Genomic DNA, 63,749 nt, shown 5'->3' on the forward strand with positions numbered 1-63,749 from the left:
ACTGTATTTAACGATGAATGAAATGTGTAGAAAGGACTGTCTGAAATATTGGTTTAGTGGTTGATAGGTTATATTGATACTTTTTTTAAGACAGCAAGTTTGGTTAAGAATCTCGGGACATGTTTATTAGTGCTCAAAACTGAAGCAATGATAGATATTAAATTTCTATCTTCTTCCCACGCCAAATGATGCATTTTCGCATAAATAAATAAACCTTTACGTTTCATTTCGTTCAAATGGCTATCTTTGCGCTTTAGTACCAGCTTAGCCACTGACACTTTCGCGCAACGCTGTCACTTAATTATGCCAAGATTAGCTTGATTTCTTTAGAAAGTGCAGTTGTTTCAAAAAGAAAATATAAACTTTTTGCCAAAAGCAGATGTTTACTTCTAATTAATCAATGAAAATACGCACGTGATGCTTAAACAGTGATGAACGTGATATACTATCAATCACATTAAAATATTTGTCAAAAGGTGATAGATGGGTTTTAAATAATTTTATACAATTATTCATAAAAGAAAATATTTTCATCTAAAAGTAGTATCTAATTAAGTATATAATTGTTCTGAACTTGGCGCAGTCGGGGTGGTGTAACTTGGTGTCATATTATGCCATTGTACCATTAGGTAACGATTGCCACGATAACGAGGTAAAACTGATTATATACCATTAAACTGCTCATAAGCAGATGAAAATTTAGATAATCCTCACTGAAATTAACGCGAACGGAGTTTTTTGATGTATATTTGGTAATAATGTTTATTAATTGCTATTTTGATACGTATGGATAGATCTGTAGGATATTTTAGTTACTTATTACCTTCTGCCTCACCTAGCATATGTTTATTTTGATCGCTTGAATGCGCATAAGTAAAAAATGCGCATTTTTTTTCTTCCAAATTTAGACGGAAGTCAAAAATTTTGACCAATCCTTCTTGTTCACCGTTAGCGGATTCTGTGAAAAACTTGCAAACCACTTAACAGAGCATATCATAACTAATCAAAACACAGACAACGAAAATAGTTGCATTTTGAGATATTATAGGGTAATTTGAGTAGAGTGCTTCTATGTAATTTGCACCTATATATATATGGGCTATACGACAAGATTCCATGAGTTTCCCATTGACACATATGCATACTTTTAAATCTTTACGTTTACATTTCATATTCTGTTGATTGCTACCGGAACAAAACATGACTTTGTTAAAAAACAAATATTGCATATCCTCATGTTGTATTATGATACAAAATGTGAATAAAGTATCTATCTGTCTGTCTATCAGTCTATCTGTCTGTCTATCTGTCTGTCTGTCTGTCTTAAAAGGCATAGTTTTACCATTTATAGCATCAACTTTGACCCAGGTTAATACTATTGTCCGCGCTCACCTTTCAACTGTCGTGGCAGAATAAAGTTTAAGTTACGAACTATAAACACAACTCTTTGCATAATAATGGGCTTGTACACTAACATTTCCATCATCGGTTATGACAATAAAAATGAAAGTTGATTGAACGTGTGAATAGCGAACCGAAAATGTTAGAAGTTAAAGGACAGTTACAGGATGGTAAAAGGCACTCAGACGTTTCACCGTGAAAGATCTACAGCTAACAACATTGTCATAAGGATTTTCAAGTATTGTTTACTCATAAAATATATTTTGAAATGCATTTGAACTTCCTCAGTAGTAAACATAAAGAAGCAAATGCCAGCAAGGAACCAAGTCAGTAATTCCATCATAAATATGCTTCCGTAGTGCAGTCGAAATAAGTCCCAAGTAATTATGTTCTCTTCTGTCCATTTTATGGGCACTTTTCTCAGAACGGGTGCATTAATCGCACGTTTTCGCTGCAAGAATATGTTTTGCAAGAAGAGATGGCTTTTGATTTTGCATTCCAACAAGGGCATGCTGTGTTGTTATAAATCGAAAGCAGGCATCGATGCGCAGGCAATCGTTTTAGAGTCATAGACCACTGCTGCCTGGCTTTTCACTAGAACTACAAACTCATTTTACAAGTATACCCCTGTTTTACCGATATTTATAATAGGTAGGTTTCGGAAAATGTAATGTTCTAAAAAGATCACCTTTGATGTGGTCGTTGTTTATATATAACAATAATGAATCAAGTAAAAACGACAAATGAGTCCCGCCATGGGAAAACCAACATAGTGCGTGTGCGACCAGCATGGACCCAGACAGCATCCGCGCAGTCTGGTCAGGATCTATGCTGTTCGCTAACGGTTTCTGTCATTGCAATAGGCTTTGAAAGCGAACAGCATGGATCCTGACTAGACTGCTCGGATGCTGATTGCAAACGCACTATGTTGGTTTTCTAATGGTGCGGCTCATTTCTAGCTTGTTTCTACATATGCTTAGCAAATTACCGTAAGAGCAGTTGCCAAAGGAAAATGCATCTCGAGAGCTAAACGAAAAAATGTGTTAACCCCTTCTTGATTTTATATGGGTTACGACGGTTTTTCGTTCAACCCTCTGTTTTAAAAATGTGGAAACGATTTTCCGTCCAATCCGTAATCTTCAGCATTTTGAAAACGATATTGACCTGCAAAAGTGATAGCGTCCTCAGTCAATAGGTCCGTAAAACACATATTGACCTCAGCATAAGTCAACAACTGTATGATATTATATACCCTTCTCAAATGTGCTCATTTGATTGGTCGAAAGGTGTGCACGGGCGGGTCCGCAAAAAGCGATATTGACCCGCAAAAGTGATAATGACTCTTGTGAAATCACTTTTTCTTATATTTATGAAATATGGACCAGTCAAATGAGGGCATTTGAGAAGGGCATATAATATAACAATTATAGACTTATGTTGAGGTCATGCGTCCGGGATCAATATCATTTTTACAGGTCCGTAAAAACACATATTGACCTCAACATATTAAGTCAATAACTGTATACCTACACTGCCGACAAAATGTCCAAAAAGCTAAAATATCAATCCCGATTGCATCCTATAAATGAGTACCGTGGACGTTGCTTCGGAACACTTAGATAACATAAGCATTTAAGGCCCCCAACTTCGTGTTCACGGACTATTTTTAGATGTTTTCTCTAAAATAATACGCGAACAATTCTGCACTACACTGCACTAAACTGTCTTAAAATCTGAAGATAATCTCTTCCATAATATTTTTGCGCAATAGTCTATTTTTTCCTTAAACACTTAAGAAGAAAACAAAAGGGTAAAACAGACGTATTTAGTAAAGATTTAGAAGCAATATATAGAAACTTTCTTAATATTTCGTGTTTAATGTGTTAAAAATAGAAAGGAGTGGTCAAAACTCTTTACTTAGGGTAGACTGAACCTTTTGAAAATATATAACAATGTCCGACCTCACTTCTGCACACTACTTCTTTAACCGCAGACATACGTGTAGGTACATTCTTTAAAATAGACATGAAATGTTGATTATTTCAAAATAAATTTAAGAACGTAAATTTACAAGGACATTAAAAGTTTTCTGGAGAACTCTACTCACTAACTTTTTTTTCTGTATACATACCAACACTGTCATTCGCTCTGTATTTCTCACGTGGCGGGAAATATAGACAAACGGTTACCTATGCATCCATTATACAGCGACCTTCTATTTCCAAAGGCCGGTATTGATTTCATCTTTACTTCCTGTAAAGTCATTTAACAGCTGATAAAAAGTGCTGGATGAAATATTCCACAGATAGATAATATTATCTTAAAGGGTGTGCAGGTGCTCTGAGCTGTATTGTTAGACTGTATGATCCGTTGCAAGACTCTTGTGAAAATATCTGAGTAACGGTAGTGAAACTGTGGCAGAGTTCAACTACAAACCTGCTAAATCTGCCACTTTGGTACGAAATTATCTTCCGTAAATGATTTACAGTCAGCTCGTCCCCTAGTCAACTCGCCCCCATTTTGGTCATTTCGTATCCATTGACGATTTCAAACTGGTCATTTCGTCCCCTACTTTTCGGCCCCGCCTTTTTAGTCTTATTATTATTATCTTTTTTGTCAAAGTTTTCTAGATTATGATTAATATAATTATGATTTAAAATATGTGTTCTGTAAAATATGTTCTACATAAAAAACATGAAATTTTACTTTAAAAGCTACATTTTGATATGCTTTTATATCGTAAGTAAAAGTGCAGAGTGCATGCCTATATCGCAGCTTAAAGTATGCATTGACTAATGCGGCCGTGTATCTTTTTTAAAGATACTTCTTGTTTCCTATGTATCAATACTGACATTCCTCCCATTCATCCCATGCTTCTCATCTGAGGGAAAATACGGAAAAAAGGCCAGCTATACATCACACTGTTCATCGTCCTTCAATTCTATCCAATGTACCAACACTGGCTTTCGTCCTTAACCTCTCATGTGGGGCGAAAAGACGGACACAGGCTCTCTTAAACATCTTTTCTATTTATTATGCCCTCACATTTATGCGTTGATGCTGTCCTCACATCCGTTCGTTCGTCCAGAAATCTTGTGCACACTAATAGCCTGATTTGCTTCAAGGTTTCACAGATGAACATGCTTGATGTGCAGATGACCATAAAGGAAGGAACTTTTGCTGTGGCTTTTTTACTGCAGTTATGGCCGTTTGATAGTTTTGCTAAATAGAATATAGATAAAATGCTGTGTGTCCAACTCCTCAAACACTATTGAAAGAATATGCTTTAAACTTTTACAGATGAACAAACTTGATGCGCTAATGACCATAAAAGAAGGAACTTTTGCTGTAAGTATTTTTACCGCAGTTACGATCCTTTGATAGTTTTGCTATGTAGAATTTATAGGAAAAACATTGCGTCCAACTCCTCAAACATTATTGAAATGATATGCTTGAACGTGAAGATGGCATGGATAATGGATATTTTTCTGTGACTATCTTTTTTAGAGGTATGATTCTTTCTTAATAAAACCTTTGCTATATGGAGGACGGCGCAGTATATGGGGGCATCCGTGTCCTATGGACACAATTCTAGTTTTTATACTGTCATTCATCCTGTACCATTTATGTGGAGGGAAAATATAGACAAATGGCCATCTATACATAACATTATTCACAGCCGTTCTGTTTCAGGTCTCTGAAAGCAATACTTTGACATTATATGCAAAAGAATGATCTCTCGAGCGTTAGTTACGCAATAATAAGTGAGGTAATTAGGCTATAGTTTAAATGAGCCGCGCCATGAGAAAACCAACATATTGGCTTTGCGACCAGCATGGATCCAGACCAGCCTGCGCATCCGCGCAGTCTGGTCAGGATCCATGCTGTTCGCTTTCAAAACCTATAGCAATTAGAGAAACCGTTAGCGAACAGCGTGGATCCTGACCAGACTGTGCGGATGCGCAGGCTGGTCTGTATCCATGCTGGTCGCAAAGCCACTATGTTGGTTTTCCCATGGCACGGCTCAATTATCATATTTATAAAACCAAAATCTTTACTTAAGCTGATTTATGTCTCTTTTGTTTTTGGATATTTTATTCTGTTTTATTTTTGTTGAAACTTTTATGTTCGTCAGGATACAAGCAAGCCCCTTTAACATATTAAGACGTTTCAGGTACCATTTCAATGCTCTTATGTAAAGTTGCCATTACGTCTTAACATGTCATATAATAGTTAATAGATTATCCCCATTACATGGTTGAAACTTAATATAAGTACGCATTTTGCAATCCGAAGGGGGAATTTATCATTTTCACGCAAAAATGAATAGATTAAATCCTATGGTGAAAGGCATATTGTATAAATAAAGAAAAGAATACAATTGCGATAAGATTATTTAAGTATTTCGAGATGTCTTATGGGTGTTTGTGTTTTCATACGAAAATGAAATAATAGAAAATCTGGGTCAATCTCCATATCAGGTGTAATAGCCGAAGACCACTAGCTTGTCAAGTTGAGAGTAAGAACATTTGAGCCGTGCCATGAGAAAATCAACACAGCGGCTTTGCGACCAGCATGGATACAGACCAGCCTGCGCATTCGCGCAGTCTGTTCAGGATCCATGCTGTTCGCTTTCAAAGCGTATTGGAATTAGAGAAACTGTTAGCGAACAACATGGATCCTGACCAGACTGCGCGGATGCGCAGGCTGGTCTGGATCCATGCTGGTCGCAAAGCCACTATGCTGGTTTTCTCATGGCACGGCTCATTTGATCATCTGATATTCTCATATATATTGCCTTTTTGCAAATTCGAACAATGTTTTTAGTATGTTTTCTAAAACACATTTTTTATATTTTTATTGACAATGTCATGGAAAGAATAAGGGACCTTAGTAGCGATGGAATTACTGTAAGGCGCTGTTCAAAACAGGACTGCACGATGTGTCCATTGAAAATTATTTTGGATTGATTTAATACATCGTTATTTAAAGAGAAAAACTTAACAAAGGAAAAAATGGAAAATTAAAAATTTACAACTAAAGTATAAAATAAAAATGCCGGAAGAAAGAATACGTTTTTCTGGATTTGAGTGTAACTTGTCTACAATGTAACACGTTCATGACGGTTGCAAAAGTAAGCCGAAATTCGCAAAGAAAACCTGTATATGAAACAACTTAATGTTGAGGTATGAGGATGGGGTAGGGGTGGCTAACCCTTCAAAGTTTGTCCCAAAATCTTTATTTAGTAAATAGATTCACGTAGTAGAGTGTAACAACACACAAGAATGTAACAAAAACAAAACCTCTGATATTCCTCAAACAAAATGAGAAAATTTCATAAAACCATTTCAAAAATAAGAAACTTTAAAACTGGTTTATTAAAAAAAAGGACAAAAAATCAATAAAAAAACATTTATCCCTGCAGAAGATAAACCGGATCCTCTTGAGTGTGAAGCATACGCTAAATGGTCTCTTCATTTTGTAGAGAAGTAAAAGACGTATCATCAATATTTTAGTGTTCTTCTTTTCAATAATTAACTGGGTTCTTTTTTCAGCATCAGAAATATAACGCCGCTAATTTTTATTATCAAACACTAAAATTTAAAAGATTTTTGTTTTATAAAACTACTGAAAAGGGCTAAAATAGTATTTGATTTGTATCGAAGTATGTGACTGACAATGATCCTAGTATTCACTTGTTTAGTCATCGGAACCGAACATGTTAAAATACAAAGAAAACTTTTTGGGAGAAACAACTTATGAAATAATATTCCATAAATAAATGTGCAACATTCACAATATGTCTTTATCATTTCCTCCGTGTTTTTGTCAACTATAGCCTGCTTATTGTAGAATTATTAACAAGACCTTTGTCTATTTTATAGGGCGGCTTCAATGGTATCTTTAAAATTCATGTTATCTTGCATGTACTTAAAAAACACACACAGAGGAACCGTGAACTACTTTCGGGCCTTATCAGATAATGTTCAAGTTAAGCTTTTAAAATATATACATTGTTATATTTTTGTTTCATTTTTTTCGTAATGATCTAAGATCTCAAAATATGATATATGCAACTTGATATAAGCGTTGACATGTTGAAACAATGAAAACGTATTTAAGCTATTTAAAGTATTGTTTCAAACAACCAGAGCAAATATTTGTCGTTATGAAACGATCTTTTTACACAAAGTTTTTGGCATATTTTCAAAGGTTTATATACTTTATAGACCTCCTTGAATTCCTTCCTCAAAAATAGAATCTTGTCATTTTTTTCTTATTCGCAAGCTCACATGTCTGTAAAAGTCAGTCACTAATGGTGCAATAATAATTACACAATTTCAGTGTAACATTATGCAAAAATAACTCATAAAGAAAAGTCAGGACATATATTTTTTATTTTTTATAACTCGCCACACATACAGTCAAGTACACTGACTTAAAATTAAAAAAACTGGTGATTTCCTGGTGAAAAAATGTGTGTGGTTGGGGTTTTCCAGTTGTAAAATATGAACAATCTAGAACTATGATAAATGGTTAGATGTCACATGTTGTACTCCCAAGTTATTTTGAAAAAAAATGACATTTTGACAGAATATTTAGATTTACATTTTGCAAGTGAATTAAAAATACCAGATGAACTTATATAAGTGTTAACATTACAAAATATTATCCAATAAGATCATATAATTTGCATATTCCATTTGATGAAAAAGATCGATAGCTCAAAGATCAAAGCCCTTTAAAATGAAATAATAATTATATAATTTGGAAAACATCGAGAAGTCCTGAACTATTCATTTATCAACAACTAACTAGTTTTTACAGCAGTATATTTTCATGTCATCAATGTACACACAAAATATAAAAATGTCCCAAAAAACAGGTATAGTATATAAGGTTATCGCCCTAAAAAGTAGTACAAGGGTAGAGCACAAGACTCCTGAGATCCATAGGTCGCGGGTTCAAATCTAAGCAAGAATAGAATCCCTTATACAAGGCGTGAATTCGGGCAAGCATTCCCGCAAGCAGTCATAAAGCACAGATACTCTGCAATCGAAGGTAACAAAAATACATATAAACTAAATGAGTTTTATGACACCTAAGACGTATTTATCCACGTTTTAAGTCTGAGATTTAGATTTTTTACAATACTTATTTTTCATATTAGCAATGTTAAATAAGCCCAGAATTTACAAGACTGTGTATTTAGCAGCTCTAACATCTCAGCAAAATGTAATTAGTAAACTTCTGATAAACTGAACATTTGCCGTTTTAACTTTAAACATCGATGAATACGTACCCTGACAAATTATTATGTATAATTCCAGATTTATATAGCGCCCTTGTCATGACAAACAAATTATTAACAAGAACAACTCTAAGCATAACATCTAGCACCACGCTTCTTCTGTCAAAAGTTGCATTAAAAGTGTCATGAATATGGCATCTTACATAACGAAACAAAACATTTCAGGGAAGTTGTAAATAAAAAGATATCGGCAAGAACCGACGAACGCTAATGAAAAAAAACTTGTTGAAGACAGTTAAAATATTGAACGACATAAGATAGCTAGTGCTGGGCTGATGTTCGTTTGTTGTCCAACATTTTAAACACATATTTGTTAGTATGCGGGTGAATAACCATATAATGATGTTTACGACAAAAACAAATCAGTCAACACACGCTGTTTTGTAAGGTGATACAATCAAAAAGGGCAACAGCGATGTCAAATGTCGTAAACATAAAAAACATCATCTGCCGTAAACAAATTAACGAAATCCATGACGATGTAACAGAGTTCATTTTGAAATCCTACGCATATTTTTTATCTTTACTGATAGGATCGGAAATTTAAATCGCATTTAAAAGGGCACCCAAAGATAAAATATATGAACTCGAATCATATAAAAAGATACTCCCTATAGAAAATTATATAATCACCGTGAGAAAAGCGTAATCATATGTAGATGTTCTGAAATGAGCCGTGCCAGTGGAAAAGCAACATAGTGGCTTTGCGACCAGCATGGATCCAGCATGGGTCAGGATCCATGCTGTTCGTTAACAGTTTCTCCAATTCCAATAGGCTTTAAAAGCGAACAGCATGGATCCTGACCGGTCTGGATCCATGCTGGTCAAAACCCACTATGATGGTTTTCTCATGACACGGCTCAAATATAAAGTTATGAAAATATACTTTGATAGACAAGCAATATCATACATTTGAATGCTTGGCGGTTGTTTTATTTCCATCCCCGATTGAATTGACAGATCCATGCATTACTGGGTCAGAGTTTACTGTTACATACATGTTTGTAAAGCCTGGTAAGAAACAAAACAACGAAGTAACTTCTACAAACTGGCCTTGATATTTTGAGAAATAGACTCGCACTGACAAAGTCAGCAAGCAACTTGACAGTATTTTACAGCTTTCAAAGCGTTTGAACTCCGCCTTTTGGAGCGGCTCCAATTCAAGAAGATTCAACGGGTTTACAATTTTCTCACAGTTGCCTTTCAGTTCTTCTCCGGTCATGAAAATGGCAGACACAGACATACCAAATGTTCCGGTTATATACTAAAATATCGATGACATTGTGCAATAGAGCAACACAACTGAAACTTAAAAGTTCGTGGAAAATCATGACAAAAATGACGGAACATGTTTATAGAAAAGGGCCAATAAACGGCATACATAGTTTAATAATGGCTATCGGGTAGTCATGGGATGATTATGGCAGCTTTTATTAAAGTATTTAATTATAAAAGTGAGGCAGATTCATATTTTTATATAAATTATTTGCAAATGACTAGTTTTAAGCTAGTATTTCACCAATTTATAAACCGAATATCCTTTAATTGTTATATGAGAATGGTTTAACATTTCAATTTTTTTTACATTTTCTTGAAGCAGGAGGTTCTAAATTACAAATTCTTATATATTACGTTTCTTCACACGCATGTTTCACTCACACAACAATGTTAAAACACTTCCTACTATACGGTTACATTAAGATGATATATCCGGATACCTCACCGGGACATCTGTGATTTTTTCAAGTTCACGAACCCCATTGTATCATGCCTAAATAAAACAAACAAGAAATACTGAAATTTGAGATTATTTCGTTTATTTTATTGCTACATAAAACGCGAAAAGGACACAGCCGGATAAAATATTTGATATTCAATCGGGTGAAAATTAAATTAACACTGTTTAATATTTACTTAAGGATTTTGTTTGGCTCAAAATAGATAGTTAAATATGTCGATTCATCGAGTGTGTTGTTATAACCCAATGTTACACCCTTAAACAAGACGAAATATCTCCTGTATAAATAACCCTTTCACTACAAATATGTTAATTCCTTGTGGTAGATAGGAATCTGAAAATGCTGACCTAATAACCTAATAAGAATAATTTAATGCTATGTCCAGTATATCTTATAGCCCAAATGAAATATGTAAGCCATTACATGAAGTAACAACCTTTAATTAACGCGGGTTAGACGTTAATTATTTGTGAAGAATAAGTTAGAACTGGTACAGAATCCAAGAAAAACGATCAGGTTAAACGACTGCTATAAATATAGCTATAATTCTGTTGAAAAATTGTGTTAAGCCCACATTAATGAGGAAAAACCAAAGTCGTTTAAGTATTCAAAATTTCGTCTCTTACAAATTTGTAAAAATAATTTAATTTCCATATAACAGATACAAGAAAATAGTATGTTCTTCAACAGTGTAAATCATTACAATGATTAACATTAAGCCTGCTGGCGGCAAGTGATTCTGCCTTTGCGAACAGTGCAGACCAAGATCAGCCTGCACGTCCGTGCAGTCTGATCATGGTCTGCACTGTTCGCCATTCAATCAGCATGTTTTGGTAAGCACCCCTTTTAGCAGTTAATGGTACTGTCCAAATTGAAAGATGTACAAGTTCATTTTAGAAATTTAGCTGGGTAAGGGCTAAATGGCGAGTATTCTCCCGAAACGAAATAAAATAATCATGACAATTCTTCCTTTGGACTCTCATAAATCATTGCTAATCTTTTTATTTTATTCTTTTGGAGTGTTTGAAAAACCAAAGTCCGCACATAAAAGCAAAAATTTCGTATAAGTAGACCGACGTTCTAGTCTTACTTTAAACGATAATAATTTTTTATTTAGAATTTTATTTGATTTATAATTTATACGATTGTTTTTGTTTTTTTTTTGTTTTTTTAATGGGGTCTATGACCTTTTCTAGATGCCGTAATATTACATTGTCACCCTGCTAATCCAAATGGCAGATAAAAACAACACCAAGGTTTGGAACCGAATGGCAAGTACGTACAGAATGCTGAAAAAACAATGTTCATAAACCGTTAATCCCTGCTGAACCTGATTAATTATGCACTTCAGTCTGATCTGTATTATTTCTAATCGATCAATCGTGAAAGCTGATCTGCGCACTTCCTTTATAAGCCGGGATTATCGGTTTATCTGCATAACTGAGATTATTGTTACATAGCTGGCCTACCTACTTTAACAGAAAATAGGTCATCTACCGCCGTAATTAATACCAATTAATAAATTTGTAAAAAAAAACAAGGTTGAAACTTATTTGTATTTATGGATTTGACTTAACACTCCTTCGGATACGGGTGTGAAAATAATGCAAATTTCAATACTCAATGGTAATCTTGTTTACTAAAGATATGAAAGGAAGGAAAGGAAAACAAATGAGGAAGGGGGAAATTAAAACAACATACATGTATTACGTGTCGTTGAAAGGACACATGTATAATTAGTAAAGTCTTTTATCATCCTACTGCTTTGTAAACCAGCGGGTTTGGTGGTGTACAATGTAGTGTTAAGTAGATTTTTTTATCAAAAGTCAGGATAATAACAATATTCGGAAAAACATCCGTCCCCCCCCCCCCCCCCCCCCCCACACACACATTTCGTTTCACAACTGATGCCAGGTATCAACAGAAATCACATTCCTAAGACAATCTAATCTTTGGAAGCATGCAACACAACCAAGCGAACTATTTTCTTTAACAAAATTCCGCTCAGGTCCGTGCTAGGGCTCGTGAGGGGTGTTGCACATTTCATAACCTCTTATGAACAGACACAATCAAACCAAGTCTGCTTTTCATAGTTACTTTGCGTTCTGTGCTTTCAAAACAATCGTCTTATAGATTAATGAGCCTTGGAACACCATGTTTCCTCTCCTGGTATAGGTTTAAGTGGATCTCTTTCTTAATGAAATAACATGTAATTAGCTCCACTGAAATATTAACATCTCTTTGTCAAAGTAAGGCCAAGAGACGGAATTTTAAGACTGCGTTTGCAGAGCCTGTTCACGAGAGGTAATGAATTATGTAACACACCGAATGATCCCATAGCATCGGTTTAAGCATACTGTTCTTATGAGATAACATAGAACTTTATGATAATAAATTAACCAAAAAAACCAACAACAAAACAACTAAATGTCACTACTGGATCATAGCAAGGTGTACTAGCGACATTTATAGAATGTTGTTGTAAAAAGGGTTACTGAAATCTTCAAGAACATCCTTTTGAAGCAGAGACAGTAGTCAAGCAAAATGATAGAAGAGTAACACGGTTTAAATATACAATATATCCATATATCCCCTATCACCAGCTAAAGTGGAACTCTGTTATAAAATTAATACTGAATCGATTCGATGATCTCAAAGAGCCAGAAATAATGAAAGCACCGAGTCCAATTATGGGCGACTTTTTACAGCCCATTTAATGTTGTGAAGATAAAACAAATCTATGAAAAGATCCACTGGACTGAGAAAAAGCAACAAACTAGAATGATATCAGACTCGGTTTGATCAAGTATGGTCTAATGAAAGACACAACACCATTTCTCAAGCCATTTGGATTAAGGACCAACAACAATAACACCGTGTCCGAGACCGCGGCGATTTTAACGTCACCGCCACACGTAACTGCCGTTGCGAATCTATGAGATCACAAAGATCATAGCTTAAATAATTAGAGGATCCTAAACCATGTGGATATTCCTGAATGTCTCAAATTAAATCAATGCTTGATAGCAGAACATATTTATCGCCATATGAACGTTATATAGTTTGACAAGTTAATACGTTCTTACGGAATGTTTGCCACATTTATATCTATAATATTGAAATTAAGGTCATTTCTAGTAAAAATGCAAATGACATTAAGATAGTTCTGCACGTTCAATAAACCGGAAGTGATAGCGTAACGTCATTATCCGGAAAATAGAATAAAGCCTGGATTCGAATCCAGGCGTGCGGAAATGAAAATTATTTTATGAATTAATGGCAACCTGTGAGTAAATTTGTTACAGTGACACTGTTACTATCTTTCTAAAGTAAAACATCTGACACGGTAAATAATTCAAATTAGCGTGAAATGTGCGGTTCACTTTATTGGCAAATATCTCAAAAATAAGCAAACTGACCTATACATTTTGTTTCACCACTTTATATGGCATGTGTTTATTAACAACTGTGAGAAGTTTCATTAAAATCTACATTGTAGAACAAATTCTATTTTCGAAAATGTTATGAAAGTTATAATTTTCAAATAGACTCCCCGTGAGGTCCAAATTTTTCAAATCGGTCTAGCAAAAAAATCAAGTACAAGACCCTTTCTTTTTTACTTGCAGAAATTTCTATGCAAATCCTAATGTTTTGAAAAATCAGACTTTAATCAAATTCTACACCGTATAAAACAAGAGGACCATGATGGTCCTGAATCGCTCACCTGTTCCCACATGACCCAGTTTTGAGTATGACATCGTTTTTGACCAGCTTTCATGAAGATCCCATGAAAAATGTGACCTCTAGAGTGGTCACAAGGTTTTTCTATTTTTAGACCTACTGACCTAGTTTTTGAAGGCACGTGACCCAGTTTCGAACTTGACCTAGATATCATCAAGATGAACATTCTGACCAACTTTCATAAAGATCCCATGAAAAATGTGACCTCTAGAGTGGTCACAAGGTTTTTCTATTTTTAGACCTACTGACCTAGTTTTTGACCGCACGTGACCCAGTTTCGAACTTGACCTAGAAATCATCAAGATGAACATTCTGACCAACTTTCATGAAGATCCCAAGAAAAATGTGACCTCTAGAGTGGTCACAAGGTTTTTCTATTTTTAGACCTACTGACCTAGTTTTTGAAGGCACGTAACCCAGTTTCGCACTTGACCTAGATATATTCAAGATGAACATTCTGACCATTTTTCATGAAGATCCCATGAAAAATGTGACCTCTAGAGTGGTCACAAGGTTTTTCTATTTTTAGACCTACTGACCTAGTTTTTGACCGCACGTCACCCAGTTTCGAACTTGACCTAGATATCATCAAGATGAACATTCTGACCATTTTTCATGAAGATCCCATGAAAAATGTGACCTCTAGAGTGGTCACAAGGTTTTTCTATTTTTAGACCTACTGACCTAGTTTTTGACCGCACGTGACCCAGTTTCGAACTTGACCTAGATATCATCAAGATGAACATTCTGACCAACTTTCATGAAGATCCCATGAAAAATGTGACCTCTAGAGTGGTCACAAGGTTTTTGTATTTTTAGACCTACTGACCTAGTTTCTGAAGGCACGTGACCCAGTTTCGAATTTGACCTAGATATCATCAAGATGAACATTCTGACCAACTTTCATGAAGATCCCATGAAAAATGTGACCTCTAGAGTGGTCACAAGGTTTTTGTATTTTTAGACCTACTGACCTAGTTTTTGACTCCACGTGACCCAGTTTCGAACTTGACCTAGAAATCATCAAGATGAAGATTCTGACCAACTTTCATGAAGATCCCATGAAAAATGTGACCTCTAGAGTGGTCACAAGGTTTTTCTATTTTTAGACCTACTGACCTAGTTTTTGATTTCACGTGACCCAGTTTCGAACTTGACCTAGATATCATCAAGATGAACATTCTGACCAATTTTCATGAAGATCCCATGAAAAATGTGACCTCTAGAGTGGTCACAAGGTTTTTCTATTTTTAGACCTACTGACCTAGTTTTTGACCGCACGTGACCCAGTTTCGAACTTGACCTAGAAATCATCAAGATGAACATTCTGACCAACTTTCATGAAGATCCCAAGAAAAATGTGACCTCTAGAGTGGTCACAAGGTTTTTCTATTTTTAGACCTACTGACCTAGTTTTTGAAGGCACGTAACCCAGTTTCGCACTTGACCTAGATATATTCAAGATGAACATTCTGACCATTTTTCATGAAGATCCCATGAAAAATGTGACCTCTAGAGTGGTCACAAGGTTTTTCTATTTTAGACCTACTGACCTAGTTTTTGACCGCACGTCACCCAGTTTCGAACTTGACCTAGATATCATCAAGATGAACATTCTGACCATTTTTCATGAAGATCCCATGAAAAATGTGACCTCTAGAGTGGTCACAAGGTTTTTCTATTTTAGACCTACTGACCTAGTTTTTGATCGCACGTGACCCAGTTTCGAACTTGACCTAGATATCATCAAGATGAACATTCTGACCAACTTTCATGAAGATCCCATGAAAAATGTGACCTCTAGAGTGGTCACAAGGTTTTTGTATTTTAGACCTACTGACCTAGTTTCTGAAGGCACGTGACCCAGTTTCGAATTTGACCTAGATATCATCAAGATGAACATTCTGACCAACTTTCATGAAGATCCCATGAAAAATGTGACCTCTAGAGTGGTCACAAGGTTTTTCTATTTTTAGACCTACTGACCTAGTTTTTGACTCCACGTGACCCAGTTTCGAACTTGACCTAGATATCATCAAGATGAACATTCTGACCAACTTTCATGAAGATCCCATGAAAAATGTGACCTCTAGGTTGGTCACAAGGTTTTTCTATTTTTAGACCTACTGACCTAGTTTTTGACCACACGTGACCCAGTTTCGAACCTGACCTAGATATCATCAAGATGAACAATCTGACCAACTTTCATGAAGATCCCATGAAAAATGTGACCTCTAGAGTGGTCACAAGGTTTTTCTATTTTTAGACCTACTGACCTAGTTTTTGACCGCACGTGACCCAGTTTCGAACTTGACCTAGATATCATCAAGATGAACATTCTGACCAACTTTCATGAAGATCCCATGAAAAATGTGACCTCTAGAGTGGTCACAAGGTTTTTCTATTTTTAGACCTACTGACCTAGTTTTTGACTGCACGTGACCCAGTTTCGAACTTGACCTAGATATCATCAAGATGAACATTCTGACCAACTTTCATGAAGATCCCATGAAAAATGTGACCTCTAGAGTGGTCACAAGGTTTTTCTATTTTTAGAACTACTGACCTAGTTTTTGACCGCACGTGACCCAGTTTCGAACTTGACCTAGATATCATCAAGATGAACATTCTGACCAATTTTCATAAAGATCACATGAAAAATGTGACCTCTAGAGTGGTCACAAGGTTTTTCTATTTTTAGACCTACTGACCTAGTTTTTGACCGCACGTGACCCAGTTTCGAACTTGACCTAGATATCATCAAGATGAACATTCTGACCAATTTTCATAAAGATCCCATGAAAAATGTGACCTCTAGAGTGGTCACAAGCAAAAAGTTTACGGACGCACGGACGCACGGACGGACGACGGACGACGGACACTGCGCGATCACAAAAGCTCACCTTGTCACTTTGTGACAGGTGAGCTAAAAAACCCGATCCGAATGTGCAGAATTACCTTAAACTGCCATCTGTTCGTTACTAATTCAATTTTCAAGTCTTATGTTGGGAGCCAGCGTAGATTAAGCTCAGCTGTTGTACCAGTTTATTACCATGTCTTTCGGCTTTATTATTGGAGAAAAAACCAAAATGTGCCCTCTATACATTATTTAGGCACCTGGATGGAATCACACGTCTTTCGCAGGTCAGCTCTGTGGCTTCTTCACACGACGACCTTGACAGGCCTCATACAGTGGGGGTCTATAATTCGGGACAGCGATCTTAAACTGCTCCCTTGTAGCCATTGTAAGTCGCTATTAAATTGATTTTTGTCAATGAATGGGAGATAATCGAGACTTAAGTAATGGACAGTACATAAACATTTATCGTACTAGCTCGGGCGCCAAGGCACCAGAAAACCAGCATTTTATTTAATCAGTCGTGGTTTTATTTCATTTAGGTAAAACATGGGTTATTTTCAACCCCTACCTCTGTTCACTGGTCTTTGGAAAAAAATATCTGAAAGGTATTTTACCTTAATTGAAAATTTATGATTATGGACGCTTTAGGTATAATGTAAAAGCATTTCTTCGTCCTAAGATCTAACTTTTGAAACCGTATTGATTGATGGATTCTACACCACGAGGTTTCCAACAATTATTGCCGAGGGGCAAGTAATTTGTAATCAGCTACTTTAACTACTCGGCCAAGGTGCCGAAATGCTCAAAAAGCCAAGAAATCATTACGACACTGGTATAATACAGCCACAATGCTAAAAAAGACAAGAAATAATTACGACACTGGTATAATACAGTCACAATGCTCTGTTGCACCTCAAAATGGTAGCAACGCATTTTGGTAGTCACTATCAAAATTCGGCCGAGTTTTGGTTGTCACACTCAACGCAATTTGGTAGTTTACAAACATGTTGTACCAAAATGCGTTGGATATGTACACATCCAACGCAAAACGGTATTAATAATAATCACATGATTTACAAAAAGAATATTTTGAGACGAATTGACAAAATTATTTCAAAGAGAGTCATGATGGAACTTAGTCGCTCATCCGACCTTGGCCTTTTGACCTTGAAAATATAATGGGACTAGATTTAGTCAAGAAGGACAATTGGAACACACGTGAGAGAGGTCAATGTAACTCTAACTTTGACATACATCGAGAGATATTGAAGGAACTTGGCACAACTGTTCACCACCATTATTTGATGCGTCGTTCGCATGACCCGGAGACATGTTTCACAAACGCCCATAAGTAAGTATAGACTGTTTGAGATTAAAATTCAGGAGATTCACGAGAAAAAGATCACATAAGACGGGTTGTATAATACCTTTAAAAGTATATGCAAGGTAGACATGCAACCTTTATCAACCAAAAATCTATAGAATATTTCAATGTTGTTTAATATAGTAAAATATAATTAAATAATTTCTGAGTAAATGATATATTTCTTACCCATCTTAACACACAGAACCCACCATTTCCATGCGTTGTCCGTGGAGGACCCCAAAATACCACTCGCATGTATACACCAAAATAAAAATATAATCTAACGATGGAGGATTTAGTTTTTTGAAAATTATTCGAGTAAGCCCACGCCCACATTTTACCATTCTTTTACGTTGTGTCTCAAAGGTATCAGTGATGGACTCTCGAAACCACTACAAATCTTTTTTTGCCGGAAATATTTATCTAAGACCCCTAAAACACGCACACAATTCACCATTTATGTTTATGTGGGATGTTTAAAAAAATATCTAGGTACCATCCTCACATTTATACTTCGTTTTACAGAATTCAACATTTTCGTGCTTTAAAAAATCTCGGTGGACTATCCCTCCAACAACACTAGCACTAAAACAACAAAACAATTCAATGTTATTGCATAGGAAGCGTCGTTTGATGCCTCTTTCACACGCAGAGGAATCTACATTTTAGTTGTTTTTATACGAAAACTATATCGCAGGAGAGGAACTCCGAACCCCCAGTTCCCCACCATTTTTATAGGAGACATTCCCTCCTTTTATCTCCCTCTTTTGTGCGTAATGTAAAAATAAGCACAGCCCCTGATGTAGGAAAAACTACCAAAATACGTTCCATTCCATGATCCTTAACACATCATTAGTTCTCTTGCAATGCATTTTGTCGCTACCAAAACTCGGCCGAATTTTGGTAGCGACTACCAAAATGCGTTGCTACCATCATTTTGCGGGACGTGCTAAAAACAGAATATCGACATTGTATAATACATACAACCAAAAGACAGAAATAATTACGACACTGGTATGATACAGTCTTTCTGTAAAATCTGTAAAATAAAATTTGACATCTGTTTGTCTTATGAATGCTAAACCATGCCGAAGTATATTATATGATATATCTGTCACTTATTGCATCCACTTCTCCTTCATCTGTATTCAAAACTTTCTGTTCCATTCCTCATCTTTGATCAAAGTGAATGTAGACGCCGTCTTTAGCCCTTGTCACAATTTCAGCGATCGGAACAGCCTCTTTGTCTGGGTCAACCCTAAGAGTATACCTGAAAATTATAGTAGTAACAGTAAATTTGTGTTCCTTCACATGACCCTAAGAACAAGATTTTTACGTTTCTCTGGCAGGAACATGAAATAAACTTTTCTAAAAGTTACTATAATTATGTTTTCTTTTTTTTTCAATATGCCTGTTACTATACAGTTCATTGAACCGGCGAACTCCCTAGAATGTTCACAGCTTTGCTGCGAAAGCAATGATATTTCAGTTAAGTTAAGGGTCCACTGTTTACTTCTGTATATGTTTAATGTTAGAGAATAGATCTACCACGCCCACGGCTCTGTTGGCAACTTCTTCCCAGGTTGAGATTTTTTTTAAAAGTCGGTAGAACCTCATTTCTAGACTACATGTCAACCTCTGTAGAGTTTCATTATCCACAAATAACGGGAATCTCACATGGGTATTTCATCGGAATCCTGAAAAAACTTATTATCACTAAACATAAATTTGGAGACAACATAGAAGGTGAAAATTGTCGAAATACATTTATGACCTAATTAAACAATGCACCTTTTCACAACTCTTGCGATAAATGTTTTAATCTCGTTCATTGCAAAGTTCTGTCCAATACAATTTCTGAAATGTTCAAAACATAAAGATAAACAGTATCACATAAGGTAATTTATGAATCAATGAAAGAACAGTTACTATATTATAAACAGCATCATCATGGGGTAGGACGTAAATTGTGTCTTTCGGTGGTTTAAGTGAGAAGATAGATATGGCTGATTTTGTTGACAAATCATCACCATAGGGCGAATATTTTACCGAGCATGTGAGTTTTTCTTTTACTTTGGAAATATTGCATGCATTCTGTGACCATACTATTTATCTCCTCAAAGTCTAACTTATTAAAACGACTTACATTTGATAACATTTTCCCCTTATTTATATTTGCAACCTTCAACGCAGAAATTATTTTATTTTGGCCTATATGAAACATTTAGTGGATTTAAAAGAGCACAATTTACCTCTGGCCAGCAGAAAAGGGTATGAAAGCATATGGATCTCTGTGAACACTGTTTTCTGGTAGAAACCGTTCAGGGCTAAATTCCTGTAAACAGAGTTAAGAAGGCCGTATGTATATTTGTTAAGCATATGCATGACAAATCTAAGAAAAACGCTTAAATACAAACTAGCTAACTTGAAGCAATTTGATCAAGCTAAGAGTATTTTAAAGTTGTCCTTACCCAGTGATTGTCCCAAACTGTCGGATTGTGATGGACAAGATAATAGTGGAGATCTATAATCTGTCCTGGGGGAAATGTTATCCCATCTATTGTAAATGGGCTTTCTACAGTTCTAGAGCCGGCTGGTACAGGTGTATACCATCTCATCACCTCCTTTATAAAACAGAGCATGTATTGGAATTTGCCAAGGTCCTCTCTGTAATAAGAATTTAAGAACAAATTGGTGATTTCTCTGCTTGTTGAGATCTTTCCTTACAATAAGACTACAGATCTATTGTAGGTTTTAAAATCGTTTGAAAGAAGAATCTTTTGGAATGCAGAGACCGTGGTTGCATTCTGCTGTAGACAAATTTTGTTGAAAGTAAGTTCCTGCATTTATCATTAAATATGTAGCTGTGGTTACTTTTATAAAATTGAAATTAAATGCTCACTACCGACATTTTATAGAGCGATAACTACACTAGAATTTAATGTTAAACAAGACTATTTGTAAAAAAATTTGATAAATATGCAAGCAATAAATAATAATAATAAATATGCAGGTATACATATTTGCTTTTTCTTGCTGTAAAGTTATTGTTCTTATAAACTGATCATGTCTTGTACAATATATTTCAAAACATGTAGTCGTATATTAAAAAGTTTACATAACTGTTAGATTTAACAAATTAATATCTCTAACTTTTCGACAACGTCTATGTTACTGAAATGAAATCGCATATAAACTATACATACGAATTGGGTTCTTCTTTTTCATCCAATATGTCTTCTACTTCTTTTCTTACTTTGTCTTGCATCTCGGGATATTTAGCCAGAGACCACAGAACCCAGTTGATCACTGATGCTGTCGTGTCATGACCTAAAAACACATTTTAAAAGAAAAAGTTCAGCTTAAAGAAGTTTGAGGTTACTAGGTAACAGATGGACATGTACCCCCTGTACGAGCATTTAGGTCCAGGTAACCGACTGCAGAAAGCCGATTTCTATATGTGTTATTGTCTATATATGCACGTGCTGTGTGATGGCTTTATGATATTTATTGAAGTATTATAAATACATTTGTACCCCGTTTTTTATATATTTCGCAACTTAAAATCAGCAGCTTTCTGCCATATGTGCTTCAATTATCGGCTCAGACATCTCCTTCTTCTCATGAATCTATTTTTTCACCTTTCATTTTACCTTTCATATAGTGCCTACAAATGAGTCAACTTACCACAGAGGATGTTTTATTATATTAATTGAGCCGCGCCATGAGAAAACCAACATAGTGCGTTTGCGACCAGCATGGATCCAGACCAGCCTGCGCATCCGCGCAGTCTAGTCAGGATCCATGCTGTTCGCTAACGGTTTCTCTAATTGCAATAGGCTTTAAAAGCGAACAGCATGGATATGACCAGACTGCTCTGATGCGCAGTCTGGTCAGGATGCGCAGTCTGGTCAGGATCCATGCTGTTCAGTAACGGTTTCTCTAATTGCTATAGGCTTTGAAAGCGAACAGCATGGATCCTGACCAGACTGCGCGGATGTTGGTTTTCTCATGGCACGGCTCATATGATAATATAATAATAATTACTGCAGCTGCTGTAACATGTTAGTGGTGGTCTATTGGTAACACGCATTACAGCCAATCGAGGTCAAAGGATTCGAATCAAAGGATGCGTAGGCTTGTCTGGATCCATGCTGGTCGCAAACCCACTGTGTTGGTTTTCCCATGGCACGGCTCATATGAAGTTCTGGGACTGATCAATAAACTCAGCTTTTCAACTTTTGTCCATATTGGGACATAACCCGTATCATGCTGGACACGATTGATTCTGCCTTTGCGACAAGGCCAAATCATGATCAGCCTGCACATTCGTGCAGCAGTCTAATCATGATCTGCACTGTTCGCCATCAGTCAGACTGTATCTTTTTTGGTATGCATCCCTTTTAATAGTTAATGGTACTGTCCAAATTGGAAGATGGACTAGTTCATTATAGAAATTTAGCAAGATAAGGGATATTACCCGCAAACATGAAGGTGTCTACTTCATCTCTAATCTCTCTGAAAGTCAAGCCTTCACCATTTTCATCCTTGGCAGTAATCAAAATATCTAGGAAATCTAAATGTCTCTTTCCGATCTTGGATTTTTCAGCTTCCTAAAATTTATAATGTTTAATGGCAACACACTAATAGGTCATATAAAAGTTTCCGGATTTTCAAGGTGTAGGAAAACTCAATGTGTCTCCCTCAAGGCTTATTTTAGGTACAGGTACCTTGGGTTTAACAAACCAGGCGGTTGACTTCTCCGCATGTAAGATTTCTATATCCCAAAAAATATAATTGTTTGCTGGAACGGACCCATTTTTACACCTCAGTAATGCACTTTGTAAAAAAACAAAACAAAAAAAAAAAACAAAAAAAAAAACGATGTATCATTCTGCATCACTATTAGATACAAACGCGTTTTGGACTAGAGGACCCTACCCTTGCACATGATTTACGTGCTGGAAGACACAGTGTAACTAACCATGCCTTTCTTAGCTAATCTCTAACACTAGAGTGTATAGTAGGGTTAGATGTATCAGTATATCTGGTATGTGAATATATACCTAGTAACTTCAAAAATAGTAAAAAGATCGACCCAAACATTAAGGGTAAAACCAGGCCCTGTTCGTTTTAGATAATATGGCGAGATATCAAGCTTTTCGTGGTAGAGGAAAACCACAGATGCCCCGCCGGACACTATTTCATTAAGGGAGAGCAACTGGGTAGAACCACTGACCTTCCATAAGCAAGCTGGATGACTTCCTCACAAGTAGAATTCTGCACCAAAAGCGAGGTTTAAACCCACGGCGGTGAGGGGCAAGTGGCAAGTGATTTGAAGTCTACCACCCAAATCACTTAGCCATAGCGACTAGAATGCGTTGATTTTCAAAGTTTCAAAAACTACACGAGAGCTATCATTAAGTCTGTTACATCTGCTTAGCTCAGTAGGTAGAGCGTTGGTCTACGGATCGCGGGGTCGTGAGTTCGATCCTCAGGCTGGGTGTATGTTCTCCGAGACTATTTGATAAACGACATTGTGTCTGAAATCATTAGTCCTCCACCTCTGATTCATGTGGGGGAAGTTGGCAGTTACTTGCGGAGAACAGGTTTGTACTGGTACAGAATCCAGAAACACTGGTTAGGTTAACTGCCCGCCATTATATGACCGAAATACTATTGAAAAACAGCGTTAAACCCAAAACAAAAAAACAAACAAACATCTTGAAATAAATTATCTATCGGAAACATTTAAAACGCCAATCATCATAAAATAAAACTCAGAAGAAAGATCTACACGTACAGTAAAAAGAACTGGCACCACTTACAATTGTTCTTTTCCTCTTCTCGATTATTTTTGTTGAAAATTCGTGTACTTCATTACACAGTCTCTTGAACTCCTTTCCATCGGATGTGTTATAATAAATAAAATCAAAATATATAAATGGGTTTCTGAAATGTAAATAAAGCAATGTTTTAGCGTAGTGTAAATACATTTGGAGGATCCAGGCGACACATGAATATTAAATAAAATAAGTTTTAGAAAACTTGTAACCTAATGAAGCTTTCATTTACATAAAACTAGAAATTATTTATATCATGTTCCGTGGAATATGTATAAAATGTCCGCCATTACGTAGAGAATCATTAGGTTAAAACACACTGCAAATGTTCCAAGATCGAAATGAAACGTAACACTATCTCTTTTTCTTAGATGCCTGCTGTATGATAGTTTATCTTAAAACCCTTATCATGCTAAACACGACTGATTCTGCCTTTGCGACCAGTGTAGATCATGATCAGCCTGCATCTCCGTGCAGTCTGATCATGATCTGCACTGTTCGCCATCCAGTCAGTATTCTTTTTTGGTAAGCGCCCCTGTAAACAGTTAATGGTACTATCCAAATTGAAAGATGGACAAGGTCATTATAGAAATTTAGCAGGTTAAGGGTTCAATGAAAATAAGCGAAGTACGTAATCTCCGTATACAATTTCGGTATTCTCCAATTTGGCGGGAAACCATACGCGAGCTACATTTACGTCCAAAGTATGCCGAAATGCCTAAAGAGAATACATTATCATATGTATGGTGGCATATTTCTGCCGCGAGATACTAGTTGGCTATCACGATAGTACTGTAAACTTTTCAAGAAATCTATACATTTTTTCTGAAAACATTTCAGCAAAATATGATATTTTCTAGATATTATATTTGTTTCCTGGAAATATTTTAGCACAAATTTTCGCGTTAGTGCTTGAAACTGCCACGAGGTACTTGGTAGCTATCACGATAATATTCTAAAACTTTCAAGAAATGTTCTGCATTTTTCTGAAAGCATTATCGCAAAAAAATATTGTTATCAGGATGTTAGAATAATTTGTATGTTCGTAACACATTAAGCACAGATACTGCTTGCCTCCCTTTCCATGCTATTATTGCTATAATTATTGTTGAATTGCTATTAATAATAGGATTTGGGTCATTTGCGGCTGATTTGAGTTAATTATTTTAATAGCTGGATCCCAGCATCACACATTATGTCACATACAATAGTTAAAGGGAACCAGATATTTGATAGAGCAAAATTTAATACTCGTTGTAAAATACTACGTATAAATTTGGACCAATCAGAAAACGTTCTATAAATAGCACCAATAAAAGCTCACGTCTGCTAAGGCACAATCTGACTAAAGTACATCTCCTATTACGCTACGCATAGGATCTGAGAACGACCTATTCATAGCCTCGTTCTAACGACCCTTTAGCTAACCAATCACAGCCTAACTTACAACATTTTGCAAATGTACCTGTAGCCTTGACTTTTGATATTTACAATTCTTATGTCGTAATGTGTCAGATAGCCGGTTAGCTCAGTCGATAGCCCGCTTGCTTTGTAAGCGAGGGGTCCCGGGTTCGAATCCCGGAATGAACGCACATTTTCTTACTCTTTGACTTTTAGAACAAGTCGTCTGATTGGATAAAATAAAAATAGCAATACTGGAAATCCAAAATGTACAGAAGACGAATGTGAATGGGTCGTTCTCAGATCTTCGTTTAGAAGATCAAGTACTTTAGTCAGATTGGCTAAGGCATAAATAGGTAGATGGAGGATAGAGAGATTCATTCCGTATCCAGTGATAGAAGAAGATACATCGAGAACTCAACTAATAATTTATCCCAGTACGTTGATAAGGAGGTTATTGCAACTACACTGTCAGGGCGGATAAATTATTTAAAAGAAGACGTTTGAAGTTCATAGACTAAAGAACAGTTGCGGAATTTCCACAAGGTTTCGAGCTATAGGGCCAGCGCATAGCTTGACCTTAAGGGTAGTTGAATGCTATAGACGATAGCAAATACGGGCTGAGCATCGGAAAGCAGAGACAGAGACCCAGAGTTTGGTAATCTACTGAGATAGTAGGAAAGTTCCAGCTTATAGACGGTTCAGCGTTATTGGCGAAGTAGAGCCAAGGCATTGGGGATATACATATATGGTAGTTGAATGCTACAGGTGATAGCATAAAGGCGCTGAGCATCTTTTCAGAAGACTTCGCTTTATCAAGATAAATTGTTTAAGTATCGCGATAGCTACCTAGCTATCTCTTGGCAGAAAAATGCCACCATACTTATGGAAATACGGGGTTGCTACATTAAACAGAAAAACGCTACTGGTACTGGTAAGAGAACTTTACATGACTCTGTTCATAAGCAGCTGACCAAGCCTGTGTGTGGCAGCGACGTACGGGTGTTGGCTTCTGAAACAAATTAACAGTCAAGTGTACTACATGTAGTTAACAAATTTATTGTAATATCATTGTCAAGCATTGAACACAACCTGATAAAATAATAGGATACTCAGTTTTATTAAGCTTGTTCATGAGAGGTTATGCATTGTGCTACACCTATACCTCTCCCGAACACCAGTTTAAGGTTTAGGAGTATATCACCAAAACACAGAAATATTTATAAACGAACAACATCGTTGCCAATATTTTACCTGACCATTACATGTTCTGCCGTACTGTCCTGTACTGAAAATATTCTGAAAAAGTTGTCCCCCTTTGAAAATGAATGCCATTTGTAAAGAAATAAAAATAAACAACTGCTGAAAACTGTGTTCCACCTAGTTATGTGAAATTTCAACACTCGCACGCTATTACAAATGCATCTAAACAAACATGTGTAACAGTTCCTTGAAAATGGTGAGTTTTTAAAGGCGCTTGACTGTCTGGAAGTGGGCCTATTTGGACAGTCCTTTTTCGGAATTCAATGCTTATATAAGTATACTGACACTTGTTTTGTAGAGTAATATACACGCTATCATTACAAAAACAACAAAACAAGTGTCAGTATACTAATATAAACATTGAATTCCGAAAAAAGGACTGCCTAAAGGGGCCCCACTTCCGGACAGTCAAACGCCTTCAAAAACTCACCATTTTCAAAGAACTGTTACACATGTTAGTTTAGATGCATTTGTAATAGCGTGCGAGTGTTGAAATTTCACATAACTAAGTGGAACACAGTTTTCAGCAATTGTTTATTTTTATTTCTTTACAAATGGCATTCATTTTCAAAGGGGGACAACTTTTTCAGAATATTTTCGGTACGGGACAGTCCGGTAGAACATGTAATGGTTAAGTAAAATATTGGTAACGATGTTATTCGTTTATAAAATATTTCTGTGTTTTGGTGATATACTCCTAAACCTTAAACAAAACTATCATACCATAACACTCCATGATGCTAAAGAATAATGAATAATAAAAGCATTCGGTCAAAGAAATTAGAGGGGCGGAAACGTGCTCTTTTGTTTCCGCTAAATTTTGTCTTAATTACTTTATTAGATCTACCACCGTAATTTAATAGTTCTGAATAGAAATTTCGAAAAAACTTGACTTCAATTTGTAAAGTTTATTGAGCGATACATCTATGTTAAAGGGATAGAGATCTATACCAGTTCTAGTTGAGCTAAAATTGCCGTTTACTGAGTACACTAAATAACACCACAAATTCATGTTAACAATAAATAAACATATATACATATATTGGATATTTTACCCCGTGTTTTGCACAGTGTCATCATTATATGACATGACACATCGTAGCATGGTATCCAGTGTGGCTCGGCTCAACATCGGGTATACATCAATACTCAGTCCGCCCTCGGACATTTCATCAACCTTTTCCTGAAACAAATGGAAACGATAAAAATGTAAAGGTTAATGGGATGTCGTATACTTTCGAAAAACAAAATGTTCTGCAGGGTAGAATGAAGAAAAGTGTATAGCCGCAGAATTCTTGGTGGGTAAGAAAAAAAAGTTAAATACTATATTTAGGTCTGACGGGTTGTAATCAGTACATTTTGCATTTCTATCGACCTTCCCTAAGCCAGCACTATGACTTTCTAAAAAGACGAGCCCGGACAAACGAGTTAGTAGTGCAAAATAAGAGAACTTAATCGTTCAGACACAGAAGTCCTGCGCAATTCATTTTATACAAGTAATGCTAACCTTCTTTTGAGAAACCAGAAGCAAAGGAAACTAAAAATGAGTCAACAGGATACGAATGCCTCAACCATATGATGTTAAGACACAGGAGTCTGAGTCCTGTATTGGCACATGCCATAAGACACAGGAGTTTGAGTCCTGTATTGGCACTTGCCAAAAGAACAAGTACAAGTATACTGAACTTACGGACTTAAAAAGACAAAAAAGTAATGTATACATTTATTACATCATTAAATGATATATCTCCTTGTTATGGTGAAAATTAAGACCAAGATATTTGAATATCCCTCTATACATATAAAAGTTATTGGCAAGATGACAATGACATTTTTGACCTCTTAATTAATGCAATCTTGACATTGAAGCTAGGGTCCAAGTGTAACATCTGACACATCGTTTTTATTTATGGTAAATGTTTGTGCCAAATCATTTATATATACATCTATGTAATCAAAAAACAATGTTATAGACTGGATAAGAAAAATGAATTACAGACATCTACGAATGACCATTATCTTTTTTAGCCAGGTGTGTAAGTCTTGCATGCAAAATTGTATTTATGCAAAGGTACTTGTACATTCATACATTCATACAAAAGTAAATACTTGACCTTTAAGGTAAGTGTACGGGTGTTAAATCTGACATGTCATCTTATTATGTTGATCATTTGTGTCAGGACAGGGGTAAGAGTATATGACCCATACTTTTTAATGGTTGGGGGCATAAAAATATGTTACCATAAAAATTCCAACCACATGATTGAAGACGCTGACGTATGGCTTTAAAATGTCAAAATGAAAAGCTGGTGTCAGCAGACGTCTATTCCGTTCCCATTTCTTCCCATTGCTCACCAGCAGCCCGTCCCCTGAAGTCCAGATAAAACGTTCTCAACTTAAGAACGTTATATACTACTACATGTACTTACCAAATGTTTCTTTGAAAGCCAACACGAAACAATAGTGTTAAAATTAACATTTCCCGAAACAGCTGTACCAATTTTCTATATAAACCCCTGTACATATTGGAAGAATTTGAAGTATTTGCAAGGTCAAAGTTCAAGTACACATATTCACATTTAAAAAAATGTAGGTAAGTAACAGGGTGCATGTACCACGTGACTTTTTCGCTAATCTGGGGTGCCAAAAACATGGCGGGTTCCTCGATAAAGGTAACATTTTCTTAAATATCTTTTCACCAACCTGTTCAAATGAAAGGAAACATAGATGAGTGCCGTCTCATATGAAAATCCAACACTCGGCTACAAGTTTTCTGTCTCAAAGTCCGTTCGTTTTCTCTGTAAGTGCAACTGCGCAACTGAAGTGAACAAATTTGATGATGTTAAGACGGGGGACATTTTGGCAAATTTAATAGATAAACCCTTTAAGAGGCCGTAAAAGACTAATTTGCGACACGGATATTTGTACGAGTATTGTCTTGACATATACACTTTAAGAAATTACAAATTAAAAGCCTTCGGTAGCTTCCGAGGCCGATTTATCAAATTGCTAAGCAGGGGTCCGTTTTTCTTGATGCTAAGACGGGGGCTTGATTTAAAGATTTGTTATTGAAAGTCTTTTGTATTTCATTAACCTATTTCATTTAAGTTTTCTCCATGTTTATACTGCTTACTGTAAGAAAAATTTCGTTATATGTGTAGTAAAATTCAAATGGTTATGACATATGAAAGCTTTTCGCCGAGTGTAAACTGTGAAATTGTACCTATTAAAGGTGAACTACTTAGTACTTAATTTGACCGATTTTATTGAAAATGCACCAACTTTCACTTTATGTGCTACATTTCTAGGTCGACTAAAATGTCATGTCTAGATCATTCTTTGTAACCTTTGTAACAAATACTGTTAAGTTTTTGAAAAAGCAACAGTTTATATTTAATTCTATTTCAGGCGCGTTAACTTTAAATTCTTTTTTCGGCTGAATGAAATACATTTGCGCATCTGACATTAGCGTCAGTAACAGATGTCAAAAGAAATCGGAAATTGTACTGGTTTCGTTGGTCATAAAATGTACATGTTATTTCCAGATATCTTACTTTAAGACATTTTGTTCGGAATGTCCATTTTGGTTTAAAAAATATGAAATATTATTATCAATGTGGAAAGGTATATAATTCCAGAAAAAGCCTTCTGCGTGGCTTTATTTCCAGAAAGAGGCGACAGAAAGCATGGACCTTATAACTGCGGCAATCGGTCTTTCCCGGTGAGACTAATAATATTATTACTAGTATATTACGACCTTACATTGGCATATATTAAGCACTGCACATTTTGACCATCTCCGTTTTACTTCTAGAAATTGTTTTGACTATAATGTGGCTTACTTTACATCTTTCACAGCTGATATGCCGTGGTTTGCAGGAGACTGTAAAGGGTGGATATTTTGGTTCTGTGTTTCAATGACCCTTAATCATTCCCACACAGTATCCTTTGGTGTCCAACTTTTCATTTTGTTGTATCGAATAGCCTATACAGTCCACAGAATATCATTTTACTGAGCCTGTAAAATGTCCAAAGTCGTTTGAATGAAGTACTGGCCTGCGATGTATACGCTCGAAACCGATTCTCATCTTTTTTGTAGATCGATTAATATACATGTAGGTTTAATTCTTTTTCTGTGTCATTTGTTTTTGCAACAACGTACTGAGAAACTTGATAGTGTCAACGTTTTTGCATGCATTTATAAATAATTTTACCTTACTCACAACTTATTTGTCTTTATTTATTTTTCATTTTATGAAAAACGCCAGTTGTATTGTGATCAGTTTATCGAACCATTGTTCCTGGGAAAAAACCGGCACCATATTCAAATCTTCTTAAAAGAAATGTCCACTTTCTTTCATAAGAGACATAGTCGGTTTCGGGCTTCGAATCATGGTCGTCTGTGAGAGAGATCTTACAACTCGACAATTGAGGCGGTCGACCTCTTTATAGTATGATTAAGTATCAAAATGATCACTGCGTCTATTTAACCTGTAATGTGTTTTATGATAAATATTGGCCCTGAATTATGTTTTCTTTTGTTGTAATTCAATGGTTTAAAAAAAAGTTCTTTAAACTTTAACCTTCGAACATTTACTTTGATTTCACAACACATGTGAAGAAATTACCAGCACATAAGATTGATAATCCAATACATGTATCTAAATAACATTCTTAAGGCTTTGAAAGTATGATAATTTATTTCAAACTGCAGTTCAGATATATATTCCAACAAAAGCGATAAAAACAACACACAATTATGATCTAAAAAGAAAAAAAAATTGAGATTAACATTGCTGTGCAGATTCTCAGCCATTTTCAGTGGTTGCCTTAAGAAGCAAAGCAAAAGTAAGAACGGTTAACATTTTAATAATTAGAGACCTGTTTCAGCTAGAGTTATCGAAAGTTAAACCAAAGAAGCAAACTAACTTAAACAATGAAGACAAAACTAATGCGATAAAAACAGACTTACTATTTTTCCAAAGCCTACCTGGAAATGTAATAAAACTATTAAGATAGGGTGTCACCCAGGTATTGAAGTACTTCCGAGTCGTTGTATCCTAGGAAGCAGTTAATTCTTTGAAATTTGAAGTTCCCGATTTGAAGCCATCTCTACTTTGACTTGTTTTGACATTTTGTGTCATTTCCTATGTCTTTAACAGTTGTTTTGTCCCTGTATTTTTCAGGACTACATTTCTTTGCGGAAGGATTAAAAACTGTTCCAGACTGGCGCCATGACAGATGTGGGTTTGAAATCATAAAGAGTGACTGAATACTTTGATATGTAGCAAAGAAGTTCATTTTTGATGATAGTGTGATTTATTGACAAGGACATTATTAATCTTCAGATATACAGAGCTCTCAATGCTGTAAACTTGTTGTGAAATTCGCCTTTGAATCCCTGTCAAAAAGTGCTTGCTTTACTATACAGCAAAGGAGAAATTGTGCCGGGCCGACACCATAGAGTGAAAGTTGGTGATTTTTTCATTAAATCAGTCAAATTAAGTATTTCACCTTAGGTAAAATTTCACAGTTCACAGTCGGTAAAAAGCCTTCATTTGTCATGACCATTTGAATTTTAACATACATACAACGGGATTTTTCTTATAGTAAGCAGTATAAACATGGAAAAACTTAAATAAAGCGGGTTAATGAAATACAAAAGACTTCCATTACCAAATCATTGAATTACGCCCCCGTCTTAGCATCAAGAAAAATGGACCCCTGCTTAGCAATTTGATAAATCCGGCCTCGGAAGCTACCGAAGGCTCTTAATTTGTAATATCTTAGAGTGTATATGTCAAGACAATACTCGTACAAATATCCGTGTCCCAAAGTAGTCTTTTACGGCCTCTTAAAGGATTCATCAACTGAATTTGCGAAAATGTCCCCCGTCTTAACATCATCAAATTTGTTCACTTCAGTTGCGCGGTTGCACTTTTAGAGAAAACGAACGGACTTAGAAACAAAAAACTTGTAGCCGAATGTCGGATTTTCATATGAGACGGCACTCATCTAGGTTTCCTTTTATTTGAACAGGTTGGTGAAAAGATATTTAAGAAAATGTCACTTTTACCGAGGTATCCGCCATGTTTTTGGCACCCCAGATTAGCGAAAAAGTCACGTGGTACATGCACCCTGAGTAATTTAAAAATGAACTTACTTTCCGCGTGACATGTTTCTTGTTAGACGAACGATTGTATTTTGTATTATCCCGACAAATTATATTCTATGGTTATAGCCACTAGACCACGTGGTGAGAGATTCAATGAGAATTATACAAACGATTGCTCCGAGATAGACTGTTAGAATGTTTAAAGTCGAAGGGTGCTGCCACTGTCAATTTTAGCATTATAGAGTCTGTAGGTTTTTACAATCATTGTGTGTATCATAGCTATTCGGTTTTTATGCTATACATTTTGGTTGTATCTTGCATTCAATGTACATGTATCTCAGAAAAGAATAATTTACGTCTTAATCCAACAAAGAGAAATATATTCGTGAAATTTACAGTATAGTGGGGGCAACTGCCATCGACATTGAAAAATCAAAGAGATGTCATTTAGTAGGAATATAACAATAAGCTAAACGCCATTTTTTCAATCTACATACCGGCCCATGCAGAGAACATTCTGTAAGGTCCCGCCAATCCATGCCGCTTTGGAACATTTGTAGCCGACAGAACTTGTCTCAAAATATCGGGACTTGCTGGGAATATTCCTGGTTTAATGAACAGCAACCAGGCTACAAACCACTTTGGGGATGCTTTGTCCATAAACTCCAGGAGGAGATGTTTAACTTCATCTAACGTGTGTGCCTATTTACGAAGAAATGAACTTGAATTTTACAAGGCCATATGTCTTGTGTGCCAATATTCTTTTGAAGAACTACATCTGTCAATAAATTTAATAATAATCATCATCATAATCATGATAATGATAAATAAAAAAGAAAACAGTTTAATTTTCTTGCAGCTGTACTATAAGTATAAGTTGTAGATCTAAACTATATCAGTTAAAATTTACAGAAGAACGTGTATCAAAAAACTTTTTTCAAAAATTCTATAGATTTGCACTTTTAATAAATCACTGATCACCTAAACATTACTTTTCCGGTTTAACTATAACGAAATATTTATTTCTACTTTTATCGTGTCCAATGTACTGCTTTGATGCACATCGTGGCTGAAAAACAAACGGCTTTTTGAAAATTATCTTGATACTGTTGTACATAATGTAAACGTCATCTCTAACAGACGTGAGCTACGTTCTTCTATGACGCAATGACAAAACGTCTAAGTGCTACCATCCACATATGAACGATTTACAAATTTCCTCAAACAAGAACAATGTTAGTGGAAAATAAAATAAAAAGAAAAGCATTGATTCTGTTCAATTCTATCTGTAACACTGCAAGTTATTTTAAAATCCCTTCATGGATGGCAGAGTTATGGACCGGACACGAAACAGACCCTGTTAACGTTTGACCTCTAAGTGTGGCCTTGACCTTGGAGCTAGGGGTCTGGGTCTTGCACATGACACGTCGTCTCATTATGGTGAACATTTATACAAAGTTATTTCAAAATCTCTTTACGGATAACAGAGTTACTGCCTGTACAAGAATTTACACTGACGCACGGACGCACAAACATACACATGGACGGACGGACAGTGCGATTTTAATATGCCAGCCTTCGGGGGCATAAAAAGTGCCTTCTATAGGGGTTCAGATATTATCTGGAAAAGCCCAAAGAAGTCGAAGCGCCCTCTGTCGTTAAAAGGGAACCGGTATTTCTGGTTCCTTCTTTGTTATAATGTCTATGTAGCTGGATACCAATATCACTACATGGTACCCTTCTAAATTCTAGTTTTCAGGTGGTTTCCTATTAAAACTTTTAGATGATGTTATATACGTTTGAATTTGATTATAGGCCTACAGACGGAATAATACATTCTGAATGAAAGAAATGTGAATGAATAATGACACTTGATGAAACACTTGTAAAGTGTATTAAGAAAGTTACAGCTGGTCATTAGCAAGTTAAGCCTAGGAAAAGAAATACGGCGGTGAAAAAATAAAATTTCAGATGTAACAATTTAAATATAAATGCGGGAATTTTTGTGACAAAATGTTGTTTTACACTACTGATTATTTTTTTCCATACCGTAAACAAATTAGAAATAGAAATTGGGACAAAGAATATTGGCGGACATTCCTACAAATGTTTATCAGCGGTACACGATTATATGAAATGGATAGCATATATACGTTTATCGGCATTACAAACAAACGAACTGGTTAGCATATATGTTAAACAGCTGATTATGAATCTTCCTGTTATCGATGATAAAATATGACTGACAAACCTTGTGAAAGAGGCCTAACAGCCAGTGGTTATCCGGATGCACAGGAATCCCTTCCACCAACTTTCTCAACTGCAACCATTTTGTTGTTATTTTATAAACTTTCCACACTACAAATGTTAAAAGTACAATTATAAAATAAGCGATCATTTTATGTTCACTGTTATCAAACTTGTATAGGTCACGACTGTATGCAATATTGTATGCTGTGTATCAACGAGTGTAAAGGTTAGGGTTTAAGTTTAGATAGGTTTGACAGTTTACATACAATTCTTGCGTACACTCAATGCCAGCGGTCTATCTTTATTTACCTGAATAGTATACGGTTACGGGCAGTACATACCGCTGAAAAAAATCATTAAAAATCCAATTTTGAGAAATTCCAGGGAAGTGTTTCAGCGGATGTATTGAATATTCTTAGAACTTCATCATGTGACATTTTCAGCCTGCCGATAAAAATGAGTAAAATTTCGGTTTCAGGACACTAAATTTTGAGGCAAAAATGGCACAAAATGGACACCTTGCGCGACCTGTACCGTATTATCTGCAAATGGCGGGCCTAAAACACATGTATTTTTTAAAAGTATGTGACCAGACTAAAAACAATGGTGGGAAGAAAAAGTGTCTCATAAGGTGGGTGCAGGGGAGCGGTTTCGTAGTGTTGGCCCCTGTCGATTTTCTGTATAAACAGGACAGGGTAGATATAAAGGCATATCTATCTTACTGGTTATTTATCATTATTAATTCTTTAATATATCTAGGGAATGTGGAACGGTTAATGATTCTACATGGCGGGTGTTTTAAAATTCCTAGCTCCGTACATAAATATCAGAACAAAAAGTCGGCTAGACTGTCATCCATCCACTTTTTTTCAAGTGAAAATTAGGGAAATAAAGTGGTGGTTGGCAGACACATTCCACACCACCTGGGTATGCATCTATGTTCGTACTATAAATATATGCTACGAAATTGAATTTAAAATAGAAATGGATGAATGGCAGAGTTCAAAGTGAGGCCCGGTTAGGCTATTTTTGGTCTATAAAATTTGGGTGCTTTGGCCGATTTTCACTACATCTGGCGTGGAAAGCGACAGGTGCATAGGACCGGAGAGGCGTCTTTATGTAGTCTATAGTATCTGCAATGGTCCATAGTAGTTTCAAAGAAAAATAAGCAAAAACGAGATTTCTCTGGATATTTTAACACTGGTACCCATTAATTTGCACATTTGTACATAGTGACTTTTTACAATATTTTATTAAAAAGACATTTTCTGTTTTATTTTGCTAAGGTGACTTTGAGAAAAAGGTTTAAGATCTGAATCTGAATTTCCCTTGGAGGTTGGCCAACATTGTATTAGCAGACGACTCACTCATCGGGTAGTTTGTAGAACACAATATTATATTCTTATTCAATGAAAATATAATGTGCAGGTTTAACAGATAAGATAACAGTTCTATTTAAGCAACTATAACTTAATCAACGCCTTGAAATGTCTGATGGTTGCGGATTTTTGGTAGATTTATTTTCTGTTTAAATGCCAGTCTATGAATATACATGAATGAGAAACAAATACAAATTTAATGTGCCTCATATCTAAGATGAACTCTGCCTGACCTAGCTTGTGATGTAACCATGGGCTGGATTACCTTATCATTGATAGATCTTATATAATCTAAATGGTCAGTGTGAATGGATACAGGTTGAATAAGAACTGCTTGTTCATTGATAATTCATCCGCATTGTTCATGAATGGGGCTATTTTGTGTAGCACATGAACATCCTTTGGATGTGATTCGGGATAAAATAAAGATGCTATATGATTGTCAGAAATACACTTGTAACTTTGGTAGCGGGATAAACCCGCAACTAAAAATGAAACAAGACAAAATAATAACCACTATTGGCGCTCTGGTTTATGTTTAGACCAGTTTAGAGGTAACTGACCTCCGGTCTTACTTTACATGTAATAGATACAGTACGAGTTTTTCTTCAAAAGTGTCCTCTTACAGACGTAAGAAGCCGTTTCGCTAGGACGAACACCAATATTGTCCAAGGCGAAGCATGTCTGACCTGACAGTTCCCCTTAGATCGCGCGACTGACTTATTATTTTCCTTTAGATCGCACGACTGACCCTTCAGTTTCCCTTAGATCGCACGGCTGACCTGACAGCTCCCCATAGATCGCATGACTGACTCTTCAGTTCCCCTTAGATCGAATGGCTGACCTGACAGTTTCCCGTAGATCGCATAGCTGACCCTTCAGTTTCCCTCAGATCGCATGGCTGACCTGACAGCTCCCCATAGATCGCATGACTGACTCTTCAGTTCCCCTTAGATCGAATGGCTGACCTGGCAGCTCCCCATAGATTGCATGACTTACCCTTCAGTTTCTCTAAGATCGAATGGCTGACCTGAAGGCTCCCCTTAGATCCTGAGCATGACACATCAACTCATTATAGGGAAGAATTGTGACATGTAATTTTAAGCTCCTTTGATGAATGGCAGATTTATAGACCGGACAAGAAACATACAATGTTAACCTTTGACTTCTAAGTGTGACCTTGATGTTGAAGCTAGGGTTCTTGGTCTTGTGTCTGACACTTCATCTCAATATAGGGAACGTTTATTCCAATTAATTTTAAAATCTCCGACAAGAAACAGACCATGTTAACCGTTAACCTCTAAATGTGACCTTGACCTTAGAGCGAGGGATCTGGTTGTTATGCATGACACGTTTTCACGTTATGGGGAATATTTATGCCAAGTATTTTCGAAGTCCCTTGATGAATGGCAGTGTTACGAACCGGAAATGAAACAGACCCTATTAACCTCTGGCTTAACTTCTAAGAGTTAATTTGATCTTGGAACTAGTGGTCTGGGTCTTGCGCGTAACACATTGTCTCATTATGCTAACATTAATTCTAAGTTGTTTCAAAATCCCTTCATAGATGACAGAGGTAGATACCGGACACGAAAAAGATCCTATAAACCTTCTAAAAGTGTATGACCTTGCCCTTGGAGCTAAGGATCTTGCACTTGACACATTGTCTGATTATAGTTACCATTTATGTAAATATATTTTAAAATCCCTTCATGGATGGCAGTTATGGAACGGACACAAAAACAGACCCTGTCAACATTTGAACTCTAAGTGTGACCTTGACCTTGGAGCTAGAGGTCTGGGTCTTGCCCATAACACGTCGACTCATTATGATAAACATTTATGCTAAGTAATTTCAAAATCTCTTGATGAATGGCAAAGTTACAAACCGGAGACGAAACAGACTCTATTAACGTTTGACTTCTAAGTGTGACCTTGACCTTGTAGCTAGGGGTCTGGGTATTACGCGTGAAACATCGTCTCATTAAGGTAAATACTTTTGCCAATCTATTTCAAAATCCCTTCATGGATGGCAGAGTTACAACTCGGACAAGAATTTACAAAGTTACGGTCGGACGGACGGATGGACAGTGCGATTTTAATACGCCCACCTTCGGGGGCATAAAAATCAAAAAACTTACTGTAGTGTAAATAAAAGGTTATTTGCTGAAACATCATTTAAAGATGTAAAGGAGTTATTTAAATATAAATAAATAAAAACCTAAAATTATCAAATGTTTTTGTAAAATTTTTGAAATAGATATATGCTTAATAACTTAATTATAACATAATATATTAAGCCGCATTAGCTCTACTTGGTTTAATTTGTGCACCAGTCAGTAGTGTACATGTATTTACAACTATGCTTTGCACGGAGTGTCACGGATCAGAGGGGTAGAGAGACTGGCTGTACTCATCACTATAACCCGGCGCTGAGTTAACAAACTGTAGGGAATCTAAAGTGGTAGTATATACATGGCATGTGACCGGACAATTCCCTTAGATCGCATAACTGACCCGACAGTTCCCCTTAGATCGCATAACTGAGCTGACAGTTACTTGGTCCCGGTCAACAATATTTTTTGTATCTTATTCAACAAAATACACCAAACAAATAATCGGTTAAATCAGAGATGCCTATATTGTGAATGAATTATTTCCCGATGTAGGTTCATTCTCGTTCATAATGTTTCGTAAGTCGGCCGTTGCATATTGTCGATAATTATTACCAGCTAGCACAAGAGTTTCACGGACCCCATGGCAGGGCTTCTTTTTTCCTTTACACAGACCTGCACCATACCAAGTTAGTCAAATTATTCAAGTTTATAAATTAAGATCACAACAAAAACAATCTCTTACATTATTTTCATTTCTTTCCTAAGCATATTTTGAGCAATAAAGTTCGTGTGGTGCCACATCCGCTGTTACAACTGCTCAAGTGCTTTCTTACAACAAAATAACACATTATAATAAATAGTAAAAATAATATTGCAATCATTAAATCAGACATTAACCCGGTCAGTCTGAACGGAACGTCAGAAGCCTCCCAGCACGTGTTCTCGTGTATATAGGTCACGTGATCATCATAAGACTTTCTATAATCATTTAGATTATTAAGTTTCTCGCAAATACTACAGTAACTGGATGGCATCGTAAACATTTCAGAGGCAACATATCTGTCTTTATTTCGAATGAAGTTGGTATAAAGCTTTTCCGAGGAGCCAACTTTAAACAAAAATCTGGCCAAGGCTTTTGCCGATTCAAAATGGGCGGCGTTTATAAAAGTTTCATTTGGAAGGGCGTGGTCATAATCCACTCCTCCACGAACCACTAATACAACATCTAAATTATAATATCTGAAAAACTTCTCTGTCACATAATCTTGACATAAGCTGTTTTCAAAGCTGAAATAGAACTTATAATCCTTGTTAATTCTTGAGAGCATATCATTTTTATCATGAAATAAATTATCTGTACATACACCAAATATGTCAACTTCTACTCCACTGCGCTGCAGCTCTGACACAAAATCATCCCTCTTACTTACTGCTCCACAGTTACTAACTAACCAAACAGCTTGTTTTGTTTTACGTTGGAATATTGCACTGAAATTACGCTGTTGAATTTCTTTCTTCCTCTCCAACATTCCGTAAGGAAAAAATATATCTGCGTCCAATCGGTATGACATTGACCAATTCATTGTGTTCATCCAACTGTTGTGTCTGTAAGCAATTCTTTTATGATAGACAGGTGATTCTAAACCAAAAAATATCCATACTTGATCAATGTTCCTTTCGCCTTTTGAAACTGGTGGCGTGAAGTCTAATTCTTGTGTAAACGTAAACACTATAGCTGCATATTTTTGAAGATCAGTTTTGCTGTCCGACATTCTGCAGTTATTATAAACACATTCGGAGGCCAAAACTCGATTTGCAAACCCAAGATGTATCCAGACCGGTTTGTTGTACCATAAGATATGCCGCATGGCATTCTCATTGGGAATAAGTCCAGTTATATTTGTTGTCTTGTCCTTATTTTGTCCTCCTTTATCCTTATTTCGAACTCCTTTATCCTTATTTCGTACTCCTATATCCTTATTTCGTACACCTTCGAACACATTGATAAGAGTTCGGTTTTGGTTTTGCTTTACCGTCTGATCTGAAACTCTATTTCGCATCAGCCTCTTGACGCTTTCAAAAGTTGACGATACGTGCGCGGGAACCAGCCAGTATCCTTTCATGTTAAACTGAATGTTGACGAATGTAATAAGGAATATTGTTATAATCACTAAAATAAGACAAAGCCTGCGAGCGCATGTCAAATAAGTACTCTTTACCATCCCGAGTCGCCAGAATTAACAGGAAACTACGAAACACTGAAATAAAAACAAGTTTTATTACGGTTAAATGAGAAACGGTACAAGCAAACACACATACAACCTAGATCTCCTAAACAAACATATCGCCGGCATACTTGAGGTTCATAAATTTAATGATAAAGATATCAGTGACATCATAAATACGATACAGTATTGACACAGCTACCACGATTGACACGGCCGTTAACTTATAACTAAAATACGACATTAATCCAAAATGACTTAAGTAAAATGCTAAAAATGTCATGGAAAGTACAAGCTATACTGTAAATGAAAAAGAATTATATATATATAATTTATTTTATATTTAAAAAAGTTAGTTAAATACTTTTGCATGTATAAAATATAAAAAGTTCAATTTCCAGGGGAAAACTGCCTTCTAACATGGCTCGATTTGATTTCCAGTTAAAAAAGAAGGAAATCAAGCTCTGTATATTCTGCGATAAACAACGGTTGACGTGCAGACCAGTAAGAGAGCATTATGACATCAATTAGGACGTCAAATTGCCGCATGACGTCCGATAATTACTCCTCGGGTAAATGAAGTCCAGCATAATATTTATTAAAATATGTATTGAGCATGTCAGATTAAAAACAATCAAAGCCTTCTTGTGATTTATCGTCTAATTTACCACGGTTCATCGTTCAGATGCTTGAATATTTAAGTTTTTTTTTTATCAATAATTTTAATTTTTCATTGCAAGCGCTTTCAATTGTAAATATCTTCAGACAGTTACATTTTGAAATAATGCAATGACGTAACGTCATAACAAAAATACAAGAAACGTCATAAAATGACGTTGCGGCAAACTTCATTAAAATAATGTAAAATGCATCTCAAGAATAGCTCTTTGTACACGCACAAAACTTTTTAAGCAAGCAGAAACAGATACCATTCCATTTAAAAAAAAGGAGATAATAAAAGTTGTTAAAACACATTTATGCTCGATATATAAGTTAAGGCAACCAGAGTTCTGTATGGAATTCATCTCTTTTAACAATTTTTAAAGAAGAACATCCAAAGAACATTCCTGTGAAGTTTCATAAAAAAATTGGCTTGGTGGTTTAGGAAGAGATGCTGGTCTGGATCCGTGCTGGTCGCAAACGCACTATGTTGGTTTTCTCATGGCGCGGCTCAAATGATGTTTGATCGAAAGATATGTGCTAAACAAATGTTGTCTTTGTAGCTGTTGTTCTTGTATTAATTAATATAACGTTACACTGGCGAAGATTACACTTGTCGCAAATAACGGAGAAGACCGAGAGCTGCCGAACAATCACGACAGCCGATTTACATGGCCGAACTGATTATCAGTTTTTTTATGGTGATTTTTCCCGTATGACACACTTTTTTCTTCTAACAAAAGCTTAATATAACTTAACGTTGATAGTACTTACAAGAAGCCTTCAGTTTTCTTATTACATTCATGGTACCACATCCTTATACACAAGCTACTAAATAATTATTATATATTTTGTTTGTAAGTATTATTTTATCAAATAATTGTTTCATCAGCCCTCTAACAACTTTAAAATCCATTCTATAAATTGTGAAACTAGAAATATGCATCCCCTAAACTCACATTTACTATTTTGTTAAAACACCACTTGAAAACAATACATAAAAAACAACATTTTAATGCTAGAATAATCATTTATCCCCTCAATCAGCACTTAATAATCCAATCAAAATTATGTGACTACGTTCAACGGAGAACGTGTATAGGCAAACATAGACTTACAAAGTCTGTTGAGATCAAATAGTCTGTAATAATATTAATTTCTTCACACTGACACTAAATTACTTTCTCAGAAAAACATTTTCTCTCTAGGCTCATCTCAACAGTTAGAGACAGAGGTAAGAGATATTGTAAATTTTTTTAGAGAGTGGTATCAGAGAGGATTGATTTTATGGCCAGGTGCTTTACATTCAATGACTCTAACGATTGATGCCAGTCTAAGGCAAACACTGCGTATTGGAAATATCAGGTGAACGTGTATCTGTTATTCCAGTGAAATGTTAGACTGGCATCAGTCGTTAGAGTCATTAAATGTAAAGCACTTGGCCATAAAATCAATCCTCTTTGATAGCACATTCTGAAAAAAATTACAATATCTCTAACCTCTGACTATATAGCGTCAGTATGAAGAAAGAATAAACTAAATTACAGATAACTTGATCTCAACAGACTTTGTAAATCTAGTGAAATGTTTGCACTTACGAACTAAAAGGAAATAATATTTTGAACATGTTTGAAGTAGTTTGTGATATTTTGTGTTATCGTCAGGGTTATTTTGGCTGCAATATGATACAAACAGCGCATACCTCTTTTTAAGTACTTTCGTTCACACTGGAGATATGTGGAATGTAGATGCACAATATATACATGGTTAATAGTCTAACGTCTGTCAAGAAACACTATCTACTTCCACATCCGTGCAGTCTGATCATGATCTGCACTGTTCGCAATTCAATCAATATCCTTTTGATAATTACCCCTTTTAACAGTTAAGGGTACTGTCCAGTTTGAAAGACGGACAAGTTCATTATAGAAATTTAACAGGGTAAGGGTTAAACATATTTTACTGCTCTTTATAATAATTTATGTTCTATAACAACCATACATATAGCATCAATCAAATGTAGCAAAGGTTTTGCCCAATCCTCGTTGTAATAAATATATGCATGATAACATCAGTAAATTTAATTTATTTTTTTGGGTTTAACGCCGTTTTTCAACAGTTCAGTCATGTAACGGCGGGCAGTTAACCTAACCAGTGTTCCTGGATTCTGTACCAGTACAAACCTGTTCTCCGAAAGTAACTGCCAACTCCCCCACATGAATCAGAGGTGGAGAACATCAGTAAAAGTTACAGAGATCTATTCGCATAACTAGAATTTTGATAATATCAGTCGTCTGAGTACATTCATTATTGTGTTCAGACCCTTTTGTTTTATTCACAGGAGATAACTCATGAGGCTATTCCAATTTTGTATAATTATGTCCCTTTTCTTCTCAAAGATAATCAGAGCCAAGCCTGATGAAGTCAGAATATATGAAAGATTTTTTTTTCTAAAACAAAAAATTATCATGTCGGTAACCAGACATTTTATACAGTGATATCAAATGTTAGATACATATTGGTAAATGCTTGTTTTCTAACACAATAATAATTTTTATATTTGATAGTGAACTTCGATCTTCGAGCTGGCATGAAGTTTAAAGCTGGCTAGAAATTTAATTTCGATTTTCGATCTTCGATGTCAGTGCCAACTTCTCAACGCTATAAATGAGCTAGCTCAGATTTGTACTTGAGATAATGAAGGGACAAAATTATAACTTCCTTAACTACTATTGATTGTGAGAGTTCTTTCCCTTCCCTAACATCACAGTTTTATTTAAATGAATGTACTATTGATGTAAATGTCATGCCAGAAATTTCCCATTCTATTCTGCATGTAAACATTATTTATATGTGTTCTCAACAGTTTTTACCTTGTAATGTTGTTGTACACTGGGATTATGCTAGTAATAAGCAACAAGGTGAAAGATGTATTTATAAAACATTTTTATAACTCATAAATTATGCCTATAAACTATATATGAGCCGTGCCATGAGAAAACCAACATAGTGGCTTTGTGACTTAGAGCAGCCTGCGTCTGGTCAGGATCCATGCTGTTCACTAACAGTATCTCTAATTCCAATAGCAGGCTTTGAAAGCGAACAGCATGGATCCTGATCAGACTGCACGGATGTTGGTTTTCTCATGGCGCGGCTCATATTAGTAATAATAAGTATAATGATGATAAACATGGCCGCAATAACTTCTAGTCCCCAATGATTAAGTGATTCCCGCGCAAACGCTTCATGGAAACTGATTAAATTACAATTCATATTTCTTGCACAGTACTTGACAAGTAAATATCAACATGTTTTTTAACTGTCAAATAGATATACGGCAAAATAGCGCAGTCAGGTTTTCATTTTTCCTTTTATTTTTCAGTTCTCTTCTCGTATTCTTCGTTTCTTTCTTTGTATGTCTTTAAATAACATAATATTGTTGTTCATATTAGTTTTATTACATGCATTTATCTAACATCATCTATTATGGTAATAAACCTTTCTAATCGGCTTCAGATACTGAAAAGAAAATTAACTGTCCTCGCTGTGTTAAACATAAACAGTATTATTTACCTCGAACTTGTAACTGTTAGATTCTAACAAGATTTAAATGAATCATAGTTTTGTAACTGAGTTACAAAACTATGATTCATTCAAATCTATTTATAGTCATGTTTGTAAACATCACGTTATCGCATGTTATAAATTCATTATATGAGCCGTGCCATGAGAAAACGAACATAGTGCCTTCGCGACCAGCATGCTGTTTGCTAACGAAAGGTTTCTCTGATTGCAATAGGCTAGACTGCGCGGAGCAAGAACTATTTACATTTTGACCAATCACAAAAATGTTAAATTCCCTATGCTTCATTTCAATCTATTTATAGTTATGTTTATAAAGTTGGGGCATAGAAAATTCAAAATGTAAATCAAAATGTAGTAAATGTATGGAACGCCAGGGTTGCCTTATTTGCGTGTTTTGTGTAACGTTATTACATACAATCATTATATGTTATAGTTATGTCATGGCGTGTGACAATACTATCATATGTTTCGACACTTCTTTATATCTTAAGAATTTATTACGTTAAACATAGATAGTAAAACGGAGGAAATGTTATGTCATATATTGAAGGTAATATCACACATCATGAAAAATGGCTACACATATTGCTTGTGTGCTATAACATAACTAAATCATGATAAAATAGGAGGGAAATACCATGTAATATATTGAAGGAATCATCACATGTGCATGACAAAACCGTCACATATAATGATGGTTTGCTATAATATCATAATGAAATTCAAGTAAGATACAAGGGAAGTATTATATAATATATCGAAGGTATCATCACGAGTCATGACATAACTGTCACATATAATGATGGTTTGCTATATTATAATGAAATTCTAATACGATATAAGGGAAGTATTATATAATATATCGAAGTTATCACCACGAATCATGACAGAATCATCACATATAATAATTGATTGCTATAACATGATGCAAATCTAACAAGATGTAAGGTAGTTCATTTCATATATCAAAGGTATTATTAAATCATGTCATAGCCATCACATATAATGACCCTTTGCTATAACATAATGAAATTCTGATAAGCTATAAGGAAAGTATCGTATCATACTTGAAATTCAAATATTTTATTAAAGTCTCATTCACATTACATGTACATTACAATTTACAAATATCGAATATCACAAGAACATGTATGTGACCAATCATAAATGACTCATCTGAGACTATATCATATAGTGAAGGCATTATCACACATCTTGACATAACGGTTGCATATATTGACTGTATGCTATAACATAGTTAAATTCTGAAAACATATAAGGAAAGTGTCAAAACATATAACAAGACATTGACACACGTCATGACATAACTATAACATATAATGATTCTGTGTAAAAACGTTACACAAACTGCGCAAATAAGACAGCCCTGGCGTTCCATATTAACGGATAAATATGCTATGAAATATGTATGCAATGTTGATTATGAAACGTCAATGTTTTCTGTTTTTGTTATACATTTATATCTTACTTTCTTATGGGGTACTTATGATACTATTGAAAGGGAGCCTCATGGAAGATGAGCGTCTGACTCAGCTAAATGATTCACCCTCTATAATAGATAAATAATTTACTTACTTACTGGTTAAAACTGAACAGGATAAACTTTATACCACTCAACTGCTCTATTTGTTTACATATAAATAATACAAAATTAGGGATTACAATATAAAAATAGAGAAATTTAACTTACTCTGTCGAATGCACTTAGTTTAACACATATTCTTCCTTTCCACGTTATCCAATATTTACAGCAACAATTTTATCATGAAAATATTACACGAATATAATAATTATTGTTCGTACAACCAACGGTTTACAACAACAAACACGGAAATTGAAACATTGGTCCATTTCGCTAATTTCGAGTATATAAAGTGTCAGATGAGTTAACATACATGTATATTACACATATATACATTAACTTATATATTCTCATACATAGTACACATATATCCTTGCGGTTATACACATAGTTATTTTCCAATGTATTAATTTCAAATACTTCCACATATAGCGCATTTATAAGTTTTTGCTCTACAACAGTAGAAAGAAAATGGTATTATTTTGAATGTTCGTAAGCATAAATGGTAATGAGAAATTGGTATATCAAAAGATAATAATGTCCTATACTAAAATCGCTTTCACCGTGTAATGAAAATCTTAAGGTTTCTTTTTATAAATCATAACGTCACGAAGAGGTTTAACAAAATGGTATTTTCAAAAACAAAGTAAAATTTAGTTCAAAAAGAAAATATCAGGATTTTATTTTTCACTTTGCATGCATGGGGGAAATATCTTTCAACCTCGAATACATAGTCTAGGTGCAGGCAAGAAAATCTCTTTTGATTAAGCATTTTTTAAATTTCTACTTTTTACTTTCACTGTCCCAGTAAACTTCGGTCTCCTCTCAGAAGAGAAGTTGTGTAACTGTATTAAACTTAAATAGCTTCAGAAGTTATCTCTAATTAATAAAAACAATACAGTCTCATCTTACTTTTTCACTAATGGAATTCGTCTTTTGCCTCTGAAATGTATATCCTACTCTGATTTTTTAAAAAATCGATGTTGACGGGACTTTAAAATTTTAGCGTCTTTTAATAAACCTATAACGTTAACAAGAAAGAAAAAAAAAACCCACAAGCTCTTGCTCTGATGGTAATGTACAAAGCATAAATGTAAATTTTGAGTTTGTAATACTTAAAAGACGCGTTCATTGATCATGTCATGGTACTCCATTCTTATCCACAAACTGCTGAACACTTAAGGTGTTCGTAAGTATTTTATAAAGGAATAAATATTTCATCAGCCTTCCAACAACTTCTTTAAAATCCATCCAATGAGTTTTGAAAGTAGAAATCTGCAACCTTTTTAACACACGTATAATTTTCTTGTTAAAACATCCCTTAAAAACGATAAAAAACAACATTTTAATTCATCAACTTCCATCTGTTCTATGCCGTTCATAACTATGGATCAATACCATGGATATGTTACAATGAACCACGTGTTAGACTACTTTTCATATCGGAAATATTAGTGAATATGTAGCTATTATGCCAGCGAAATATCAGCACTGACGACCTTAAACGGAGAATGGCATTTTGAACATGTTGAATTACAAAAGAAAATAGAGGGTGTGTGTGTGTGTGTGGGGGGGGGGGGGGGGGGGGGGGGGGGGGGGGGGGGTCATTTGGTAATGATCTAACACCGCGATATTTGAAGTAGTTTGTGATATTGGTGCGAAATGAACAGAAATGGTCAGGATGTTTTTCTCGCTGCAATATGATACGAACAGCATTTACATCTTATCAAGTACATGTATATATGAGCCGCACCATGAGAAAACCAACATAGTGCGTTTGCGACCAGCATGGATCCAGACCAGCCTGTGCATCCGCGCAGTCCGGTCAGGATCCATTCTGTTCGCTTTCAAAGTCTACTGCAATAAGAGAAACTATTAGCGAACAGCATGGATCATACCAGACTGCGCGGATGCGCAAGCTGGTCTGGATCCATGTTGGCCACCAACCTATGTTGGCTTTCTCATGGCATGGCTCATATAGGTATTAAAAGTAGTCAAAACTACAAAGACTTTTTTAACTTAATGTTATAGTTCTTTCCTTTCTTCTCAAGTACTCAAACACGTAACTATATACATGTTGAATGGTCTGACTTCTCACAAGAAACACTAAATACTTCCACTATGTAATAACGGTTAAGTTTTAAACATACTTTTTGCCTTTTTATACTAATTCCTGTTCTGTTACAACTATACATATAGCATCGTTTAAATGTAGCAAAAGTTTTGGCCCATCAGTTCTAGCAGCAAGAGTGTAAAGAGTGTAATATACGTACACGCATGGTTCTACCCTAAAATAACATAAGTAAAAGTGACAAGGACCTCTTCGCATAACTAGGATTTTGACAAACTCACTCGTTCTTGGAATAAACTGTAGCTATTTTACAACGGAAACTTTACTCTTAATTGCATTGTTTTCTTGTTGATAATGTTTCAAAAATTGAATAAAAGAAACGTCGATCTGTTGTGAAAATGAATGTTTTTATGTTTACTACTTTCTTCAGATTTGTACTTTCAAGATAGTATGTCATTTAATGAAGGGACACAATCTTAACTTCCTTAACTACTATCGATAGTTTTCCTTCCCTGGCATCACTACATATTGATCTGGACTACCAGTACGTTCTATGTTGTTCCGTATATGTTCAGTTGATGCCAGAAAATGCCCGTTTAGGAAATTAAAAGTAGTCTATTCTATTCTGTTCTGTTCAGGTTTTGTTCTGTTCTATGTAACTATCACTAGAATTCGACCGCAGAGCTTCATTTGGTATAAGAATATATATTTACATCAGCATTTCTATGTTTATCATATCGTCACTCGACAGAAAATTCTCAGACCGGTCGTAAGTCCAGTTGCCATACGGGGAGTATGTTCTCCGTGAAACTTGTATTTGAAACTATTCGATCTCAACTTATTCTTGTAGGTAAGTTGACAGTTACATACGGAAACAGGCTTAAAGACCACCTCGGTAGCCTAGTGATAGAACGCCCCCTTCGTGTGTTCAATCCCTGGCCACGTCATACCAAAGACGTTAAAAGTGGTACTTGTAGCTTCCTCGCTAGACACTTAGCATTAAGAGGATAGTGCTAGGACTGGTCAACACGGTGTTAGTATAATGTGACTGGGTGGGGTATCATGTCACGTTTTTACGGCGTGATATTCCAGTGAGGCAGCACTATAGAGTTTGGCATTGTGCTCACTGCCGTCGTTAATATGACTGACAAATTGTTGAAAAAGCTCGAATACACACACATCACTGCCTATATGGGACCTATATGGGCTGCATTTGGGCAAACGTACCGTACACATTTGCTTACATAGGATCCATATGGGACCAATATACAATGGCTCAGCAAAATGATATACCAATGTATTCATTTTAGGCTTGTAAATGCTGTTACTAGTATAAACAATCGCTTTTGTATTTGTTTTCCACAAATTTTAACATTTCTTTGGTCTCAAAAAGCATGTTTCACAGAAGGGTGCCATATGGGTCCTTTATTTCCTATCGTGGCAGTGTATGTGTCTATCATTATTTGCCTTTGTTTATATGTTCAAAATATAGTAATGATATGACAATCATATTGTAACTTGTTACTGCGTACACTGAATTTGATATAAAAAAGGAGTTAAAAAAATAAGATTATTTGGACTGGGTCCAATTTTTTAATGTGATATTAGCCGAATGGCAACATAGCTGTGTTGTTGATAAAATTATTACTTCTGCAAGAACTGCACACTTCTTGAACAGGTAAGAGTTTTAGTTATGATTAATAGCGAAGTAAATTGTCTTTTATTTAGAATGTAGAATACAACTTTGATATATATACTGAAAAATTGTTTTTCATGCGTTTCACGACCTTTTTGGGTAAACCTATATGGGGCCCATATATGGGCTATATCTGGGCTTGGTCTTGACGAATGTGCCACATATGTCCAAGGTTTGAAACCATTTCTTTATACTTTCGAGGCATTTCAATACCTTTTGTCGTGTTCTATGGAAATCTTTCTCTAAGTAACGGACCATGCTGTATAAGATAAAGGACCCAGAAATAAGGACCTGGGACCTATATTGGTCCCATATAGAACATACCATATGGGATGCATCCAAATGGTTTGCAAAACCCATCTGGGTCCCATATGGGTAGCTAAAATAGACTTTTCAGCTTTTAATGATGGACAGAGATCAAGGATGCTCTTCTAGGTATTATTTCATTAGTGACGGGTACCTCAGCGGTTAGGACCGTTGGTCTACCACATCAGCGGCTCGGACCGTCGACCTACCACATCTGCGGTTAGGACCGCCGACCTAACATATCAGCGGTTTGGACCGCCGACCTAACATATCAGCGGTTTGGACCGTCGGCCTACCGTAACCAGTCTGACTCACTCCCTCACATAAACGAATTGTACACACAAAAAGAGTTTCGAACCCAGGGACGTGTGGGGCAAGTGAGTGGAAATCAGCGATCTTACCCACTCGGCCACGGAGGGAACTTTGGTATGTGACAGGATAAAATCGAACAAAAACATAATACAAGATAATGCAGTTTCAATCCTTTTATTCAAAGGAAATCATACGCAAGTCATTTTTAATACCTATTTTCGTTATGAAAAGTATATTTACACAGATGAATTCATATGTTTGTAATACATAGCCCTGTTTGAATAAGGGGTCCTTTCTGCTGCAAACTAACCGCAATAGTTATTTTCCCTACCGGCTGTTAACTGTAAAGGGAAACTACTGCGAACGGGTGTCAGTCATTATTTCATCAGGAAACAATATCAGTTGATTATGCTTGTTCTGAAAGATTTAAGAAGTACACTTGCTGATAAGCCATTGACCAGTAACTCAAGAAATATAGTATTACAATAGATGGTTGCCAGCTTTGCCAATGCATTTGTAATTTCTCGCAAGAAAGCAAAGTAAAAAAAATGTTGTTCTATTGTTTAAGTGAGAAATAATGTATATTGTCATTGCAAAGCATATTTTGTATGGAGACCTAAACAAGACATAATTTAAACTGTCAGCAATGAGGTTATCCAGATATTGTTTTGGTACAGAGTTCCAAACGAGCCATTATGTATTCTCTAATACCCAAACCATCTTAAACTCCTGTGGGATAACTCGCCCATTTGGAAATCCCACAACGGTCGCCGGTGCCTTTGGCTGCAAATACGTAACCACTGTCACCCCATCCAGTTCCCCAGCTGAAACAGAAACAAACAACAAATCATGAGCCACGCCATGAGAAAACCAACATAATGGGTTTGCGACCAGCATGGATCAAGACCAGCCTGCGCATCCGCGCAGTCTGGTTAGGATCCATGCTGTTCGCTTTCAAAGCCTATTGCAATTAGAGAAACTGTTAGCGAACAGCATGGATCCTGACCAGACTGCGCGGATGCACAGGCTGGACTGGATCCATGCTGGTCGCAAACCCACTATGTTGGTTTTCTCATGACGTGGCTCAATAGTTGACAGGCTTTTTGATATACTTTGTATACCAATCAATGCTAAAAAATATCTAGCAGTTTTCAAATGCGTTAACCTTTACTTTGCTAAATTTCTAAAATTAACTGTTCCATGATTCAATTTGTGCAGTACCACTTATCATGCGGAGGGGTGTTCACTGAAAATTTACTGACTGAATAGGGAACAGTGCAGACCGTGATCAGACTGCACGGATGTGGAGGCTGATCTTGGTCTGCACTGGTCGCAAAGACACAACCAATTGCCGCCAGCAGACTAAAGGTTAAAAATGATTTCTGTTGAAAAAAAATACTGAAATGTATTATGTGCAGAAAGTGTCTAGAATTTATAGACAGTACATACCTGTTCTTGATTATCCAATATTGCTTATAACCAACTTTACCATATCCTACAACTAACATAGCATGGTTAGGTCTTCCAGAGTTACATCTTGAGTAGTCGTAGATTCCTTTGTGGTAATACCTGTTTCATGTAACTAATAAGTGAATAAATTGTTTCTCAACAATGTATAGTTTATGTTATAAAGAATGTCGATTGCTTTGCTAAAAATCTAGGATTTTTGCAGGTTTTTCTTTAGACACGAAGAAGATATAAACTGGGAAATCGGAAGCTTTGCCTGATATTGTTAGAACTGACGTCTACACGATACTGATTGCTGAATATGGAAGATGTAGGTCGTCTTAACTACTAGTATCTTCCCCTTTTATATTTTTTTATTATTATTATTCAGATGTGCCGGTATACAAACGCCTTGTGCTTCTTTAATTATAGACTACAAGTATATTAAGGATATAGCTAAGGTCAAAGATTTTTTTTCTTTTTTATTTTCATGTTATGTGTGTATCCAGTGCGTGGGATGGAGCGCAAGGAGGGAGTAAACAAAATCAAGATTTCTTCGTAAAATTATATAAAGGGTTTTGTTGACAATTATGCATTTCTTTTAGGATTAAAGTTCAAAGATAAAAGAAAAAATGGTTCGTCCGAGATGTATTAAAACATCCGAGATAAGAAATAAATGAGCCGCGCCATGGGAAAATCAACATAGTGCGTTTGAGACCAGAATGAATCCAGACCAGCATGCGCATCTGCGCAGTCTGTTCAGGATCCATGCTGTTCGCTAACAGTTTCTCTAATTGCAATAGGCTTTTAAAGCGAACAGCATGGATCCTGACCAAACTGCGCGGATGCGCAGGCTGGCCTGGGCCCATGCTGATTGCAAACGAATTATGTTGGTTTTCTCATGGCACGGCTCAAATACACAGTATATGTCGGTCACTGAAATCTTGTCACACTGTTCTCTGTTGACTTCAGTTCCTTTGATATTTATTTGCAAAGTTAAACGTTACACTGCCCTCTAAGAATTTCAATATAATTGTTGTCTCTAAGTTCCCCTATGAAATTGCAGAATGATAATAAAAGTTCAAATGTTCTGATGCATTTTAAAGAACGGAAGTTATTCACTGTAATTTAAGGCCCTCTACCTTGAATACCCCCGTGTGCTATGCCAAATAGCACATTGGGGATCATTAAGGTATTGGATCTGCAACAGCAGACGACAATGTCCATTCGGTGACGTGTTCTCACAAGCTATTTCGGAATCCTTCGGTCATAACAGAAAACTGCTTTTAACTACCGAATAAAGCCAAAACTGTATACGAAGAGTATGTGATCAAAGGGAAAATGACGAAACTCATTACAAAATGCAAATGAGCCGTGGGAAAACCAACATAGTGACTATGCGACCAGCATGGATCGAGACCAGCCTGCGCATCCGCGCAGTCTGGTCAAGATCCATGCTGTTCGCTTTCTAAGCCTATTTCAACTTGAGAAACGGTTAGCGAACAGCATGGATCTTGACCAGACTGCGCGCATGCGCAGGCTGGTCTGGATCTATGCTGGTCGCAAATGCACTATATTGGTTTTCTCATGGCGCGACTCATATATTTATTACCAGAAATTCCGGTTATTGACATCCATTGCAATTGCGATTGGTCCCACCGAGCCTAATGAACTTTGGAGAGAGTGCTCACTCTTGCCAATGTTCTGCGCACCACCGTCCTTAGCCGCCCTACAGTGGCTCTTGAAGCGGCAAGTCTGATCCTGTATGAAAGATTTACAATAAACTCGTGACTAGACAAATTACTACACCCAAATCAAATACAATGTAATAGACTGAAAAGAGTCCTGCTCTAACCGAGACTCTAAATCCGGACCTCTCGCATCTAAGGTGGAAACTCTACAATTTCGCTATACAAGCTAGCCTTATATATCAAGGCAGTATTGGTATTTATGTAAGTGCATTCCCATACTCAGTTCCAATACATATATTACCTCTATCTTAGAAATCGTGTTCTAATTCCATGATTAAGAAAGAAGACGTTCCTCTCAACTCGTGGGTTATTTTGCGCCAATATGACAGGATGAAGATGTTAAAATTCCCTGACCTGGACCCGAACCTGGAACCTCTCACACCTACAGCGGACACTACCAAATCGCTATGGATTTAGTTAAGTGATTTAAAAGGCTTGTCAAACTAGACAGAAAACATCTTAGTAGATGTAATGTAACGTCTAAATGGAAATTGATAAAGATAGATAGAATCACACAAAAGTTATAATGATAGCACATCTCATACCTTAGCTACATACGGATAGCAACTTTCACTGTCAACTCCATACTTCTTGACGTAATTAAAGGCATTGTTCATCCATCCGCCGCGGCATCCGTAATTACCTTAAAGCAGATATAGTTTATAGCGTGTATTTATGACAGACCACAAAGTCCGAACCGCGTTGAGGCATTCTTTGTTAGAGACTCACAAGTCAGTGGCACAAACACTCTACCACTGAACTGTCTCTAGATTTTATGTAAAACCTGAAATGCTGTCCCTGCACGAGCTGATCTTTATAATCGTGGTTATTTATGTACTTGCCTATTTTCTTCTGGGTTCAGGGGCCTCCGTGGCCGAGTGTTAAGGTCGCTGACTTCAGATCACTAGCGCCTCCCCGATGTGGGTTCGAGCCTCACTCGGGACGTTGAATTCTTCACGTGAGGAAGCCATCCAGCTGGCTTACGAAAGGTAGGTGGTTCTACCCAGGTGCCCGCCCGTGATGAAATAGCTGAAAAGTCGCCATATGACCTGAATCGTGTCGGTGCGACGCCAGCAAAACAAAAACAACATCTTCTGGATTCGATTTACACTGACATAGTTTAGACCTTATGGCCATTTTCCAGGTTTTGATGGTGAATGAAGACCCTAGATGCCGCCACGGGTCTTGCTACAGACATTGATGGGTACAATTGTAGAACAACCCACCTTTGGCAAGCCAGGTGGATGACTTTCTCACATAAAGAATTCTACACACAAAGCTTTTGAACTAATATCGGTGTGGGTCAAATGACTGGGAGTCAGCGACTTAACCGCCCGACCACAGATGCCCCAAGAAAGCGCATAAATTAGACATAGTACTAGAGATCATTCAATGACACAAATAATAATAATCCTACCCTACATGCCTTTGTACGACACAAGTAAATAAGAACAATGAAGTAACTGTATAGTTAAAAACTTAGTTGTAAGTCATTTCATTGTAATCTTAAATTTCATAGTAGATACGGAAGAGTAATCTAAGCTTAAATGATGGATCTGAATTTTTTCATTAGACATTAGACTTTACACGTTTGCTGATGTCATACAATAAGCTTGTATTTGACAACTTTTTTGCATTTAGATATGTACTCCACAATAATTAAGGTATACCTGGGGATTAAATATTGATGAAGAAACTTAAATAAAAAAAAGACTAAAAAAAAAACATTCTTCAAAATGGTTATATCAAGATTTCAGTATTATATTCGGTCTTAAAGCAGCATGCCTCCAAATTTGGCTAAAACTAATCGGTCTTTCAAATTGAAGTTTGGTCATATTATGAACATTAGAATATGAATTTTTGTTTCTAAAATATTTTAAAAGTTCCAAATCAAGAAAAAAAATATGACCGCGCCGGGAATCGAACCCCGGACCGCCGCGGTAATAAAGACATTTTCACATCGTCGTAACCAATAGCGCTATAGCTGAAGTAGTGAATAATGACTTCGAAATATAGATATTTATAATCGAGACAGTTTACCTGGAGTAAAAGCGTGGCAAACGCTTTTCGATTTTCATTGTAATAAGTAGTAAAAACAGCAAATTCTCATGTGTTTCCGTAACATAAAGTGTGTCAGTAATTAAGCCTTCTTAAGAAATATAACATTTATTTCAAGATATATAAAAAAAATTTTTGTTGTTGTTGTCGAACGATTTGGAGGCATGCTGCTTTAAATGTTAAATACACATGTATACGCAACCAACGTTATTTTTTTTTAATTGTTTTTCACAATTTGAAATTTTAGGTACTATCGCTACATCGATATCGCTTTTCGAATCTGTTTATCTATGATATCATGACAGTCTTACCATATTTATAATTTGCACAGTCTACCAGATTCTGTTCGGACAAATCTTTCAAACTATTATGCTTTTTTTTATGTTGTCCCTCCAAAGATCCCAATGCTGAAAAGGCCCAGCATGATCCACACCTTCCCTGAAAGTAAATTGTAGATTCAAAACAAACTTCTACCTCAAAAAATTCTTTATTTTCAAGAATGATCAAATGAATGTCAAATTTTGAGCAAAATATTGTCTATATATTTGCTAGAATAAATATTCATCACAATGTCATGTACCTGGCATCAATTCAATATAAAATATTTGATTATTGCATATTTTGAATTTGAGAAAGGAAATTGCAACGTCACTAAGACGTTGCCACGCGTTTCCGACACTTATTGATTGGTATATTGTAGGTACAGACTTCAAATTTAATACATGAATTGAGTACCTAATATACCTAATGTATTGTTTTCGTTTATACATCATTTATTCTAAGTCGATCGTGAAGGAAGTTCTACTACTTATATTAATCACTCTCGACACCTCATTCCTGATGGAATCCACCGCCACGAGGGTATGAGAGAAGAGCCCAGTTTCCCTTTTAATGCCGAAAGCCAAGCAAGGGAGCTATTGGTACCATTTTTCATGTCTTATGTATGACGCGGCCGGGGATCGAACCCATGACCTCCCTTAAGTTAAAAAAATAAGACAGTTAAATAATAAAACCGTCATTGTAAACGACTTACCTGGTTCTTCACGTTTGAAACAAGTCCATGTCTTCTCCAGTCCATTTCAAGAGGAGCTTCCGGGTCCGGTTCAGTAAGGGCTTTCGGGTATTCTTCCTCTACTTCCGGTAAAATAAGACCTCTGAGATAGATTTCCTCAAACTCATCTTCCGCCTTGAAAAAAAAAATAAATAAAACAAACACAAAAAAAGAGAACAGAACATGCAAATGTTCGTAATCTATTATGAGCAAATATAGACAAAAATTGAAACAAGAGCTCAAGAGAATAATTTTTTATCTTGCTTTTGTACTTTTTCTACACATTCAAGCCATTTTTAGAAATTAAAAAGAAAAAAAAATACAAACAAAAAAAAACTGGTGCATCTTCATAAATAATACTTATTTACTCTGATTAGGAAATTACAAACCATATCTGCAAAATCATTTTCTTTGACTGTGAACGTAGTTTCTCCTCGGTTGAATTTCTCATTGTGATCCCGAATGAACTGCAAGGTATCTTCCCAATATAAACGTCTGAAAGAGAAAAAGAGACTCGAGATATGTCGACGGAAAGTACCGATAGAATACGGAAATGACCGACAGCTCGTCAGACATCGAAGATGGCAGCAATTACTACCAAATATTTGATGTAATTTAAGTTGTTGCAGTAAGAAATATGATTTCAAATAAATGTAACCAACTTCATGAACACTTTCAAGGATCTGACTATTAGCTTTTTTTTCACCTTAAACTAGCGTGTGTTTTTTTTTTTTCAATACGTAAGTGTGATTATATGATAATATGATTTTCGTTATTTAATATTTTAAGTAGTAAATGTATATATATATATAAACTTGACAATGAAAAGACTCGGCACAAGATGGAATTCTAAATAATTAAATAACAAATTTTATTACGCCCCTTTGAGATAAATTAACGTCAAAATTACGTCCCTTTGTATTGACATAGTAACGTCACGTTACATTGTTTGTACACTGATGAGCCGATAGGCGAAACTAGTTTGTATTTTTATAATTAAATACTGTTGGAGAGGCATGTGAAGTACATTTTAATTTATTGAATGTCTTATAATATAATTATAATACATTCAATTGAAGAATAAACATGCACAACTTCCTGTTTTCACATATCTTTATAATCTTCCTGCAAAGCCTTTCAATAATCATAACTCGTTCAGGCAAACAGTAACCTGCTGAAGATAAGTATTGAAAGCGCTGGCAGTGAAGAATTAAAAAAATTGTAAAACACGAAGTCTGCTGCTGTTTATTCTATACAAAATTGAACTTTTAATATTTTATTTTATACCTGCACAAGGATATATATATATATATATATATATATATATATATATATATATATATATATATATATATATATATATATATATATATATATATAAACATTTGTTAATCTTCTTTACCATGGTCGTGTTCAAAGAAAGACATTTTATACACTACATTTAACAATAAAACACTGTACCTTCTAACTTCCTCGTTTGCATCCACATACGTCCTGTTATAAGTCTTCTTGAAAATCATCCAATCAAGGTCTAACTCGGAGTTCACAAACGACAGTAAGTTCGTCTGCGGAAGATCCCACGAGTTCAAACCGAGGCTGACGCCGACACAGCTGGCGAGTAAAAGCAAAGCAACGCTCGTCTGCAAATTGAATCAGAATAAAGTGTTGGATATATCAAGTATAATACAAAAAATATAAGTTATACACCATTCTAAATACTTTCAGAGGTGGTAATAGGTTAGATATCTTTAATAATTTTATTTTATGGCCAAAATATAGAAGCTATTTTCCTCTTGAAAAAAAAAGAACTTAAATATTTTTTTTTCGAAAATGTTCAGAATGTTTACATGAAAATGTTGCTATAACAAACAGTGTTATAATTATCCACAAATCTTTTTGATGTCTAAAGTTAAATAACGTTGGGAAACGCCCTAATAAAATCGGTTTCTAGACCTCAGACAAACAGTTTTAACTATTCACCGGCAAGCCATTCAGAAAGCGTTTTATTACATGACAGCAGAAATTATTTTCCCCAAGTATTGACTTCATGCCAGCAAAACATAGTGTTGGATGTAATTGCAGACCGATCATATAGCAAAAACTATGAGCCGGCGATTCATATAAGAATCATTATATAAATAGTATTGTCTTATATTTTTAAAACAAAAAGTCAAGGAAAGGCCTAGTTACGGAAAATGTTGATCAAACAGAATCTTCATTCTGCAATTAATGAGGACTCAGCAAAATATTTTTTATGAACAAAGTTATGCAAATTAAATGTAAAGCCGAAATTCCGAAAAGGTTCCTAGTGAAAAGCATGTATATAAAACTATGCTTATGCAAATGAATACCTTTATTTCTTACAGAGTTTACGGATTTACCGACGGAATACAATTATTGTGTATTCTTTGCGGCACATAATTTCGTAAAATTGCATTTGGCGGGTAACCTGTTTCATCTTTCAGTATATTGTCTTGAATTGTGTTGAAACACTGATGTTCTAGCAACTTTGTAATACTAGTATATATATAGCAGTTTATTTTATATTTATTTCAAGTACCCTCCATCAGAAGAAAATAAATTGTGTACAACATTGTAGATCACTTAAATCTTCGTTCCCACCCAATCAAAAAAGAATAAACAAACAAAATATGTATACATCAACATGTATAATATCGATATTGTAAACTGTAAAATGTAATATGCACATATGTTTGAAATAAAATATATTTCAACTAAACAAACAAAATATATTTACTTACCATTCTGATTATTCCGCAACAGTGACACAAGAGGTGCATGTGTATGCCTTTTTAAAGGGTCAAAGATCCTGAATCCTGATCGATAACAAAATCGATTTGTCGAGTATACCAACCCTCTTTCTTTATCAAAATTTCAAGTTCGATGACCATTATGAGATGTGGCCACACGTGTCCTGTTTCAAAATTTGTTAAGTTTCAATATCCGAGGACAGGCGACATGTCTGTTTTATGATTAAATTATCAGTAAGTAGTTTTTCGCATGTTGTTTCGTAAATATCATTAAGTACTTTGCGACCACCCAATGAAGTCCAATGCTAGGGGATGTATTTCATTATCTCTATCCGTGCTTTCCGTCGCATTTAAATACATTTTTGTGCCTTTTTTGAGTCGCACTAGCGATTTTTGGATGATACTTGCATGTTTAAAGAAGCTTGCTGCAAAAATAAGTGGTTTGCTTTTAAAGAGCACCAGAAAATAAAATAAATGTCAGTATACCGATGTTTTAACATCTAAATACACCAGCCAAATGGGTGCGCCCACATTAAATTGCAATTAGCCTTCCGATAAAGCACACTTTCTAATTTTTACTTAAAAATATCCCAATTCTTGTGAATTTTGTTTTATGATATATATTGTTGTAGTACAATGAAATGTAGCTTTTGGAACGCATGTTTGAGTATGATAGTAGTTTGATGCCTATAGGCTGAATAGTAACGTGATGCCTATATGTTGAATAGTAGCGTGATGCCTATAGGTTGAATAGTAGCGTGATGCCTATAAGTTGAATAGTAGCGTGATGCCTATTGGTCAAAACAAGCTGCCTATGTATCTAGTTTAGTTTTTCTCACTTCTTTTTACCATTGCTCCATCTTTCTATCTTTCTTTTTTCTGTTTGTCTTTCTTTCCGTCTTTAATATGTTGATATACTGTTTTTCAATTATAGTTTGAGCAATTGGACATACGTTTTGGTTTAATGGTTGTTTCAGTTTTATTCAATGAAGAAAACAAATAATTGTGATATGGTTACTCATCTGTACTAATTTCATGTTGGAGATGAAATGTACTTTTTTACTGTAAACTTTGTTTATAATGTTATTGTAAAAGTGTATATACAATGATGTAAATGAAGATTACTAATACTACTTTGCGGTCATTAAGATAAAACCCACTTTTCATCATGACCAATTATGTTTGAAACGTATAGTGTAATCGGCGTCCTGAACACTCAACGATTGCATCTTTGTTCACTTTTCTAACTAATTATACTAATTAACTAATTAATTGAGATACAAGTAAACTATTAACTTTATTAACTCTCAAGTGTATTATTCCCGTTCATTGTCTATGTGTTTTCTTGAGATTATATTACATGTCCGGGAGACAAGCCTGATGTAAACAACGCACTATCTGTACCAGATAGTCATAACTTAAGAGTATGGTTTCCGTGTATCATGTTCGTCTAGACTCCGTGCTCTAAGATCAACACAACACGATATTTGTACAAGGACGTAGAAAACCATGTTACGGTCACTTCATATTTTGCAGCGAGGTCAGTGAAAAAAAGCAGCTTTGAAATTACTTAATATTCAAAGATTTGATAAGCGTCTTTTTTTCTAGAAGGCATGTTTTATGTATAAAGTGTCAAGTGGCTTACATCCTTCTTATCTAAATGAAATGTTTCTGCAAAAGCCACAAACAAATAACACATCCTTAACATTGCGTTCTAATACAAACTTAAATTTTTATATACCAAATACAAACTGTGAAATGTTTAAAGGTAGTCTTTTATACTCAGGGCCTATTGTATTGAATTGTTTGCCAATAGAAATCAAAACCTCATCTTCATTGTCATGTTTTAAATTTAACTGTATAAAATGGATCGATGAATGAATGGATTTTAATGCTAACTACATTTCATGTATTTTTATTTTATGCATATATAATTTCTTCTTTGATTTCTGTTAAAAATTTGTTAATATGATCACAATACTGTATATTCTAGTCGTTCATCCTAGTCGTAAGAGGGCTCCATGGAAGATTAGCTTTGCTAAATGGGTTACCCACTATAAATAAAGAATTTACTTACTTACTTACTTACTTACTAATAGAACATTTATTTCACTAATGAATACCTAATAATGTAAACAACTCGCATCGGATATCGGGAAATATTCAATGGTGGGACTACTTATTTTAATTTTGACATCAATTATGATGTTAGAATTGGCATAATGGTGACGTCTCGATATTCCGTGCGTCAGAAAGTTAACCGTTTCACTTATTTATCTACAATGAAAGTCAGAAATAGGTATATTTATATAATAAAAACAAGGATAAAATATCCAACAGGGAAAGCCACGTTCCAAAAACTCAGCACGCTAACGCGCACAACACACACACTCTCACACAAAACAAACACATTATGACAAAACGAACAATCAAAGGAACACAGTGGGTACCGCCTTGGAACGGTCAGTAGCAAAACCACCACTGGGGAGCTTACACCGGTTTATAGTGCACCTAACCTCACTCTTACCCCCACCATGTTCCAAAGTCACAAGACAGTGTAAATAAAAGTTATCCCCGCCAGGTGAAACCCTAACATACGCAATGGCATTAAATAGTACCTTTATCTTCAATGATGCCCATCGGCGCAAGCGTCTAATGGGATCCAGACCTGAGTCGAATATAACATTTTGTAGATCAAGGTGCTATTATAATAACCCTATGATATGTTTTTTTTTTTTTGTATTTCGGAGACCCAGTTCTTAAAACATGGCTATTCTTATTTGATCTCTTTGTTAGCCCACCTCAGCAATAAGTGCTCCTTTGCGGAAATTGATGAAACTTGACATGTTTCTTAGATAGTCCTCTATGAAACTAGATGAACCAGTTCCGTGTGGTTTCACGGAGAGGACAACCAGAGCTAAAAATATGAAAATATTCTAACGACGTGTCATAAACTGCTGGTCAGATATTGAAATGGTTTTTAGAAAAATGTTCCTAGGGTGACCGTCTACAAAGATGATTCTTATTAATTTGCTTCGTCAATAAACATGGTCGCCAGGGGCGTGGTCACTTTTACCAATAGTAAAAACTTCAAAGAAATCTTCTTGTCAGTTATTAGATTTATTTGCCGTGTTTAATGTTACATCAACAAAACTACTGCCTTCCGTTTGCCAGTGTGGTGGCTTTCTCGCACGAAAGAATTCTACATTCCGAGCCGCAGACACATTGGGTCAGTACCCGACCCCCGCCCCCACCTCCCCCAATATTTTAAACATTATAACACGTACTGAGCATAGCTACGTCTACGTCTACGTTGTACGTTATACTGTCATCTTTGACAATGATATACGGTGCGCAAGAATAAGAAAGAGAAAGCTATACGAGTAGAAGAAATGAAATACGGAAGAAATCGGTTGCATGTTAGATA

General features: G+C 35.7%; 2 protein-coding genes across 5 annotated transcripts; both read right to left on the bottom strand.

The window, feature by feature from the left end:
- Positions 1-19,413: 19,413 nt before the first annotated feature.
- LOC123533906 (cytochrome P450 4B1-like) lies at positions 19,414-48,272 on the bottom strand. 4 transcript variants are annotated; one of them, XM_045315884.2, is made up of 13 exons: positions 46,969-48,253; positions 35,293-35,399; positions 33,539-33,743; positions 29,168-29,295; positions 27,982-28,109; positions 26,613-26,675; positions 24,248-24,371; positions 22,900-23,032; positions 21,626-21,749; positions 20,891-21,086; positions 20,672-20,754; positions 20,211-20,276; positions 19,414-19,689 (listed from the first exon to the last, which is right to left on the bottom strand). In XM_045315884.2, coding segments are annotated over exons 1-13 (1,458 nt in total). In that variant the 5' UTR covers positions 46,970-48,253; the 3' UTR covers positions 19,414-19,589. The 4 variants fall into 4 exon arrangements, with proteins under 4 accessions (XP_045171819.2, XP_045171815.2, XP_045171820.2 ...); XM_045315880.2 differs by lacking the exon at positions 46,969-48,253 and having other exon boundaries at positions 35,293-35,502; XM_045315885.2 differs by lacking the exons at positions 20,211-20,276; positions 46,969-48,253 and having other exon boundaries at positions 35,293-35,503.
- A 3,131-nt stretch (positions 48,273-51,403) lies between these two features.
- Positions 51,404-60,463, bottom strand: LOC123533619 (procathepsin L-like). Its single transcript, XM_045315341.2, has 9 exons — positions 60,314-60,463; positions 59,013-59,191; positions 57,941-58,046; positions 57,534-57,686; positions 56,812-56,938; positions 54,988-55,085; positions 54,304-54,452; positions 52,695-52,814; positions 51,404-52,069 (listed from the first exon to the last, which is right to left on the bottom strand). The coding sequence occupies exons 1-9, from the start codon at positions 60,350-60,352 to the stop codon at positions 51,967-51,969; spliced, it is 1,074 nt and encodes a 357-aa protein (XP_045171276.2). The 5' UTR covers positions 60,353-60,463; the 3' UTR covers positions 51,404-51,966.
- Between the last annotated feature and the right edge of the window lie 3,286 nt (positions 60,464-63,749).

This window comes from Mercenaria mercenaria, chromosome 12, assembly GCF_021730395.1.
Source record: "Mercenaria mercenaria strain notata chromosome 12, MADL_Memer_1, whole genome shotgun sequence".
NCBI lineage: Eukaryota > Metazoa > Mollusca > Bivalvia > Venerida > Veneridae > Mercenaria > Mercenaria mercenaria.

Excerpts from the sequence above, each read along its gene's own strand:
- LOC123533906 (XM_045315880.2), bottom strand. The coding sequence starts at position 35,439 with ATGATCGCTTATTTTATAATTGTACTTTTAACATTTGTAGTGTGGAAA. Across the intron at positions 24,372-26,612 it reads CTGCTTATGAACAGAGTCAT|AAACCCATTTATATATTTTG; the intron begins GTAAAGTTCTCT and ends TTTACATTTCAG. Across the intron at positions 19,690-20,210 it reads ATCGCAAGAGTTGTGAAAAG|GTATACTCTTAGGGTTGACC; the intron begins GTGCATTGTTTA and ends TATAATTTTCAG.
- LOC123533619 (XM_045315341.2), bottom strand. The coding sequence starts at position 60,352 with ATGCACCTCTTGTGTCACTGTTGCGGAATAATCAGAATG. Across the intron at positions 54,453-54,987 it reads GCTATCCGTATGTAGCTAAG|GATCAGACTTGCCGCTTCAA; the intron begins GTATGAGATGTG and ends TCTTTCATACAG. Across the intron at positions 52,815-54,303 it reads GTCAATAACCGGAATTTCTG|GTATTACCACAAAGGAATCT; the intron begins GTAATAAATATA and ends TACATGAAACAG.